This window comes from Rattus norvegicus, chromosome X, assembly GCF_021556685.1.
Source record: "Rattus norvegicus strain SHRSP/BbbUtx chromosome X, alternate assembly SHRSP_T2T, whole genome shotgun sequence".
Classification (NCBI taxonomy): Eukaryota; Metazoa; Chordata; class Mammalia; order Rodentia; family Muridae; genus Rattus; species Rattus norvegicus.
In genome coordinates this window covers 150,916,861-150,988,949 of record NC_141554.1, presented here as the reverse complement: position 1 = coordinate 150,988,949, position 72,089 = coordinate 150,916,861, and positions in this window count along the sequence as shown.

The following is a 72,089-nucleotide window of genomic DNA, read 5'->3' as shown; positions in this document are numbered from 1 at the left end:
AGGCAGGGACTAGATCCAGAAGAGGTTCAGTTCCACTAAGGACATTTGCTGACATAATTAAGAGAAACACATTTTTGTGAGTATAATGTATTTTTAATATAATGTGAATTTTAAAGTTAAGTTACTCGATTACAAGAATTTTAATTTAGAAAATCCTGAGTTTGGTACAAAGAGCATCATTGAAATGTGGATAATGCAACTGGTGGAAATGTTGAACTAGGATGGTAATTGGGACAGTAACTTGGGTCAAGGACAAGGGTAACAAAGATAAAAATGTCTGGCATTTGAGAAATCATGTAGAAACATACTACTATAGAGTGTTCGAAAATACAACAGGAATCAAAATGCAATCAGTAAATAATAAGGGAGACCATTTCCCAGCTAGAAACTTTCTACATGAATTATTTTCTCATACACTGTGTCTTGATTATAGTTTTTCTCCCTCTACTCTTCCCACATCCTCACAACCTCTCTTACTATGAACATACATTTCTTTTTCTTTTTTTTGTCTCTTATTAGAAAAGCACTAACTTCTAAGAGTTAGTAACAAAACCTACAAAATAAAATATATGATAAAATTAAACAGAAGCCATCATATCAAAGTTGAGTAAGACAAACCAGCAATAGAGACCAGTAAGGCACAAAATCTCCCTTTTGTTCACGCATGCACAAGTCCCCTAAAAACCCAAAACTGAGGAATAATACATACACTGAGGGCCTCATGATGACTTCAGCAGTTTCTAATTTTACTTCTTCAGTATCTGTGTGTTTATATGAGCTTTGTTGAGTTGATGTAGAGGTCCTGGTTTTCCTAGAATTTTCTATTCCCTCTGACTCTTTTAGTCTTTCTCCCTCCTCTTCTGAGGAATCCCTGAGCTGTAAGGGGAAGCAAATAATTCAAATTAAAGTGGGGTATAGATCCAAATGAAGAATTATAAATAAAGAAAATGGAAACATCTGAGGGACACGTAAAATGTTGAAATCTTTAGCCATCTGGGAAATGTAAATCAAAATTACTTTACAATTTTGTCTCCCCCTCACCAGAATGAGTAACATCAATAACACAAGTGACAGTTCAAGTGGAATTAAGTTACAGTCCACTGCTGGTAGGAGTGTAAACTTGTACAGTCACTATGGAAATCAGCATGACAGTTCCTCAGAAAGCTGAGAATAGATCTACCTCAAGATACATCTATACCACTCTTAGGCACATACTCAAAGGATGCTTCATCATACCACAAGAACGCTTGTTCATTGCTGCACTATATTCACAAGAGCTAGAAGTTGGAGACAAACTAGGTGTGCTACAACTAGGCATGTTATGCCATCAACTAAAACCTCCTGTGCCAGTAATTGGTTACATCTTTTTGGGACATTTTTCCAATGTGGTCTCAATAAAACCAGCCAAACATTACAGGCTGTTATTAAGACTACTAGTTACTCTCCCTAATGTGATGGTAAGTCCCTACCACTTAACACTTATGTCATTCTACACAGAGAAGTCAAGTTACTGTCCTAGTAGAAGTAGAAGCTTCACCACCTACTGACTACCATTTATAGTACTTAAAAGTAATCTGTATATACCAGAGGAGAAAGATAAACATCAATACCACCAGCTACATATTCTGTAACCTATAGCAGCTTCCTGCCCTCAAGACATGATGATGCAATAGAGGCATAAATGTTATAAGAAATCACCCATATCTGACACTGCTAAAATAGCCAAGAACCTAAAACTAGATAGATCATGAATCTATGAGAAAACCTGCTAGTATCATTCTGATAAATAAATATTGCAATAAAATAACTTCTAATGACATACTACTATACCAAAAGATCAGAGGACTACTCATCTCTCATCACAGAAACTTCTTTTGGCATTATATGGAAATTAACAAAGAGATCCACAACTGCACAATTTGTAGCGAATGTGAGGTTTTGTAGTCATCAGTGCCAGAAAGTGTGTCTTCATCAACCATTTACCCTCAAGCCTCAAGGTTCTATACAGAAAAGATGAAAAAGTTAAAAGAACCAGAGGTGACTGATGACTGTAAAGGAAGAGGATCTTTCAATTACATCAGAATAAATGCACACATGAACTTACAGAAACTGTGGCAGTACGCATAAGACCTACACAGGTTCAGGACATATGAGTTTCCATATGAGGGACATATAAACATAAGATCTCATCTTTGCCTAACAAAGAAGCAATTAAAAAACCCTGGGAAAGAAAAGAAAAAATATTTTCTTCAGTAGAATAACACTGGGTATGCCAAACATACTTTAGTGCAGGCCCCATGTTCAGGCATAGCTGGCCAAGACAAGAATCAACTCAGTGGTATTTTGTAGACTGTCTTTCCCCATTTGATTTTGTTTTAGCATTATCGTGCATTTCTTTAGATTGTTTAAATTTTCATTTTGATGTTGAGTTTTTGTGTTGTTTGGTTTTGCTTTTGTATGTTTCAGATTTTCTGTTTGTTTTGTTTCGTTTGTATAATCTTGGAGGAATTGTTGGAGGGGAAAATATGACCAAAATACATTGTATGGAAAACATTTTTTATAAAAGAAAAATGACTGCAATAGTATATTTTAAAAAACAAAAAGGGAAAAGTTTGCTCATGAGTAAAGTGTAGAAAAGAGGAAATATAATAATCTAAGATTATTTCTGTTTTCAGATGGGGCAACTACATTGATGAAAGTATCAATCAATAAGATGGTTTAGTATATGTTTCTGTCACTACAGATCATACTATAAGAAATGCTGTAGAATATACAGCAAAAAATTAATTTCCACACTACAAAATATTGCTTTGAATACCTACTCTTCCACTTAGGCAGATGTTAAACTTAACTGTATCCCAATTTATCTACTTTCATAGGTTGAAGATTTACTTGTAACAATATTCAGCAACATTAATCACAATCTAATACTTCAGAACTCCACTTGTTATATAGACATAGTTGGCTTTTATCTTACTGCTTTGAAATTTAAGGGACTATCTACCACTATTCACCAAATGAAAGACCCATATTAAGTGTTTAAATTAAGTAACATTTCACTTTGGAAATAATTGTATTGTTTTAGTCATTTTACTTTTAAAGTGTGCATTTTTAGGAAAAAGGAAAATTTTACTAAATTAGTATTTTTAATATACATTTATTTTATTTATATAAATATAAATTACAGATGGTTATGATCCACCATGTGGTTGCTGGGAATTGAACTCAGGACCTCTGGAAGAACACTCACTTGTGCTCTTAACCCCTGAGCCACCTCTCCAGCCCCTAAACTAATATTCTTAACAACTTCTATGTAATATAGTTAATACTGATATATATATATATATATCAATTAAATGAATCAAATCCAAATCCAAATATAAATTCAGATTTCTAAAGACAATGAGAGGACAAAGCATCTGACAAGCTACACACACACACACACACACACACACACACACACACACACACACACACACACAATCTAATGGTCTAAGGCCTCAAGGACATCTCTTTCTTTAGGCCATCATTAACAATAAACAACACAAAATAGACATTTGTACATGTTATATGCAGATAACTGGCATGGTGTTGACCTAAGGCATATACTAAAAATAAACATTTTCTTTTGTCATTGACATGCTGATTGATCATATTTACAGAATGCAAGATTATGTTTCCTCACTCCCATGTTTGTCTTATAACATTAACAACTTAGGTAACATTGCATCTAAAAGTAAGGCTATTTATTCAATATTTTATACTTATCTCTTATATTTTGTTTCTACTATTAATGTCTTCTATTTTGTGATATTTTAACAAATAATTAATATTAAGTAACAAGGACATGGTCCTCTTGTCATAATCAGTCTTCTTGTCATAATGTGATGTAGATGTCACTTTTACTTTCTTGTAGTAATTGTTGTCTTGAAGACTTACAGCCTCAGTTGGCTAACCTAAGTCTTGGAAGCTTCTAGCTTCCATGAAATATAATCTAGGCCTGGATTGTTTCATCCTTTAAGCCTTACTGTTGAATAAACACATTCTGTCTGATTTATTCTGAGCTCTGGATTCAGTCTAGCTTCTCTCACTTTCTTACTGAATTAATCTGCTTGGCCTCATAATAACTCTGACAATCTATTTTATTCTAGTTCCTAATCATTTTCTGCCTTGTGACAAGGACCTTCCCCTAATGAATAAAGATTTCAGAGGGCCAATCACTGGGCGAGGAGTAGGCAGGACTTCCAGGTTGGAGGAGGAAAGAGAGGAGGAGAAAAGGAACTTGTGGCTTTTTGGACAGGGTTAGCTTGGGGTACAAGATGTAACGAACTAGAAGTCCTATTAGATGGCAGACCCATTCGAATCTGTTACCAAATATTTAATTTAGAATGGCTTACTAATTAGGATGTTAGTTGTTGTGCCCAGTGACTGTGTTATCTGTTGATTCTGAACTAAGATGTATGGTGTTTTCCTTCATGCGTAGCGACTTAACTGAATTCCAGAGAAAGGTAAGGTGCACCCTAACCAGCTACAGAATTTGGATGCGTGGGGCTGGCATGGTAGCAGCCTGCCATGGGAACTTAGCAAATCTGGTTGGAGAGATATCAGAGCAAAGGGTCAGAGACTCTGCCAAGATAAGAACACCATGCTTTTGCCATGTGGCCCACCTGTGTCCGCAATAGTGAGTGATAGTGCCAAGTTTTAGTATTTCCAGCAATACTGCCTCACTCTGTCTTTCCTGTGTCTAGCATGTTCTCTGTAATCTGTCTCTCTATAATTGTCCTGGTTAAAAAAAAAAAAACTCCTCTCTCTCTCTCTCTCTCTCTCTCTCTAAAACTCTTCTCTCTCTCTAAAACTCTTCTCTCTCTCTCTCTCTCTCTCTCTCTCTCTCTCTCTCTCTCTCTCTCTGTGCTATTCTCTTCAGTAGTTCCCCTTTCCTCTCATTTCTCATGAAAGCTGAACATATCCTACTCCATCAAATCTTTTTTAAATTGATCACTTTGTTAATTAGATACCACCCTTGAATACAGGTGCTTCCTTCTATAAACTTGATTTACATTGATTGTTTGGGAGTAAAGATGTATAATACCAATGGCTTCCACCAGGCCTGCTCTACCACAAAAATCCAGAGTAAATATCCCCCGTTTCCTTGACCAACCAGTCCCCCAGGACATTGCTAGAAGCCCTAAACTGCTTGCTTTCCTAACCCCACAGCACTATAGTCCAACCAACATTCTACCTGCCATCACCAGGAGTGCACCACGATAAATATCCAGGTTAGATCCTTCTCCCTGCCCACCATGTTTCTTGGGGCACACACAGCTGCTCTGAGAAATACAGTGTCCCTTGAATTTCACTGTCTATCATAAGGCTCCCTAAAGAGGCTTTCTTCACCAGGAACATTCAGGTTAGGACTGCATTCCTGACACCTGCTAGACTAGGAACATCCATGGACAACCAGATGACTGAAGGCCACAAAAGAATACAATTAACAAGAACCTGGGGAATATAATCCCTTTAGAGCACAGTAAATACTATATATCCTAACCCAAGCAAAACACAAGAAAATAACCTTAAATCCAATCTTATAAATATGAGAGGCCTATAAAGAAGAAATTAATATATCCCTTAAATACAGGAAAATACAATCAAAACAGATGAAGAAAATAAATAAAACTGTTGAAGACATGAAAATACAAATAGATGCAAAAAAGAAAACACAAAGTGAGGAAAGCTTGGAGATAGAAAACCCATGGAAGAGAACAGGAACAGCAGATCAGAATACAGAAGATGGAAAAGGGAATCTCAGGTATAGAAGTTACAATAAAAGAAAATGTTTAATATAAAAAAATCCTGATATAAAACACGCAGGAAATCTCAGAACCATGAAAAGACATAATCTAAAAGTAATAGGAATAGAAGGTGATGAAGAGTCCTTTCTCTAAGGCCCACAAAACATTTTCAACAAAATCATAGTAGAAAATTTCCCCAACCTAAAGAAGGAGATGCATATAAGTATGTAAGAAGTATATAGAACACCAATGAGATTAGACCAGAAAAGAAAATCTTCCTATGACATTATAATCAAAGCAGTAAATATGCAGAACAAAGAAAACTATTAAAAGCTGAAAGGGAATAAAGCCAAGTAATATACAAAGGCAAAACTACCAGAATTATATCCTGCTTCTCAACAGAATTGCTAAAAACTAGGAGAGCCTGAACAGATGTCTTACAGCCTTTAAAAAACACAGATGCAAACCTAGACTATTATATCCAACAAAACTCTCAATCACCACAGATGTAGAAAACAAGATATTCCATGACAAAAATAAATTTAAACAATATCTATCCAGCCCTACAGAATGTAGTAGAAGGAAAACTTCAACCCAGTGAGGATTACTATACCCAAGAAATCATAGGAAATAAATAACTCTATACCAGCTGAAACAAAATAAAGGAAACACACACACACACACACACACACACACACACACACACACATTAAAATCACCAATATCAAAGTAACAGGAATCAGCATTCATTGATTATTAATATATCTCAAAATCAGTGGACTCAACTTCCCAATAAAAAGATACAGGCTAACAAAATAGATGAAGAAACAGGATCCATTATTCCTTTGCATACATGAAACTATACATCACCAACAGATAAACACTATCTCAGAGTAAAGTACTGAAAAAAATTTCTAGTCAGACAGATGCAAGAAGTAAGCTGGATCAGACACTGTATATCTAAAATCTAAAAAAAAAATAGAATTTCTATATCTAATATGTAATAAAATAGACTTTCAACCAAAATTAGTAAAAGGAAATGCGGAAGGATACTACATATGTATCAAAGGAACAATCCACCAGGATGACATCTCAATTCTGAACATCTATACCAAATGCTAGGGCACTCACTTTAATAAAAGATACATTACTGAAGCTCAAATCACATATTGAACCACACAGATTAATATTGGGAGATGTCAGTGTGCCACTCTCACCAATGGAAAGGTCATCAAGACAAAAACGAAACAGAGAAAGAATGAAACTAAATGACCTTTTGGATCAAATGGAACTAACAGATATATCTACAGATCATTTCACACAAACTCTAAAGAACATGCCTTCTCAGAACTTCATGAAGCCATCTCTAAAACTAGCCATATAGATGGTCACAAAACAAGCCTCAACAGATACAAGACAATTGTAATATTTCCTTGAATCTCCTCAGTCCACTGTGGATTAAATCTGGATATCAACAACAAAAACAACTGAAAGTCCACAAACTCATGGAAACTCAACAACCCTCTACTCCGTGATCATTGGGTCAGGGAAAAACAATGAAAGAATTTGAAAACTTGTAAGAATTCAATAAAAATGAAGCTATAAGACTCCAAAATTTATGGGACACACTGAAAGATGTGTTAAGAGGAAAGTTCATAGCACTAAGTGCCTTCATAAAGAAATTGAAGAGATCTTGTAGTACCAACTTAACAGCATACCTGAAAGCTCTAGAATAAAAAAGAAGCAAACATACCCAAGAGGAATGACAGGCAGATAATAGTCAAATCAGTGCTGAAATCAGTCAGAAACTAAGACCAATTCAAAGAAGCAAGGAAACCAAGAGCTGGTACTTTAAGAAGACAAACAGATAGACAAACCCTGAGCCAAACTAACTAAAAAGAAGACAGACAGAATCCAAATTAATAAGACAGACAGAATTCAAATTCACAAAGTCAGAAATGAAAAAGGAGATATAACAGACATTGAGAAAATTAGTTCTTAATTCAAAAGCCTCTAGTCCACAAAATTGGAAAATCTACTCAAAATGAATATTACTGACCAAAGGTAAATTATGACCAGGTAAACTGTAAACAGCCCTATAACCCCTAAGGAAATAGAAGCAGTCATTAAAAGTCCCCCCTCCCCCCAAAACAGCCCAGCAGCAGATGGTTTTAGAGCAGAAAGTCCCCAGATTTTCACAGAATAGCTAATATCACTACTCCTTAAACTAGTCCACAAAATAGAAACAAAAGGAACACTGCAAAACTGATTTTATGAGGCCACATTCACATTAATTCCTAAACCACACAAAGAGATTCAACAAATAATTTCACACAAATTTTCCTTATGAACATTGATGCAAAAACATTCAATAAAATACCAGCAAATCAAATCCAAAAACACATTGAAAATATTATACATCATGATCAAGTAGGCTTCATCCCAAGTATGCAGGGTTGAGACACTATATTAAAAATCCATCAATGTAAACCACCATGTAAACAAATTGAAAGAAACAATAACATGACCATATCATAAGATGCTCACAAAGCCTTTGCCAAAATCCAACACCCCTTAATGTTAAAAGAGTTGCAGAAATCAGGGATGTATGGTGCCTACCTAAACATAACAAAAGCACTATATTGCAAGAAGATAGTCAACATCAAATTCAATGGAAAGAAACTGTAAAATTTCCACTAAAGTCAGGGACAAAACAAAGCCGGTCACTCTTTCGCTATTTGACATGGTACTTGAAATTCTAACTGGACCAATAAGATAAAGGAGACCTTTAGACCTTTAGATCTAACTGGACCTTTAGATAAAGGAGATCAGGGGAACTTAAATTAGAAAGGAATACATCAAATATCACTATTTGCAGATAATAAGATAATATATATCAGTGACCCCTAAAGTTCTATTAGAAAACTACTGCAGGTGATAAACACCTTCAGAAAAATGTGTGGAATGCCAAGCAACCAGAGCTTCCAGGGACTAAGCCACTACCTAAAGACTATACATGGACTGACCCTGGACTCTGACCCCATAGGTAGCAATGAATATCCTAGTAAGAGCACCAGTGGAAGGGGAAGCCCTGGGTCCTGCTAAGACTGAACCCCCAGTGAACTAGATTGTTGGGGGGAGGGCGGCAAGAGGGGGAGGATGGGGAGGGGAATACCCATAAAGAAGGGGAGGGGGGAGGGGGATGTTTGCCTGGAAACCGGGAAAGGGAATAACACTCGAAATGTATATAAGAAATACTCAAGTTAATAAAAAAAAAAAAAAGAAGAAAGAAAAAGAAAAAAAAAGAAAAGGGTGTGGATAAAAAATTAACTAAAACAACAAAAACTATCCACCCAAACCGAAAAACAACAAAAGTGTAGTAATAGCCCTCCTTTATACAAACAATAAATGGGCTGAGAAAGAAGTTTGACAAACAACACCCATTACAATAGCCATAAACATAAAAAGCAAGAAGTTAGATACCAACAACCCAAATCCAATGTCAAATGTGGTATATGGAATTAAATAGAGAATTCTCAACAGAGGAACCTCTAATGGCAGAGAAGCACTTAAAGAAATGTTGAATGTCATTAGTCATAAGGGAAATGCAAATCGAAACAATCCTGAGATTGTATCTTAACACCTGTCAGAATGGCTAAGATCAAAAACTCAAGTGACAACATTTGGTGTTGAGGATGTGCAGCAAGGGGACCATTTCTCCATTCTTAATGGGAATACAAAATTGTCCAAAGAGTCTGGAAATCAATAGGACAGTTCTTCAGAAAATTGGAAATAGTTCTACTTGAAGATCCAGATATATTACTCCTGACCATGTACCCAAAAGTTTCTTCACTATACCACAAGGATATGTGCTCCACTATGTTCACAGCAACTTTAATCATAATAGTCAAAGATTGGAAACAACTTAAATGTCTCTCAACTAAAGAATGAATAAAGAAAATGTGGTATGGGGTTGGGGATTTAGCTCAGTGGTAGAGCGTTTGCCTAGCAAGAGCAAGGCCCTGGGTTTGGTCCCCAGCTCCGAAAAAAAAGAAAAAAAAGAAAAAAGAAAACGTGATATGTCTAAACAATGAATGCTATTCAGCTATTACAAATAATGACATCATGAAATTCTAGGCAAATGGATGGAACTAGAAAAATCATCCTGGGTGAGGTAACATAGACTCAGAAAGACATCTATTATAAATACTCACAAGTGAATATTACCTTCAAAATACTGGATAGACATGCTGTAATCCACAGACCCAAACAAAGTAAGAAGAAGGGTCCAGGGAGAAAGTGTGATTCTTACTTAGAAGGGAAAAGAAAATAGTCATTGAATGTAGATGGAGGGAGTGACTTGGGAAGGGAGTAATGAGAGAAATGGCCTGGGAGTGATAATGGAAGTCAGTGGGGTTCCAGGAGCCTGTCTGAACCCTGATTCTCTCTGGATGGGTACCCTGGGCAAGCATCAGCCAAGACAAAACTTGGGTCTGCAAGGGTAAATTTACTTATTATTAAGGGTTACTTATTTTTACTTTCTTGACCCGTAGTTATTTTGTATCTAGAATAAGGTGGCTTCAAAAGATTAACACCCAATTGTTAAAGAGCAGAGGGTTTAGTAAAGGAGTTCTTTGTTATTTTCTCCACTGGTTCTTGGTGCTCTAGTGCCTTAAGCTGGGAGTTTATTAACTCCTTGTCAGCTAAAGAAAGTCAAAGAAAGAAATACTCACTTTGCAAAGAGAAAGTAATCTTTATTTCTAAGATAAGGGGAGAGGGCTACTTTCTACTGCCATTAAGAAAAATACTGTGTCTATTCATTAAGACAAAACACATTCATCAGTTGTCATTGTTCTTAGTTCTTATTCTTTCTCAGGATACATGATTACATGGTATTGCAAGCATCTTTGTTCAAAAGTACACAATTTCAAACATAAATTCAAATCACAAGTAGCTAGGTCCTCAGGCAGTAGTACTCTGTCCAATTTTCTAAGGAACCCCTAGACAGATTTCCAGTGTGGTTCTACCAGCTTACAATTCTACCAAAATGGAGGAGTGTTCCTCTTTCTCCACATCCTCGCCAGCACCTGTTATCATTTGAGTTTTTGATCTTAGCCATTCTGACTGGTATGAGGAAGAATCTCAGGGTTGTTTTGATTTGCATTTCCCTGATGACTAAGGATGTTGAACATTTCTTTAGGTGTTTCTCAGACATTCGCTATTCCTCAGTTGAGAATTCTTTGTTTAGCTCTGTACCCCATTTTAATAGGGTTATTTGGCTCTCTGGAGTTTATCTTTTTGAGTTCTTTGTATATATTGGATATTAGCCTTCCATCTGATACAAGATTGGTAAAGGTCTTTTCCCAATCTGTTGGTTGCCATTTTTTCCTATTCACAGTGTCCTTTGCCTTACAGAAGCTTTGCAATTTTATGAAATCCCATTTGTCTATTGTTGATCTTAGAGCATAACCCATTGGTTTTCTTTTCAAGAAATTTTCCCCTGTGCCCGTGTATTCAAGACTCTACTTAACTTTCTCTCCTACCTATTACTTTCAGTGTATCTGGTTTTATGTGGAGGTCATTGATCCACTTGGATTTGAGCTTTGTACAAGGAGATAAGAATGGATCGATTTTCATTCTACGTGCTGACCTCCAATTGATCTAGTACCATTTGTTGAAAATGCAATCTTTTTTCCACTGGATGGTTTTAGATCCTTTGTCAAAGATCAAGTACTCATAAGTATGTCAGTTCATTTCCGAGTCTTCAATTGCTTCAACATATAACAAGGACACATGTTCCACTATGTTCATAACAGCCTTATTTATAATAGCTAGAAGTTGCAAAGAACCCAAATGTCCTTTAAGAGAGGAATGGATACAGAAAATGTGGTACAGTTATACTATGGAATATTACTTAGCTATTAAAAACAGTGATTTCTTAAAATTCTCAGGCAAATTAATAGAAATAGAAAATATCATGTGTGAGGTAATCCAATCACAAAAAAACACATGATATTCATTCACTAATAAGTGGATATTAGCCCAAAACCTCAAAGTACCTATGATACAATTTATAGACTACATGAAGCTCAGGAAGAAGGAAGATTAATGTGTGGATGCTTCAGTCCTTCTTAGAAGGTGGAACAAAAATTCTCACAGAAGGAAATACGGAAATAAAGTGTGGAGCAGAGACTGAAGGAAAGGTGATCTAGAGACTGCCATACCTGGGGATCCAACCCACACAAGCTCACCATTCGCAGACACTATTGGGGATGCCAAGAAGTTCATGCTGACAGGAACTTGGTATAGCTGTGTCCTGAGAGGCTCTGCCAGAGCCTGACAAATACAGAGGCAGATGCTTGCAGCCAACCATTGGACTGAAAGCAGGGTCCCCAGTGGAGGAGAAAGGACTGAAGTAGCTGAAGGGGCTGGCATACCCTGAGGAAGAAAAGCAATAACAACCAACCAGACACCCCAGAGTTCCCAGAACCTAAACCATCAACCAAAGAATACACATGGAAGCACCCATGTCTTCAGTCATATATGTAACAGAGGATGGCTTTGCCAGACATCAATGGGAAGAGAGTCCCTTAGCCTTATAAAGGCTCATTTCCCCTGTGTAGATGAATGTCAGGGTCTTGAGGTGGGAGTGGGTGGGTGAGTGGGAATGGGAGCATCCTCAGAAGCAGGGGGAGGTGGGTTGGAATAGGAGGTTTCCAGAGGGGAAACTGGCAATGTGAATAACATTTGATATGTAAATAAAGAAAATATACAATGAAATCTATTTAAAAAGACAAAAGAAAATACAAAAAATCAAATCATAAGTTGAATGAGATGTGACAACAGAGATGTTTACATGTGCTTCCATTAAGATTAGTTATCTAACTAAACATTTATTATCTGTCATTAGTTACACAGGATCAATAGTGTAAAACAATAATTTTATATCTAAGTTAGCACTGTTTGTCAAGAAGCAAATCATCTGCCTTATGTTTCATTATTATCGAAGTTTTGTATAGATAAACCAGATTATATTTTATTTTTTGTCCTTGCATCTACAATAAAGTACTCTTTTCCTTTTATGACCTTTAGTTATTGCATAATGGTTTTACAACTTGCTTAAAAGGAATGTTTTCCCTGATCATAAATTAATTTCAAAACCTGCTTTCTATCCTACAGTAATTAGCTTGTGACACATGAAGTTTTACAAAGCCCTAATTACAGCATTTCCTATAGAGGGCTCAAAAAATCCCTTGTGTAAGTTTAGAAATTCTATAGAATCCTTATTAGGAATTATGAAATCATCTTTTTTTAACATAGCATCACTACAAGATAGTACATTTTTTGATCTGCAGAATAACTTCAGGGTGGGAAAATGCCCAGGCATTTATATTTTACTATATAATAGTGACAGGAAAGGCATATCAGCAATGTATCAATCCTGAGATGAGCTTTCTGAAATACTTGCAATTCAGAATATCCAGTGCATCCTTGCAAAATGATGCGTCATCTCTAGGAAAGCTCACTTGTATTTTCTTCTTCTAGATTAGCACCTGACATGTAGGGGACATCTCTTGAACTAGATGGAAACCGGAGACCAGGGAAGGTATGGGGAATTTATAGGGGTAACCCTAGCTAAGACTCCTACCAGGGCACATATCGAGATTGAAGTGACCACCACCTATAGCCTGGCAGGACTTCCAGTGGAGGAGGGCATCATCAATCCACTCATAAAGCCTTCTACTCAAAATTTGTCCTGTCTACAAAATGTGCAGGGATAAAGATGAAGCAGGCATTGAAGGATTGGGCAATCAATGACTGGCTCAATTTGATACCCATCCCATGTATAAGAGTCAATCCCTGAAGTAATTAATGATACTCTCCTCTGTTTGTAGATATGCGCCTAGTATAACTGCCTCTTGAGAGGCTTCATACAGTAGCAGTTGGAAACAATTATGAAGACAGCTAAATATCAATTAGAGCTTTTGGAGTCTTGTGGGAGAGTGTGGGATGTAATTGTGCATGCTGGAGGGGTCAAGGACACTATAAGAAGACTTGCTCACAGAGGCTCACCGAGACTGAACCACCTATTAAATAAAGTGTATGCAGGGAGTGGATCTAGGCCCCCTACATGTTTGTAGCAGATGTACCACTTGTTCTTTATATGGGCTACCTATCAATTGGAGTGGGGGCTTTGTCTAATTCTGTGGCCTTGACCTGCCATTGAATCCTCTTCACCTAACTGGTCTGCCTATTTGGGGCTCAGTGGAAGAGGATGCACTTAGTTCTGCTGCTGCCACTAGATGTCCTATGGCAGAGTGATGCCCAAGGGGGTCTTCCTCTTCTCTGAGGATAATGAAAGGGTATAATTGGGGGAGGGATTTGTAAGGACAGTTGGGTAGGAGAAGGGAGAGGGTGGGCTGGGATTGGGATCAGAATGTAAAGTGATTAAACAGAGAATTAATGGAAAAAATGAAAATGAAGAAAAACAGTTATGCACAAAAGTGTGTCTGTATTCCAGCAAGAGGTATTACAGGTGTATGCTAAAGGCTGAGTTACACACAACTAGAAACAGTTTTTCCCAGTAAATATCTCCATCTCTGTACTCATAGTGTAATCAAATATCCTGCAATAAGATGGAACATAAATGACAGAAAGGGATACAGATTAGATGACTTAGTGGGGTAGCCATGATTGTCCTTCATTTTAAGGCAAATTGAAATATATGTTTTCTCACTGTGTCATTTTCAAATCATCAATATCAAAAAGTTTTAAAATTCCTTAGGATGTTGGCTAGGATTGGTTCGTTTTGAGATACCCATCTAATTAGTAAAATACTTTCCTTATTCATTACTATCAAGTAGGCAAATATATGTAATTATTTGAATGCAAAGATTCTATTAGCTTTTATTTTAGGCCACAATAATGACATCACCTATATATTGATCATCCATACATTTTTTTGATAAATTAGTGCCACCTGTATTTCCCTGGAATACTGAATCCTGAATGTCAAAGGTAGTAAATATTTTATTGGAATAGAATTGTGAATACTAATGGAAAAGTGAAGTTTGAACTAGCTTTTACCAAAGAGCAATAATTTATACTTTTATATTTTTAAGAACTTTTCTCCGTATGATGCTTTACTTTGAAACCGAACTATATAATTTTCATGCATTTAAAGACTGAATTTTTTTTCATTTAAAGAAAGTAAAAGCTGAACTGGAGAGATACCCTAACAGTTAACAGTGCTGTTACTCTTACAGAACAAGTGGATTAAATTCCTAACCTAATGTGGTGGCTTAAAACCATCTGTAACTCCAGTTTCCGAGAATCTGATGCCCATTGTTGGGACTCATAGACACCTGGAACATCATACTTGTTTTACAGATATGCATGCAGGTAAAACATTCAGCATAAAATAAAAAATATTGTAACATAAGAGAAAAATAAAAAACTCTCTTGCTCTTGTTCTCTTTCTCTTACCCTCTTCCCCCTTTCTCTTCCTATCCCCCTTCTCTCTATGAGCTCATGTCCTGCCACTATTCTTCTCTTTCTCTACATCTCCTTTTCTCTCTCTCTCTTTTCCCTGTCTTACCCCCATTGTCTCCACCATTCCAATAAACCTCCTCCATGTGAAAAAAAAAGAGAAAAATAAGAATAATTTATAAACCCAGAGTTCTTGAATAAATCAATTTTTTGTTAAATAATTAATACCATTTAATTTATACTACTGGCAAATATTTTCAGATTCAAGTACTAGTGTCCTTACACTAAAATTTATAAGAGGGTCAATATAAGAATTATACAATTCACAAGATATTAGATATATTTAAAGACGTGCATGTACATTGAGGGGAGGGAATATAACTTGGAAGTACTGTACAAGACTGGGTTCTGAAAATCATAAGGTCGTTGTAAGTGGGACTTTAAATAAAATTATTTAATGTAGGCACAAATGTTCTGATATTTTCAATATCATAAATGTGTCCCGAAAGAAAGAAAGCTAATAAAGAAGTTGACTGGATGTGTCAGAACATATGATAATTCATACTTTTCAGATAGTTTTAAAAATTCTCTGAATAATGAGTCACATATTTTGAAAGAATGGCTACTGCTGCAATGCATATACACATTATAGAAATCCTGAGAAGAGGAGAAGCTGATAGAAATACAAAGAGAATCTTTGTTGACATGATTACTAAAAAATTGAACTTCACAAAAGAAGTTAGAGAAGCTGCAGTAGCTACCAGTCAGACTGCTGTTCTTTAGGTTTGGAAGTGAATCTGCTGAGGCACAAGGTCAGGACTACATGAAGATAAACAAATAAACACAAAAGACTACATGAACACTACCTGAGGATCCAGCTATCCCACTCCTGGGCATATGCCCAAAAGATGCTCCAACATATAACAAAGACACATGCTACACTATGTTCATAGTAACCTTATTTTTAATAGCCAGAAGCTGGAAAGAACCCAGATGCCCTTCAACAGAGGAATGGATACAGAAAATGTGGTACATCTACACAATGGAATATTACTCAGCTATGAAAAACAATGACTTTATGAAATTCATAGGCAAATGGTTGGAACCAGAAAATATCATCCTGAGTGAGGTAACACAATCACAGAAAAACACACATGGTATGTACTCAGTGATAAGTGGATATTAGCCCAAAAGCTGGGATTACTCAAGGTACAACCCACAGACAACATGAAGCTCAGGAAAAAAGACCACTAAAGTGTGGCTGCTTCAGTCTGAGAAGAGGGAACAAAAATATTCATAGGAGGAGATAACAGAGACAAAGTTTGGAGCAGAGACTGAAGGCATGGCCATTCAGAGACTACCTCACCCAGGGATCCAGCCCATATACATACAGTCACCAAACACAGACAATATTGCAGACGCCAAAAAGTGCTTGCTGATGGGAGCCTGATATAGCTGTCCCCTGAGAGGCTCTACTAGAGCCTCAAAAATACAGAAGCAAATGCTTACAGCCAACCATTGTACTGAGAATGGAGTCCCTGTTGGAGGAATTAGAGAAAGCATTGAAGGAACTGAAGGGGCTTGCAACCCCATAAGAGCAACAATATCAATGAATCACAGCTTCCGTACTAAACCACTACCCAAAGACCATACGTGGACAGACCCATGGCTTCAGTTGCATATGTAGCAAAGGATGCCCTTGTTGGGCACCAATGGGAGGAGAATCCCTTGGTCCTGTCAAAGGTCGACACTCCCTCTCCCCCCAACCAGTGTAGGGGAATGTCAGGGCAGGGAGGCAGGAAGGGGTGGGTAGATGGGTGGGAGAACACCCTCATAGAAGAAGAGTGAGAAGGGATGGAAGATGGGATATAGGGTTTATGGATGGGAAACCAGGAAAGGGGATAACATTTGAAATGCAAATAAAAAAATCCAATAAAAATAGCAAAAACACAAAAAAGAGAATAGATGAATAGATAGATGGCAGGTTCAGAGAATGAGTATTAAGAAGGGCAGAAAACTGTTGTATAAGTAACATCAACGATGTGAACTATCAGAATTAAGACTCCTTGCAATGGTTTGAGTGCTAATGGCTCTCACAGCTGCATATATCTGAATGCTTGTTCCTTCTGTTAGTAGAATTATTTGAGAAGTATTAGGAGATAAAATGTTTTTGGATTAGTTGTGTAACAGTGGATAGGCTTTGTTTCAAATGCAAGTGATATTTCCAGTTAGCCCTTTTTCACCCTGCTTCCTATGTAAGATGTTAGCTCTAATATAATTCCTGATTGCCTGCTGTTGTGCTATCCTCCATGATGATCATGGATTCTAACCCTCTGGAACTGTGAAAATCAAATTAAGAATTTCATCTTATAAGTTACTTTGATCATGCTGTCTTGTCACAGCAATTAAAAAGTATAGCTAATACAAAACTTGGTACCAGGAAATGGGCTTTTCTGTGGCAGTCTGACTCTGCTACTTTTTGGAGTAATGAAAAGGCATTGGAATTTGGACTAGGAAACTGATTTAATGCTATATGCAGGTCTTAAGGGTTATCCTATTAGGAGTTTGAAAGGAAATAATTCTGAGAGCAGTATTGAGGCCCAGATGAAGAGATGCAGAAAGAAAAGTATTAGCAATGAGACTAAAAACAATTCTGATATTTAGGCAAAGAAGGTTGCTTGGGACTATGAGATCCCAGGAAAAGGCATTGGTGAAGGTACAACCTTAGTTGGGGAAGTAGCCCAAACCCTTTGGAGGAGCCCAGAAGATCATATATGGATACCAGATATTTGCAGAAGAAGCTGTGAAGTAGACGTTTCCTTGGATACGCCAAGATTTTAGATATGCCAAAGTTGTGAGGTGTCTGCTGAGGAAAGCTGCTAAGGAAGTAAAACCAGCACAAGAGGAAGAATTGTTCTGCAGTAAACAAGGCTAAAATGAGTTGGACATTAGACATGGAGATCCAAAATTTGGAGTATTCTCAGGTGGTTTTTGGTCTTGCTTTAGTCCACTATTTCCTCACTATGATGTTTTATAATGGTAGTGTACATCCTGTGTTGTGGAAAGTGTGGGATCTCCTTTTGATTTTGATTGTATAGGTGACTACATTTAAGAGAGTGAATGTATCTCAAAAGAGACTTTCAACTTTGGACTTTTAAACATTGTTCAGTTTGTGATAGTCTATGGGGTCGTTTGATGTTGAACCAAATATATTTTGCATTATGTTGTGGCTAGGTATGACCTTCCATAGACTCATGTGTTTGAACAAGCCTATGTGTTCCAAAAAAATGAGTGGAGTGTGCTGTTTGAATTAGCTTGGCCCATGGGAAGTGGCACTATTAGCGGGTGTGTCCCTGTTGGAATAGGTGTGGCCTTTTGGAGATTAGGTGTCCTTGTGGAGGCAAGTTTTGAGTTTTCCTAGTGCTCAAGCTCTGCTATTTGACAAAGAGATCCTTCTCCATGTTGCCTGTACAAGAGTTTCCTTCTGATTGTCTTAGGCTCAAGATGCAGAATTTTTAAATCCTTCTGCAGTACCATATCTGCATGGATCTTGTTATGCTTCTATAAATATGAAAATGAACTGAACCTCTGAGACTGTAAGCCAGCCTCAAGTAAATGCTGTCCTTTATAAGAATTGACTTGGTCATGGTGTCTCTTTATTGGAACAAAACCCTAACAAAGATGAGGAGGAAGAGCATTAACTCTTCTGATATATGCCACCTTCCACACCAAATCATGACTATTGAATTATTTAGCTTTGTCAACTGAGAATACACCTATATCTCAACATCTCCAGCCTACACTGCAGATATTTTTAGACTACCCTACCTGTATTATAGAAGCTGATCTGGCAAATACCCTTTGTAATATACATTCAATCCATCATAACTGTTCTTCTAGAGAGCCCTGCTGCAATATATTTACCATGTGGAGATTGTTTTAAAAATAGCTATTTCTAAGAGAATGTTGCAGAAAGGAGAAAGTCCTTCCTACTTTTTCAGATATTGCAATTTGCCTAGATGGGACCAGAAATTTCATCTTAAAAGACATTAGCAATTTTCCTAAAGAAAAGTAATAGAAAATAACATGATAGAATAGTAGCAAGTGAGGTAGGAAATATGCTACCTTTGCCAATGCAAGTGAAAATTAGCCTTTCCAATTCTATGTTTCACAGAATGTGCCTGAAATAGGAAAGGGAGAGATGTTCCTAAGAGAACAGTTTCTATTCTTCAATTAAGAAAAAAAATTGAAGATACATTGAAAAAATTTCCACATAAATCCACATATTTGTCAGTGCCTGGTGGAGAATGGGTGCACAAAAAAGAAAACACACAAATAGGTGGTAGAGTCAAAGGTGAGGATTCATTTCAGTGCTTTACCTTTCTGATAACAGAAAATATAGAGGCACTAACAACTATGAAAGAGCATAATTAAAAATAAAAAATGCATTCTTATGTCCACTTAAGGTTTCTCTTGCTATTTGGCTTACAGTTCTAATGCATCATCATTTGGAATTTGTAGTTCTTATTCTTTTCCCTTTCTTTCATTCTTCCCTTCTTCTTTTATTTCCCCCATCCTTTTTCTTTCTTACTTCTGTCCTTTCTAATTAAGAGTTATTTCAGGGAATGGAAATTTGAAGAGTCTATAAGACAGCATCCAAAGTAAAGCAGGCACTTGAAATTATTAGTTTTCTACCTGAATACTGCATTCCCACCACTCAGTGTTTCCTCTTATGTTGTCTTCCTTCTTGTTTTGGCTGATGTATCAGATCAAATCAGGATATGATATATGTGAACTGAAATACAATTTTGTGTGAAGAGTACTCTGCAGGCTTGGATTTTTTCTCTGAAAGTTCATTCTTCCACATTAGCTTGTTCTGAATACTATTTTCTGAAAGGAATTTACAACTTCTTCGGTAGAAATTAACATTTCATTTGTTAATTTGTTCAATGCACTTGCTAAGTGGGTAGTCTGTGACATACATTGTTCTAAATGCTGAGAACTTAATGATGAATAAATTGTATCCTTGCCAACAAGGATCTATGTCCTGTGAAAGTTTAAATAAACTCACTTTCAGAATTACCTCTGGACACCATGATTTATTTTTGTACAGTGGACATAACCACCATTTTAATTATCTTATTCTGACTTGAGTGTTTCTTATTTAATGAAACCAAAATATAGCCATTGGAATCCTGTCCATGTGTTTGAACAATTCACAAAAAATTATCTTTGCCAAAATATTGTAAAAACTTGTTTACTCAATTAGAATTCAGAGTATAATTCAAAAGTTTAATTTTAGAATGTATGAATTTTAATTAATTATATGCTAAGATTTCCCCTGAATTTAATTGTAAGCTAACATATATCTTTCCCAATGTTTTCTCATAAGTAGATGCATTTTTGTTTGTTTTTTGTTTGTTTGTTTTCTTCTAAAAATTTAGAAGAATTGACTCTTGAACTCAATTAAAATTTTGGACTTTTACAAATTATAAATTCATTTCAATCTCTGTTTTAAATAAATGCCATTGTATAAATCTAAGGAGGTTAAATATTACTCTTATTTTGTAATATTTGTGTAATATTATAATAGTCTTTTTAACAATAACTGCCATATTTGGTTTATGTTGTTTGTTAAATACTATCCTGGTTCCATATTATGTTATTTAGCTTTCAGAGAAAGTCTGAAAACAATTTCATTTTACATATTAAATGTCTGAAATAATTGAGTTTAAAGGATGATATTTTCACTGTAGAAGTCACTCAATTCTATGTTGTAACTTATAGAATGATGACCATATTATTGATACAGTTCTACTATATTTAAGTTAATATGACACTTGATGAAACAGAGGAGGAAATATCCATTAAAAGATCTGTTTTTCCTTCTTAACAACAAAGAACAATTTGAAGGCTTCTGACATAAAATTCCTCAGAAAAGAAAACAGCTATTCAATAGATGAAAAGCATGGGATTTATTTGTTCAGTAAATTTTGATGAAATCTTGAGGTTGGTCAAATTATGAATAGCATTTAAAAGACACACTCACCAACTCTGATATACTATGAAATACCTGTGACTTCTTAGTGTTGACCTCCCTTCCTGATGAATGGAAATGCTGACTTTCAGTTAGAAGTCATTTACTATGAAAACAAGACATCATTTTTCCCTGTAGAACTTAACATATAAAAGCTTTCAAGTCCTTGGTCTGCCTGGAACCTGTGGTTATGACAGTCAGGCTTTGGGGATGGGGACAACTTCAGAACCCCTATTCTACAGGATCTAAGGCTTAGATCAACTTCCCTAAAAGACACAGAGGCATGGAACTTGATGACATTGAGCCCATCAATTTACTAATATAATCAATTTGAAAGTTAATAGAAAATTTACATATTTTTAATATTTGAAATCTATTCCATAAGTATTCTTCAACTGCCTTCTTTAACCACATATTTAACTAGTTTTGTATTATCAGCATAACTAGAAAATATTGATTTTAAAAATAGATCATTTCATAGAACATGGTTATATTTTTAATTTAGTATTCATACTCACTTTTATTTCTAAAAATGTGAAGCATCATGAATAAGTCTGCATTTCACATATATGTTTCTAAAAGTACTTGAAGGCATAGTGCAAATTGTTATTCCACTAAGATTCTCTTGTAAATATGCCATTTGTATGCATTGATGCCTGTGGGTTTTTTTTTTTCATTTAATTGTAGTTGATAACAGCATTACATATAGGTGCACTAGAGATGTAAAGTTCTACGGTGACTTGATATGTCAGGGCTGGTTGGTAAAGTGGGGAAGTACTCTGGAAGTGGGGGAACAAGGTAGGGAGGTAGGACTGGGAAGAGAGAAGGAAGGGGGCCTGTGATTGGGATGCAACGTAAATGAATGAATGAATGAATGAATGAATGAATAAATAAATAAATAAATAAATAAATAAATAAATAAATAAATAAGAAAAGGAAGAAAATGAAACTATCCTGGAGAGTTCAGATTGATTTGGAGTTTCAGATTGGTTCTAAGAGAATGTTCCTTATCTAAGCCTATCTCAAATAAATGCTTGGTCATTGTGTTCTACCAAAGGACACTGCCCAGTTTTGGTCTAATTCTTAACTAAATGATAGCTATAAGCTATTACAATTCTTTAAAACTCCTATTCGAATAAATGCTATAAAATCAAGTTTTCACTCTTATAACTTCCCATAAAAAAATTCATTCACTTTTTGACATGTGTAAATTTTAATGCTTTCTGTTTTTGCTGCATTGTAAATATTCAGGTCTTCTGAATAAACCACCCAAAGACAAAAAAATCCCATCAATTTTCTGCAAAATTGTTACACGTAATTTTACATTTCTGAAGGTATCAAGCTACATGTTTCTCAATATAGATTGGTGATTGATTGATTGATTTTTGAATATATGTCTTACATGCTTATGAACAGTATATACCTGGGTAAATGCAAAGATGGAGTTCATCCTCAACATTGGTGTTTCTTTCAATTATTACCCTTCTTAATTTTGAGAGAGGATTTCTTCTGAAATGTAGAGCTCATAATATATACTAGATTGCTTGACATGCCCATCCCAGGAATATTTGGTTTTTACATCTTCTGTAGTTCTCCTACAGCTTTTTTTACTGGGAACTTGGAATTTGAAGTTAGAGCCTCAAGCTTCTCATTGTCTCCCATTGGTTATTACTTAAACTTTCTTCATATTCATATCTAGATGCAACATAAAGGTCTTAACTCAGCTGAAAATTCTATTAACTACACTAGAATAGCGTACATTAGAACATACATGTTCTATTTACCAGTATTAAGGACATATTTTCAACTAACTTACATAAATTTAATATTTTGTTGATATTAATCCTTTATAAGATGAAGGCTGAAGGAAGCCCTTATGATTTTTTTCTCCATCTTTATTAACTTGGGTATTTCTTATTTACATTTCAATTGTTATGCCCTTTCCCGCTTCCCAGGCCAATATCCCCCTAACCCCTCACAATCCCTTTCTATATGGGTGTTCCACTCCAAATCCTACCCCCATTACCGCTCTCCCTCCAAGAATCCCGTTCACAGGGGGTTCGTCTTGGCAGGAACAAGGGCTTCCCCTCCAACTGGTGCTCTTCCTAGGGTATTATTGCTACCTATGAGGATGTAGCCCAGTCCATATATATAGACTTTGGGGAGTGGCTTAGTCCCTGGAAGCTCTGGTTGGTTGGCATTGTTGTTCATATGGGGTCTCAAACACCTTCAAGCTCTTTTAGACCTTTCTACGATGCCTTCAACGGCGGTCTCGGTCTGAGTTCAGTGGTTTGCTGCTGGCATTCACCTATGTATTTGCTGTATTCTGGCTGTGTCTCTCAGGAGAGATCTACATCCGGTTCCTATCAGCCTGCACTTCTTTACTTCATCCATCTTATCTAATTGGGTGGCTGTATATGTATGGGCCACCTGTGGGGCAGGCTCTGAATGGGTGTTCCTTCAGCCTCTGTTCTAAACTTTGACTCCCAATCCCCTCCCAAGGGTATTCTTGTTCCCCTTTTAAAGAAGGAGTGAAGCATTTACATTTTGGTCATCCTTCTTGAGTTTCATGTGCTCTGTTCAAGCATTTGGGCTTTTATCCACTTATCAATGAGTGCATACCATGGGTGTTTTTCTGTGATTGGATTACTTCACTCAGGATGATATTCTCCAGTTCCATCCATTTGCCTACGAATTTCATAAAGTCATTGTTTTTGATAGCTGAGTAATATTCCATTGTGTAGATGTACCACATCTTCTGTATCCATTCCTCTGTAGAAGGGCATCTGGGTTCTTTCAAGCTTCTGGCTATTATAAATAAGGCTGCTATGAACATAATGGAGCATGTGTCTTTGTTATATGTTTGGGCATCTTTTGGGTATATGCCCAAGAGAAGTATAGCTGGGTCCTCAGGTAGTTCAATGTCCAATTTTCTGAGGAATCTCCACACTGATTTCCAGGATGGTTGTACCAGTCTGCAATCCCACCAACAATGGAGGAGTGTTCCTCTTTCTCCACATCCTTGCCAGCAGCTGCTGTCACAAGAGTTTTTGATCTTAGCCATTTGGACTGGTGTGAGGTGGAATCTCAGGGTTGATTTGATTTGCATTTCCCTTATGACTAAAGATGTTGAACATTTCTTTAGGTGTTTCTCAGCCATTCAGCATTCCTCAACTGTGAATTCATTAGCTCTGAACCTCATTTTTTAATAGGGTTATTTGTCTCCCTGCAGTCTAACTTTGTGAGTTATTTGTATATTTTGGATATAAGCCCTCTATAACTTGTAGGATTGGAAAAGATCTTTTTCCAATCTGTTGGTTGCCATTTTGTCCTAACAACAGTGTCCTTTGCCTTACAGAAGCTTTGCAGTTTTATGAGATCCCATTTGTAATTCTTGGTATTAAAGCATAAGCCATTAGTGTTTTGTTCAGGAAATTTTCTCCAGTGCCCATGTGTTTGAGATGCTTCCCCACTTTTTCTTCCATTAATTTGAGTGTATCTGGTTTGATGTGGAGGTCCTTGATCCACTTTGACTTATGCTTTGTACAGGGTGATAAGCATGGATTGATCTGCATTCTTCTACATGCTGACCTCCAGTTGAACCAGCACCATTTGCTGAAAATGCTATCTTTGTTCCATTTGATGGTTTTGGCTCCTTTGTCAAAAATCAAGTGCTCATAGGTGTGTGGGTTCATTTCTGGGTCTTCAATTCTGTTCCATTGGTCTATCTGTCTGTCTCTGTACCAATACCATGCAGTTTTTATCACTATTGCTCTGTAATACTGCTTGAGTTCAGGGATAGTGATTCCCCCTGAAGTCCTTTTATTGTTGAGGATAGTTTTAGCTATCCTGGGTTTTTTGTTATTCCAGATGAATTTGTAAATTGTTCTGTCTAACTCTATGAAGAATTGGGTTGGAATTTTGATGGGGATTGCATTAAATCTGTAGATCGCTTTTGGTAAAATGGCTATTTTTACTATATTTATCTTGCCAATTCATGAGCATGGGAGATCTTTCCATCTTCTGAGATCTTCAATTTCTTTCTTCAGAGGCTTAAAGTTCTTATCATACAGATGTTTAATTTGCTTGGTTAAAGTCACAGCAAGGCATTTTATATTATTTGGGACTCTTATGAATGGTATCATTTCCCTAATTTCTTTCTCGGCTTGTTTCTCTTTTGTTAGAGGAAAGCTACCAATTTATTTGAGTTAATTTTATACCCAGCCAATTTGCTGAAGGTGTTTATCAGGTTTAGTAGTTCTCTGGTGGAAATTTTGGCATCACTTAAGTATACAATCATATCGTCTGCAAATAGTGATATTTGGACTTCTTCCTTTCCAATCTGTATCCCTTTGATCTCCTTTTGTTGTTTGATTGCTCTGGCTAGGACTTCGAGAACTATATTGAATAAGTAGGGAGAGAGTGGGCAGCCTTGTCTAGTCCCTGATTTTAGTGGGATTGCTTCAAGTTTCTCTCTGTTCAGTTTAATATTAGCTACTGCTTTGCTGTATATGGATTTTACTATGGTTAGGTATGGGCCTTGAATTCCTGTTCTTTCCAGGACTTTTATCATGAAGGGGTGTTGAATTTTGTCAAATGCTTTCTCAGTATCTAATGAAATGATCATGTGGTTTTGTTTTTTCAAATTGTTTATATAGTGGATTACGTTGAGGGTTTTCCATATATTAAACCATCCCTGCATCTCTGGAATGAAGCCTACTTGTTCATGATGGATGATTGTTTTGATGTGCTCTTGGCATCAGTTTGCAAGAATTTTATTGAGTATCTCTGCATCGATATTCATAAGGGAAATTGGTTTGAAGTTCTCTTTCTTTGTTGGGTCTATGTGTGGTTTAGGTATAAGAGTAATTGTGGCTTCATAGAAGGAATTCGGTAGTGCTCCATCTGTTTCAATTTTGTGGAATAGTTTGGATAGTATTGGTATGAGGTCTTCTATGAAGGTCTGATAGAATTCTGCACTGAACCCATCTGGACCTGGGCTCTTTTTGGTTGGGAGACTTTTAATGACTGCTTCTATTTCTTTAGGAGTTATAGGGTTGTTTAACTGGTTCATTTGTTCCTGATTAATTTCGGTACCTGGCATATGTCTAGGAAATTGTCCATTTCCTGAAGATTTTCAAGTTTTGTTGAATATAGGCTTTTGTAGTAGGATCTGATGGTTTTTTGAATTTCCTCTGGCTCTGTTGTTATGTCTCCCTTTTCATTTCTGATTTTATTAATTTGGACACACTCTCTGTATCCTCTCGTTAGTCTGTCTACTACTGTTTATCTAACCTGTTGATTTTCTCAAAGAACCAGCTTTTGGTTCTATTGAGTCTTTGTACAGTCCTTTTTGTTTCTACTTGGTTGATTTCAGCTCTGAGTTTGATTATTTCCTGCCTTCTACTCTTCCTGGGTGTGTTTGCTTCTTTTTGTTCTAGAGCTTTTAAGTGTGTTGTCAAGCTGCTGATATATGGTCTCCTGTTTCTTTCTGCACGCACTCAGAGTTAAGTGTTTTCCTCTTAGCACAGCTTTTATTGTGTCCCATAAGTTTGGGTATGTTTTACCTTTATTTTCATCAAATTCTAAGAAATCTTTAATTTCTTTCTTTATTTCTTCCTTGACCAGGTTATGATTGAGTAGAGCATTATTCAACTTCCATGCATATGTAGGTATTCTCTCCTTATTGTTATTAAATATGAGCTTTACCCCATGGTGGTCTGATAAGACTCATGGGATTATTTCTATCTTTCTGCATCTGTTGAGGCCTGTTTTATGACTGATTATATATTCAGTTTTGGAGAAAGTACCATGAGGTGGTGAAAAGAAGGTATATCCTTTTGTTTTAGGATAAAATGCTCTATAGATATCTGTTAAGTCCATTTGTTTCATGACTTGTCTTAGTCTGTCTATGTCTTTGTTTAATTTCTGTTTCCATCATCTGTCCATTGATGAGAGTGGGGTGTTGAAATCTCCTACTATTATTGTGTGAGGTGCAATGTGTGCTTTGAGCTTTAGTAAGGTTTCTTTTACGTATGTAGGTGCCCTTGTATTTGGAGCATAGATATTTAGGGTTGAGAGTTCATCTTGGTGGATTTTTCCTTTGATGAATATGAAGTGTACTTCTTTATCTTTTTTGATGACTTTTTGTTGAAAATCTATTTTATTCGATATTAGAATGGCTACTCCAGCTTGCTTCTTCAGGCCATTTGCTTGGAAAGTTGTTTTCCAGCCTTTCACTCTGAGGTAGTGTCTGTCTTTGTCTCTGAGGTGTGTTTTCTGTATGTAGCAAAATGTTCGTTCCTCATAACGTATCCGGTTTGTTAATATGTGTCTTTCTATTGGGAAATTGAGTCCATTGATTTTGAGAGATATTAAGTAATAGCAATTTTTGCTTCCTGTTATATTTGTGTTTGGATGTGAGATTATGTTTGTGCTTGTCTTCTCTTTTTTTTGTTGCAAAACGATTAGGTTCTAGCTTGTTCTAAGGTGTAGCTTGCCTCCTTTTGGGTTGGGCTTTACCATTTATTATCATTTGTAGGGCTGGATTTGTAGAAAGATATTGTGTAAATTTGGTTTTGTCATGGAATATCTTGGTTTCTCCATCTATGTTAATTGAGAGTTTTGCTGGATACAGTAACCTGGGCTGGCATTTGTGTTCTCTTAGAGTCTGTAATGACATGTGTCTAGGATCTTCCGACTTTCATAGTCTCTGGTGAGAATCCTGGTGTAATTCTGATAGGTCTGCCTTAATAGGTTATTTGACCTTTTTCCCTTACTGCTTTTAATATTCTTTCTTTGTTTTGTGCATTTGATGTTTTGACTATCATTTGATGGGAGGAGTTTCTTTTCTCACCCAATCTATTTGTAGTTGTGTAGGCTTCTTGTATGCCTATGGGTATCTCTTTCTTTAGGTTAGGGAAGTTTTATTCTCTGATTTTGTTGAAGATATTTACTGGTCCTTTGAGTTTGGAGTCTTCACTCTCTTCTCTACCTATTATCCTTAGGTTTGAACTTCTCATTGAATCCTGGATTTGTTGTATGTTTTGGGCCAGTAGCTTTTTCTGTTTTACATTATCTTTGACAGTTGTGTCGATGATTTCTATGGAATCTTCTCCTCCTGAGATTCTCTCTTCTATCTCTTGCATTCTGTTGGTGATACTTGTATCTACGGCTCCTTGTCTCTTCCTTTGGTTTTCTATATCCAGGGTTGTTTCCCTTTTTGGTTTCTTTTCTTTTTTTTTTTTCTTTTTTTGTTGTTTTTGGAGCTGGGGACCGAATCCAGGGCCTTGCGCTTGCTAGGCAAGCGCTCTTCCACTGAGCTAAATCCACAACCCCTCCTTTGTGCTTTCTTTATTGCTTCTACTTCCATTTTTAATTCTTTCACCTGTAATTCTTTCAGGGGTTTTTGCATTTCTTCTCTATAGTCTTCTTCCTGTTTATTTGTGTTTTCCTGCATTTCTCTAAGGGAGTTCTTTATGTCTTTCCTGAAGTCCTCCATCATCATGATCAAATGTGATTTTAAATCTAGGTCTTGCTTTTCTGGTGTGTTTGGATATTCAGTGTTTGCTTTTGTGGGAGATTTGGGTTCCAATGTTGCCATGTAGTCTTGGTTTCTGTTGCTTGGGTACTTTGTGCTTGCCTCTTCCCATCACATTGTCTCTGATGTTACCTTGTTCTGCTATTTCTGACAGAGGTTAGAATGTCCTATAGGCCTGTGCATCAGGAATGCTGTAGAACTGTTCTCCTGTTTTCTTTCAGCCAGTTATGGGAACAGATATTTCTGCTTTTTGGCATGTAGCCGTTCCTGTCTACTGGTCTTCAGGTTTTCCTGTGGACATGTGTCCTGAGTACACCAGGCAGGTCACTTGTAGCAGAAAAGTTGGTCTTATCTCTCGTCCAGAGCCTGGAGTCTCTTCTCAGTTCCGAGTTTCAACTCTCTGTGAGGGCAGCAACCGGAAGGGCCTACCCCACCTTTGCTTGGGACCCTGTGCACAAGGGGTTCAGATGGCACTAGGCGTTTTCTTGTAGTGTCAGAAATGTGGGCAGAGAGTAATCTCTGGCTTCCTAAGTGTGTCTGCCCCTCTGAAGTTCTAGCTCTCCCTCCCACGGGATTTGGGAGCAGAGAGCTGTTTGACCAGGTCCCTTCAGATCCGGGTGGTGTCTGTACAGCAGCGTTGAGTGCCCTAATCTTCCTGTTCCCAGATGTCCTATATAGTTTCCTTTTGGGCAAGAGATGTGGACAGGGGTGGGCAGTGCTGGCGGTCTCTCCTGCCCTGCAGTCTCAGGAGTGCCCACCTGTCTGAGTGGTGGTGAGCTCTCTCTCCCACAGGTTTTGGGAGCAGGGAGCTATGGGCCGGGATGAACAAGGTTCCGCCCTTATGATTCTTTCTTTCTTTCTTTCTTTCTTTCTTTCTTTCTTTCTTTCTTTCTTTCTTTCTTTCTTTCTTTTTTTATTATCTTGAGTATTTCTTATATACATTTCGAGTGTTATTCCTTTTCCTGGTTTCTGTGCAAACATCCCCCTCCCCCCTCCCCTTCTTTGTGGGTGTTCCCCTTCCCTCTCCCCCCCTTGTCGCCCTCCCCCCAACAATCTAGTTCACTGGGGGTTCAGTCATAGCAGGACCCAGGGCTTCCCCTTCCACTGGTGCTCTTACTAGGATATTCATTGCTACCTATGAGGCCAGAATCCAGGGTCAATCCATGTATAGTCTTTAGGTAGTGGCTTAGTCCCTGGAAGCTCTGGTTGCTTGGCATTGTTGTACATATGGGGTCTTGAGCCCCTTCAAGCTCTTCCAATTCTTTCTCTGATTCCTTCAACGGGGGTCCTATTCTCAATTCAGTGGTTTGCTGCTGGCATAAGCCTCTGTGTTTGCTGTATTCTGGCTGTGTCTCTCGGGAGAGATCTACATCCGGCTCCTGTCGGCCTGCACTTCTTTGCTTCATCCATCTTGTCTAATTGGATGGCTCTATATGCATGGGCCACGTGTGGGGCAGGCTCTGAATGGGTGTTCCTTCTGTGTCTGTTTTAATCGTTGCCTCTCTATTCCCTGCCAAGGGTATTCTTGTTCCTCTTTTAAAGAAGGAGTGAAGCATTCACATTTTGATCATCTGTCTTGAGTTTCATTTGTTCTAGGCATCTAGGGTGATTCAAGCATTCGGGCTAATAGCCACTTATCAATGAGTGTTTTTCTGTGATTGGGTTACCTCACTCAGGATGATATTTTCCAGTTCCAACCATTTACCTACGAATTTCATAAAGTCATTGTTTTTGATAGCTGAGTAATATTCCATTGTGTAGATGTACCACATTTTCTGTATTCATTCCTCTGTTGAAGGGCATCTGGGTTCTTTCCAGCTTCTGGCTATTATAAATAAGGCTGCAATGAACATAGTGGAGCACGTGACTTTTTTATATGTTGGGGCATCTTTTGTGTATATGCCCAAGAGCGCCCTTATGATTCTTACTCCTTATTTTATTATACCTGGAAAACAGAACTAAATAAAAATGTATCTAATGTTTTTGAAATTAAACAACACAACTGGAATTTCACAATATTGTTCATTTTATTATTGTTTTCTCAGTGTATTGTGTGTGAGAGAGTGTTCTAAACATGCTGCACTATCTCTCTCTATATATATCTATCTATCTATGATCTATCTATCTTTGAAAACATTTCTACTCATTGGTCATTCTACTTTAGAAATAATAGTGATAATTGATTTTTTCTGCAATTGCTGATTTAGAATTCAGACATGATTAAATATCATTATTATTGAAATAAGTGAAATTGTTCCAACTACTTGTTAATAATTTTAATCAATTAATTGAGGTTGGTTGAATATCTAGTTAATTTATTGGCTCCAAAATAGTCTGCTAAGTTTGAATTTTTATTTTTATGTCTCCGTATTTCACTTTGAAGTTTTGTTTATTTAAATGATGTTTATTTAATCAACACAATATTATTTGCATTTCCCTTTGAAAAAAATGTTTTTCTACTCTATTTTCAAAGAATTTTACATTTATGCCTTGCCATGTTAAAAACAATAGTTACTTGTAGCAAATATGGTCATTTCAAGCCAGTTGATTATTTCTGTTGCCATCCTTTGGATATACTCTCAACCTTGTCATTGCTGTGCCCATGTCCACAATACACATTCACCCAGGATTTCACTCACTCAGAGGGCTTCTTCTGATCTACATCTCTAACTAAAACAACTATGTATAAAGTGATCAGTTTAAGGTTATATAAGAGATTCTTGAAGTTTTTTGTTTCTTGTACATACTTCTATGTGGTCATATTTAGACAATCTCAAACAACGGAGGGCAAAAGTGGTGAACATTGCCTTAGAAAAAGATTCATTGAGTTGGAAGGAGATATTTAATATTCTCAGACATCTTCTTGTCATCTGCTACTGCTTCAGATCTTATTTTCTCCTTGGCCTTTAGTTGGAAATCACTTCTACATATTGATGGTGATGATAGCTATTTCTGAGATTTTACAAGCCTTCTAATTTTTCTGTTCAATGATCCTCCCAATAAGAAATTAGTGCTCATAGAAAACTAAATGGTTTTCTGAGGAGTTCTGAACTGGGATTTTTTTAAGTACTGAAACTTTACTCTTGTTCTTTTTTTCACCAGCCCTACTCTAAACTGGAGGCGGGTCACAGGATTTTTCCAACTGATGTTTGTTCATCTTTCCTGAGTTATTTCTAGAGTGGATGCAGATAAGGTTTATACAGCTACACCAAACAGAGGAGAGCAGATTCTTGAAAACATTTACATTTTCTACTTTCTGGTGCTTATATCCTTTGTGGTAGCTTTATGTTTTCTGTTTTTTTAATAAAACAGATGTTTAGTATATTCTGATGACAATAGTCACTATTGTGAATGTATATGCTTCCTGTTATATGCCCATTTAAACTTTGTATCTATTTAAGTTTTCTTTTCCCTGTGGTTTTTGGAAGCAATGAAATAACCACACAAAGTTTACAAAATTTTCAAAACTACTATAAACTGCTACATTTTGTCTGTTATTAAATACTACTATCAAATGAAGGACCTCAAAATGTTTAAAATTCTTATACTGAAACTTTTTGATCCTAATATTCCTATGCACATAAATACATTTATTTGAAGTAATAAACTCAATAATAATTAGATGACTTTCTTGCAAGAACTTTGTGGTAGATGTTACCAAAGTGGAGTATAGGGCTACAGAGATGGCTTAGTAATTAAGAACATGGACCGGTCTTGCAAAGGACCAGAGTTTGTTTCCCAACACCTGTATCAAGGGGCTCACAACACTCTAGAACCCATCACCCCCCAACTGATTTTCACAGACAACTATATTCATGTTCAGATATCTACACACAGATATACACATAAATAAATTTTAAGAGAAAGAAAGTTGGAATAAGTTTAAAAAATAAAAAGGTATGAAATATGAAATATAGCAAAGGCTTTCCAAGTGTGGGGAAATGTGGAATGGACCATACTTGACATAGACAACTATGGAAAGCATTGACCACCCAAATTTTTTATATAGCAACCTTGTTTTTATTGTTAGTTGTATATATCAGAAATTCTAAATAATGTTGGTTATTAAATTCTCCTTGAATTTTTTGAAAATAAACTTTTATGGTGTAGTTATGGAATAATTTAACAATAAATGTAGAAATTTCACATAATCATATTCTAGAATTAATGCTTCAGGACATTTCTGTGTACCTATTTATTCATCTTTTATCAGTAGTCTATAATGTTGCCATAACCATGGTAATAAATTTTCTTATATTTAAGTGTTATTAAATATATTTATAGTAGATTTCTGGAATACATTTTTAACTTGTGTATTGGCTTATTATATAAATTTGTTTCATAATATTGTATTTCAGGTCTAGTTATGATGCTATATTTATAAGTATATTTTATTTTTTGTGACTATATTTTACACATAATTACGGCTATGTGAACTTCAAATTGCAAATTTTAACATCATACAAAATATTTTAGTTGGTTAATTAAGTACATCTTAATGACGGACTAAATGATATTTAACTTTTGTAATTGTAATTCAACTAATATTTTGATAATACCAATGAAGTGATTAAACATTTCTAAAAATCGTAATGAATAAAAGCAGTGTGGTTATTCATATATGCCTTTTTGGATTTGACTTAATTAGTATGGAACAAGATTTATCTCTTGAATAATTATGTTTCAAGTAATATTTTTTAAATGCATCAATTGAGCTCCAGGCAGTCACTGGACCTGATTAGTCAGAAAACTTATCTGGTGATTCTTGCAATTTTGCTTTTGGGTAATTTGTAAATTGATTAAATTCTCTTCTTATCTATGTGGCCTCGGGCACATTTTCCCCCTAGCTGAAGGACAAATCTAACACATGCACCTGACTGGATTAGACTGAGAGAAGTAGAGGCTTTTCCCAATTGACCTTAATGCTCTTTGTAAGTGACTGGAATGTCCTCCCTGCCATAAAACTGTGACTGATTACTGACAGTGTGCTTTCCGGGTGAAGTGAGCAGAGGAATGCAGCTCGGTTAAGTTGCATGAGTCTTTTTCTTAACATATTAGTAATTTATTTATAACAGACAACTTCACAATTTTAAACAGTATATTGTGAACACATTCATCTCTATCATCTTTTCCTCTACCCCCCAACTCCAAATGACCCCTTCTTTTACAAGGTTGCCCTGCCCCTACATTCATCTCTTTTATATGCATACATGGCTTATGCAGATAATCACAGTTGCTGTGTTTTCATGATTGCCATAACCATTCTCTGTCCAAAACATAGCATTTCATGGTACACTGCAGCTCCCACATTACTTCCATTCCTTCTTCTATGAGTAACATAGATATAATATGTAAGGCTGAACATTTTTCAGTTACTTATTCCCTGCACTTTGACTAGTTCTATATCTGGGCACTAACTGTATAAAGACATTTTTTTTCTGATGGAGACTGAATTGCACAAGACTGTGTGTGTAAATATAAACATTAGAAGGCTGTTTAACTGTATGTCAGTTTAACAAATATTAGAAGTAGGCATGCTGCTATTACTTATGACCTTCTAACAAAGGCTTTGGATCAGTCTTCCTGTGGAGTAAATTTCAGATCCAATCAAGAAGTGGTTGTTTATTCTTGTAACAGCCATGCTACTGTAATTCAACAGTAGAAATTTCTTGCATATGAGGTTGATATTCTAGCACACAGGTCCAAAACTGGAAGAAGTCAATGGTGATTTTCTCCTCCAATAGCCTGCACTTTCCTACTTTGTGTTAGCAAACAAAGAATCAGGGTCTTGGTTGATTTATCTGCAGTGGCTTTAAGAAGAATTACCAGCCCACATATAGACATATTGCTTACTCGTTAGGAAGTGAAACTAATTGATACGATTAAAAGGATTAGGGGCTGTGGTCTTACTGAAGGAAGAGTGTCATATAGATGCCTATGCCAGACCGAGTCCCTCTCTGCTTGCAGATCAGGATGTAGCCCTCAGTTCCAGCACCATTCTCCCTACCGTGCTTCCTGCCATAGTTGGTAATGGACTAACACTTTGAAACTGTCTATAAGCCCCCAATTAGTTGACTTATTTTGTAAGTGTACCCTTGGTCATGCTGTCTCTTAATAGCAAATGAAGAGTGATTAAGACATACATATATAAAGTCTATGAGTTGCATATCAGTCTTGATTCTTATTTTCTGATTTACGTGGCACCCTCAACAGGGCAAGAGGCATAGACATCTTATGATAGGCAGAAGAGAAGAATATTCAGCTTTACTGGAGAAATCAGTGTGTTCTCTCTCTCTTTCTCCCTCTCATATACAAACATACAAATACAAAACCACATATACACAGTATGCTCTAACTTTTGACAAAGCACATATATCTTAAAATGCTAAACATTTTAATGTCTAATTTCTGTTGAACAAATAATTATACTCAAATTGAAACTGTGATTAAAACAAATAAACCAATAGAACTCGTAGTTACTGACTGTCACTGGTCCTTGTTTACTATCCCAGAAAGCCCTGACTTCCCTAAACCTCCCATTTAGGATATACTGAGAACTTGGCTAGTGTACGATTTTAAAAATATCTGTTTTTCCAGAGATAACACTTTGGTTTATTATTGATTTGTATCTTTGTCTGTTCCTCAAAGATTCATTGTGCCTTGAATGGGAAGATTCTCAATGATGGTGAACTGCAGAATTATAGTACTACCCCAATCCTGTGTTTGTGTTTCCAATTTTCCTTGTTAACTATGCCACTAATTTCATCCACACATACATTTGAAATTGTTTTATAGCTGATCTTTTCTATTCACTGGCTGTGTTGTTATACTTTAAAAAGCCTCTCTTTCTTGTGAAGCAGGAATGGGTACCATCTGTTTAAAACAGAAGCAAAGGAAATAACATGATAGATTAGGGAAAGTATGTATCTGTAATTGCTTCTATCAGTGTTGTAGCAGTATGTTGTTCTTCACATCTACCAATGTTACTCAGACCTGGAGCAAATAGTTCTGGTCAACTTAATTGGCATGAAAGTACTACCCATGTTAACTGCTGGTTACCACTTAATCATACTAGTTTCTCTTCATAGAAGAGTCTCCCTGTTAGCATCAGCCATTATGTTGTTCCTCACTTTATGTTGAAGTTCCTTGGCATTTCAGTTCTTTTTGGAACATCTGTATTTTCTAATATTAACTCAACTTTGATACACTAATCATTTATTTGAAAATTTGTGTGCATCCTCTTCATTTAAAAAGGAAGTCAAACTCTATTCATCAGCATGTATCTTATACAGTTGATCGATGTTTTGAAATTCTCTTTGTCTCTGAATTGGATGATTGGATTAGACTGGACTTGTCCCTGGTTTTCCTCTTATGTTGGTGATTATGTCTCAATTGCCTCTTTGTTCCTTTCCTTTTGTGCATAATTCATAAATATTCATGTTTCTATTGATTCTGTCACATATTCTCTATATATCCCAATACTATTCCTTGAGTCATGTTACCTTCTGTCAATGTATAATTTTTCAATGTTGTAATAAATTAGAAAGCTGTATTTATATTCCAGGTCTTTTTCTGAACCTCAGTGAAACCTCTTTACAGATACCAGTTGCTCCTATCAGATATTATCATGAGATTTATATTTCAAAATGGTTAATGGAGTCAGTTAATATACTTCAACTATTGTAATAGAAAAAAAAATCTGTCTTCCTGGGGAAAAAAGTGGATTCATGGCTAATGGGGAAAAATGCTGGGAAGTAAATTGCATTTTCCACTGAAAATACATGCACAAAGCCAGAATCTTTAATGTGAATGTTTAGGAGTAGGACTTTGTGTTTAGATTTAAGTGATGACATAAGAGTAGAGTTCTAATCCAGTTTTGTTGAGTGCCGTGTGTCTTTCTCTTTCTCTCCAACCTTTCCTTCCCATTTCCCATTAACACAGCCATAAGGCAGCATCTTAAAAACAAACCACTGACCATATTGGCATTAGCACATGAGCTTAGACTTCTATACTCTACATTTACACTGAGTGATCCATGTACTTGATGTCATTTGAACACATTTAACTCCCCAGTATAAAAGTAGACCTTATGTTTTCCCTTTAAGTTCTCAGTGGGCGTACGTAGGCATTACTACCTATGCTATAAACTGATTCCATTAGGGGGCTCTGGTTCTTTGAGTGGTACCATAATCCTACTATATAATTGAACTTGGCATTTTATTCATCTTTGACTTTTTTTTTTACAATTTTAAATTATTTTTCAATTTATATTTTATTGGATATTTTTATTTACATTGCAGATGTTATTCTCTTTCTCAGTTTCCTGACTGTAAGCCCCATATCCACTCTCCCTTCCTCTTTTTCTATATGGGTTTCTGCCCTACCACCCTCTCTTTTCACCTCCATGCCCTGACATTCCCCTACACTGGGGGGATGCAGCCTTGGGAGGACCAAGGGCTTCTCCCCTCATTGGTGCCCAACAATACCATCCTGTGCTGCATATGCAGCTGCAGCCATAGGTCTGTCCATGCATACTCTTTGGATGGTGGTTTAGTCACTAGGAGCTCTGGTTGATTGATACTGTTTTTTTATGGGGTTGCAAACCCCTTCAGCTCATTCAATCCTTTCTCTTACTCCTCCAATGGGGACCCCATTCTCAGTTCAGTGGTTTGCTGCTAGCATTCACCTCTATATTTGTCAAGCCCTGGCTGAGCCTCTCAAGGGACTGCTATATCAGACTCCTGTCAGCATGCACTTCTTGGCTTCATCAGTATTGACTAGGTTTGGTGGCTGTATATGTATAGGCTGGATCCCTAGGTGGGGCAAGATCTGAATGACCGTTCCTTCAGTCTCTGCTTCAAACTTTGTCTCCATATTTCCTCCTATGAAAATTTTTGTTCCTCCCTTTAAGAAGGACTGAAGCATCTGCACTTTGGTCATCTTTGTACGGTTTAGGTAAAAGCGTAAAAGAGCTGAAGGGGCTTGCAATCCCATAAGAACAACAAAGCCAACTAAACAGAGCTCCCAGGCACTAAACCACTTACCCAAAGACTACACATGGACTGACCCAGGGCTCGAAATGCATAGGTAGCAGAGGATAGACTTGTTGGGCACCAGTGGAAAGGGGAAGCCCTTGGTCCTGCCAAGGTTGAACCCCCAGTGCAGAGTAATGTCAGGGGTTGGCAAGAGGAGGTGTATGGGGGACATCATTTGGGGGTTAGGGAAAGGATAGGGGGTTTATGGACAGGAAACCAGGAAATAGAATAACATTTGAAATGTAAATAAAGAAATATATCCAATAAAAAAAGGAGAAAGGAATTGGGTAGTGCTCTGTTTGTTTCTATATTGTGGAATAATTTGGACAGTATTTGTATTAGGTCTTCTATGAAGGTCTGATAGAATTCTGCACTAAACCCATCTGATTCTGTGTTTTTTAAATAACTGCTTCTATTTGTTTAGGAATTATGGGACTGTTTAGATGGTTTATGCGATCTGGATTTAGCTTTGGTACCTGGTATTGTTAAATAAATTTTCCATTTCATCCAGATTTTTAATTATGCTTGAATATAGGCTATAGCAGTAGGATCTGATGATTTTTTGAATCTCCTCAGATTCTGTTTTTATGTCTCCCTGTTAATTTCTGATTTTATTAATTTGGATAAACTCTCTGTGTCCTCTGGTTAGTCTGGATAATGGTTTATCTGTCTTGTTGATTTTCTCAAAGAAACAGCTCATGGTTTTGTTGATTCTTTGTATAGTCATTTTTGCTTCTACTTGGTTGACTTCAGTCCTGAGTTTGATTATTTCCTGCCTTCTACTCCTCTTGGGTGTATTTGCTTCTTTTTGTTCTAGAGCATTTAGGTGCTCTGTCAAGCTGCTAATGTATGCTCTCTCTAGTAGCTTTTTGGAGGCAATCAGGGCTATGAGTTTTCCTCCTAGCACCACTTTCATCATGTCCTATCAGTTTGGGTATGTTGTGCCTTTATTTTTAATAAATTATAAAAAGTCTTTAATTTCTTTATTTCTTCCTTGGCCAAGTTATCATTGAGTAGAGCATTGCTCAACTTCCATGTATATGTGTGCTGTCTATATTGTTGTTATTGAAGACCAGTCTTAGTCTGTGGTGATCTGATAGGATATATCGGATTATATCAATCGTTTTATATATGTTGAGGCCTGTTTTCTGACAGATTATATGGTCGGTTTTGGAGACGATATCATGAAATGTCAAGAAGAAGGTATATTTTTTTGTTTTAGGATGAAATGTTCTATAAATATCTGTTAAATCCATTTGGTTCATAACTTCTGTTAGTTTCTCTGTGTCTCTGTCTTGTTTCTGTTTCCATGATCTGTCCACTGATGAGAGTGGGGTGTTGAAATCTCCTACTATTATCGTGTGAGGTGCAACGTGTGCTCTGAGCTTTAGTAAGGTTTCTGTTATGAATGTAGGTGCCTTTGCTTTGTTCATCTTGGTGGATTTTTCCCTTTGATGAATATGAAGTGTACTTCTGTATCTTTTTTGAAAACTTTGGGTTGAACTTTGATTTTATTCAATATTAGAATGGCTACTCCAGCATGTTTCTTGGGACAATTTGATTGGAAAATTGTTTTCCAGCCTTCTACTCTGAGGTAGTGTCTGTCTTTGTCACTGAGGTATGTTTCCTTTATAAAGCAAACTGCTGGGCCCTCTTTATATATCCAGTCTGTCAGTCTATGTTTTTTATTGGGGAATTGAATCCATTGGGGTTGAGAGATGTTAGGAACAAATATTGTTTGTTTCCTGTTATTTTTGTTGCTAGAGGTGGAATTATGTTTGAATGGTTTTCTTCTTTTGGTTTTGTTGCAAGGGGATTACTTTCTTGCTTTGTCTAGAGTGTAGTTTCCCTCCTTGTGTTGGAGTTTTTCACCTATTATCTTTTGTAGGGCTGGATTTGTAGAAAGATACTGTGTAAGTTTGGTTTTGTCATGGAATATCTTTGTTTCTCCATCTAAGTTAATTGAGATTTCTGCTGGATATAGTAACCTTGGCTGGCATTTTTGTTCTCTAATGACATCTGTCCAGGATCTTCTGGCTTTCATAGTCTCTGGTAAGAATTCTGGTGTAATTCTGATAGGTCTGCCTTTATATGTTACATGACCTTCTTCTCTTACTGCTTTTAATATTCTTTCTTTGCTTTGTGCTTTTGGTGTTTTGAGTAATGGGAGGAATTTCTTTTCTGGTTCAATCTATTTGGAGGTCTGTAGGCTTCTTGTATGTCTATAGGCATCTCTTTTATTAGGTTAGGGAAGTTTTCTTCTATAATTTTTTGAAGATATTTACTGCCCCATTTAGTTGGGAGTCTTCACTCTCTTCTATATCTATTATCCTTAGGTTTGATGTTCTCATTGTATCCTGTATTTTCTGGATGTTTTGGGCCAGGAGCTTTTTTTGATTTACATTATCTTTGATGGTTGTGTTGATGTTTTCTATGGTATCTTCTGTACCTGAGATTCTGTCTTCTATCTCTTGTATTCTGTTGGTGATGCTAGCATCTATGACTCCTTCCCTAGGTTTTCTATCTCCAGGGTTGTCTCCCTTTGTGCTTTCTTTATTGTATCTATTTCCATTTTTAAGTACTTGATGGTTTGGTTCAATTCCTTCACCTGTTTGATTGTGTTTTCCTGTAATTCTTTAAGGGATTTTTGTATTTCCTCCTTAAGGACTTCTACTTGTTTATGTGTGTTGTCCTGTATTTCTTTAAAGGAGTTATGTATGTCCTTCTTAAAGTCTTCTATCATCATCATGAGATGTGATTTTCAGTCCAAATCTTTTTTCCAGTGTGTTTGGATATCCAGTATTTGCTTTGGTGGGAGAACTAGGCTCTCGTGATGCCAAGTAGTCTTGGTTTCTGTTGCTTATGTTCCTGTGCTTGCCTCTTGCTATCAGGTGTTTCTGGTGTTAGCTTGTCTTGCTCTGTCTGAGAGTTGCTTGACAGTCCTGTAAATCTGTGTGTCAGTACTCCTGAAGATCTATTTTCTTTGTGCCAGATCTGAGTACAGTGAGCTGTGGGAGTGGGCCCACTCAGGGTGCAGGCAAAAACTGGAAAAGTCCTATCCCAGAGTGTTTTTTTGTGTTCTGAGCCCACCAGCCGGGTCACTTGGAGCAGAAGAGTTGGTATTACATCTGCTCTCAGGTGTGTTAGTACTCCGATTGCCTGGTATTCAGCTCTGGATGCAAACAGAAACCAGAAGAGTCCTGCCTCTGACTGTTTCTAGGTTCCTGTGCCCAGAGGGCACAGAGGGTACTAGGTTGGTTCCTTTTGGGCCAGGAATGTGAGAGAAGTAGTTGTCTCTTCTGAGTCTCAGGATTTTCTGCACTTCTGAGAGTACAGCACTCTTTCTCCCATCTTTGTCTTGTATTTGAGAATTCTTTCATCAAAATCTCCTTTCCAGAAAACTATTTGTATTCTTTTCTTTTTACCGAATGATCATTGAGATCCCACACAGGTTATGACTTTCTCCCAAATTTAGGGTGCAGAAAAGTTTTTCTTTTTATAAAGAAGTGGTTTACCAAATTATTACAGGACCATAAGAGGTTTTTCATTCTATTTGTACAATGAAAACAAAAAACATTATAGATTAGATAATTTATACAGAGCAGAACTTCACTACTTAAAACTATGGAGACTAGAAAGGTCAATATCAAAGTGTTGATATCTTCAGGGTCTCATCAGGATTAGTTTAGAAGGCTATTGTTTTGCTGTCATCTGCACATTGTTGAAAGAACAAGGCATCTCTCTTCAACCTTCTTTTGTAATCTCTTTTATAAAGGTAGAACACTCTTAATTGCTACGCAACTCCTCCTTTAATCCTACAAGATTGATAATTAATTTTCAGTGCAGGTTTGAGGACATTTTCGAAATATAGCATTGGCTAATCACAAGGAATAATGTAGGAACCTAAATCTAGCTGTCAAAACAGTAAGAAAAAAAGGATTTGAAAGAGAATGAATTATGTACATCAGGTTCCTCTAGAGAACATTTATTAAGTGAAGGAATAAAACAAGTGCATTGAATTGTCAAAATGAACAAGCAGGGAGATACTTCTGCCAGGGTTCCTCATTGACCAAACACAAATGGAACACAAAGGACTGAACTTCTTATGTGTATGATCCGTACAGATCTGTCTGACCAAGAACAAGCTGGATAAAAATGGATAAAAATAGACAGAGAGGTATATATTAAAGTACATTTTACAACATGTGTTTTCACACTTGTTCTTTCTACTGCTAAGATAAACACCAAGACTATAAACAACTTGGGGAGAAAGGTGATCATTTCATCTAATCATTGTAGTCTGTCACTGACAGAAATCAAGTAATAATTCAATGTAGAAACCTAGATGTTAGAGCTGAAACCATGGATGAGTGCTGTTTATTTCCTTCATCTCCATAGCTTTATTTGCTTGCATCCTTATACCGCCCAGTACAACCTGCCTTGAGGTAAGACTAAACTAGTAGGGCTGCTCCCTCCCACATCAATCATTAACAAAGGAAATGTCCCACAGCCTTATCCACAGGTCAATCTGATAAAGGGATTTTCGCAACTGAGATTCTATCTTCCTAGTTATGTCAAGTTTCATGTAAAATTGACAAAAACTAACCAGCACAGTCTGTATATACTGGGGAGTTTGCTTTCCTTAAAAATGCAAAAATACTATGAGAAAATGTTTTCATTTTAATCCCAAGTGTGGGATATAGGGCTGCTTGAGATTGTCCACAGTAACTGATTATGGTTTACCTCACTCTCTGGGAGGACATGGTTCTGCCAACTGCAGAAAGTTTTTGCAAGTTTGTGATGTTTGGAAATATGGGATTTTTTTTAGAGGATATATAATTGCTAGGGCCCTAAGTGTTGGGGAGCTGTTGGTTGTTGGTCATTAGTTGATTGCTGTTTTCCGATGTTTGTTTCATGCAGAAAGAAGAAATAACAAAAAGAAATTGGATATCCTGATGGCAAAGAGCAAACTTTCCCACAAAACTTGGTACGCCTAAACAGAAATAAGTAGTCTATTGATAATATCACCCAACTTAAAGTGGAAACTTATGGGTTCTTTGTAAAGTCAGTTGTGTTGGATAGTGTTTTCCCGGGGCAAACATGTGAAGGAATATTTCACTGAGGTGAACACAGGTGAAAAGATATTTTCCTGAACCAACCATGTGAAAGGACACATGAAGGATTTGCTTAAAATTTTCCCCTCTGTCTCTGTTTCTCTGTATCTGTCTGTCTCTGTTTCTCTGTCTCTCTGTCTCTGTCTCTCTCTCTGTCTGTCTCTGTCTCTGTCTCTGTCTCTCTCTGTCTCTGTCTCTCTCTGTCTCTCTCTGTCTGCCTCTCTCTCTCTCTCTCTCTCTCTCTCTCTCTCTCTCTCTCTCTCTCTCTCTCTCTCTTTCCCTGGTATTTGTTCTATCTTTATCTCCTTAATTTCTTTCTCTTGCTATAAACTACCTTGAAACTCATTCTGTTTTGCAGGTTTGGGGGATTTCTTTTTCTTTTTTTTCCTTTTTCTTTTTCTTTTTCTTTTCTTTTCTTTTCTTTTTTAACTTGAGTATTTCTTATTTACATTTCGAATGTTATTCCCTTTCCCCGTTTCCGGACAAACATCCCCCTAAACCCTCCCCCTCCCCTTTTTTATGGATGTTCCCCTCCCCATCCTCCCCCCATTGCCGCCCTCCCCCCAACAATCACGTTCAGTCTTAGCAGGACCCAGGGCTTCCCCTTACACTGATGATCTTACTAGGATATTCAATGCTACCTATGAGGTCAGAGTCCACGGTCAGTCCATGTATAGTCTTTAGGTAGTGGCTTAGTCCCTGGAAGCTCTGGTTGCTTGGCATTGTTGTTCATAAGGGGTCTTGAGCCCCTTTGAGCTCTTCCAGTTCTTTCTCTGATTCCTTCAACGGGGGTCCTATTCTCAGTTCAGTGGTTTGCTGCTGGCATTCGCCTCTGTATTTGCTGTATTCTGGCTGTGTCTCTCAGGAGCGATCTACATCCGGCTCCTGTCGGTCTGCACTTCTTTGCTTCATCCATCTTGTCTAATTGGGTGGCTGTATATGTATGGGCCACATGTGGGGCAGGCTCTGAATGGGTATTCCTTCAGTCTCTGTTTTAATCTTTGCCTCTCTCTTCCCTGCCAAGGGTATTCTTGTTCCCGTTTTAAAGAAGGAGTGAAGCATTCACATTTTGATCATCCATCTTGAGTTTCATGTGTTCTAGGCATCTAGGGTAATTCAAGCATTTGGGCTGATAGCCACTGGTTTGGGGGATTTTAATATTGAATTTTGCCATAGACTCAGATATTTGAGCACTTGGTTCACAGTTAGTGGTGCTGTTTGGAGAGTTTTGGGATCATTAGGAGGCATGGCCTCTCTAGAGGAAGTAGATTGGGGGGGAGGGTCTTTAAGCGTTCATACTCTTGCCCCACTTCCAGGTCCTCTTCCTTCCAGGCCCTTCCAAGTTTCTGCTTCTTGATGTGAGGAGCCAGATTCCTACTGCAGTCACCTGCTGCCTGCCACTCATTCCCTTTATATCCTCCCCATCTGCAACTCTACATCAAAATAAACTCCTTCTGTAAGTTGTCTTTGCTCATGACATTTTATGATAGTAACAGATAAGTAACTAATACCATCATTTTCACTAATACTGATTATCTTTTCTTTGTACTTTATTTATATGCCAATTCAAGTTTCATTTAAAATCTATGCTACCTAAATGTCATAAATTACATATACTGATATGGTTAAGTTTGATTTCATAAATGATATAACTGTACGAAAGAAATTTAGAATAAAAAAGAAAATAAAGAAAATAAAGTATTTCTATCCCTTTATTACAAGTAAATACTATTCTATGAAGAGATAATATCCCAGAATTTGATGTATAGTATCATTATCTATTGAATTGCACCTATTTGGCATGGGCTTCATGACTACATTCTTTTCTAGTTGTCACTATCTACAAACATCATTAACATTTCTTACATATTTAGATTTTAAGAATGCATATGTTGCTGATTTTTGTCTGCATGAACACTCTCTTAAACTCATTGACCTGTCTATGACTTCTTGATAGTGAAACAGCTCCTTGTTTTTATATGTTATTAGTATTTGAAATTGGAACAGATAATTGCTAATTTGATTAACATAATGTCTATTCTCAAAATGAAATGCATGTCCTAAGGAGTCAGGAAATAGCTTCATGATATAGAAGACCTGATTATTGACTACTAAGTAATTAATAGCAATAAAAATGAGCCAAATTACTACATAATTTCAAGTAAAAATCAGTAAACTTTGCTTGTATGAATACAAAGCATATATTCTTCTATGTTTCTGAGTTAATTTTGTTAATTTTCTATGTCAAATGTAGTATACTTGATCTTAAAAATCTGGACATGAACATCTTTTATCACTTTTATTTAAAACTATCAAAATATACTCTAACTGTAATTTTTAAGTGTACTTTTTATGGTGTTTTTTATAATGCTTTAACTCCCTTTTAGCTCACCACCCACAAGAGTGGGGAAGAAAGGATATGGGAGAAGTAAAGTGGCTTTGAAATGGTTTTTTGGAGCAACTCCCATCTGTCTTGCCTGAAAAATGGCAGTTCAGTTCACAGATCAGCAGCAACTCCTTGATCTATTCAAACACTTCATTAATACACAAGCAGTCCAGTTTGTAGAGTCAGGATAGCAAACAAGAATCAGGAGAGACAGACAGGCCTCAGCCTCAGGACAAATCAACAGGAGGGACAGCAGGAGAAGTTCTCAGTTGTGCTTCTCTCAGTTACCAATAAACATTGAATAGCTAGCTGCATAAACAAGCAAAGCTCAGCCTCTTCCACCATCCATCAACTACTTCCAAACATCAAGTGCTCTTTATGGGTCTTGCATCACCACTTATCTTGCCTCAGAATGTGCTCCTCTCTCAGCTGACATCACTACCAGTCAGCCTGAGTCTGGTGAAGCAGCAAGAAAAGGCAGTGCACCAAGAGAAATTTCTTGTTGTGTTTCTCCCTATGGAATTCTGACAAATGCAGCTCAACTATGCGATGTAAGGCAGACCAATACATGAATGTTATAAGAGAGGAATCCTCCATCAACTCTCCTTTCACATGCTTGGTTTAGTAGAACATCCTTCCACCTCTGTCTGCTTTAGTGTAATGTCCCTTCAAGAGTCTGTCTTCGTCTATCACCTGTGTCCACTTAAGGAAAGCATTCCTTTATGTTTTTGCCCCAGCAAAAGACCATCCAACACATCTGAATTTACAAAGTACCCTTACATTTGCACTTTAATATAGATATTTGGATATATATTAATTTCTTTAAATAATTTCTGCATAGGCAATTTCAATACTAAAAAAAATCATGTTGGTTATTTACCTCTGATTTTATCTGTTTTACATTTTTATGAAAAAGTTTAAGTTATTGTCACTCTTCATAGTGTTAACTAATCAATACTTCTAAATGCATTAGATTACGATTTTTTTTGGGGAGGTTGTTTTGTTCTGTTTTCTTTTCTTTTTTTTTTCTTCCTTTTTTTCTTTATTAACTTGAGTATTTCTTATTTACATTTCAAATGTTATTCCCTTTCCCGGTTTCTGGGCCAACATCCCCCTAACCTCTCTCCCTCCCCTCCTATATGGGTGTTCCCCTCACCATCCTCCCCACATTTCCGCCCTCCCCCCAACAATCATGTTCACTGGGGGTTCAGTCTTAGCAGGACCCAGGGCTTCCCCTTCCACTGGTGGTCTTACTAGGCTATTCATTGCTACCTAGGAGGTTAGAGTACAAGGTCAGTCCATATATAGTCTTTGTGTAGTGGCTTAATCCCTGGAAGCTCTGGTTGGTTGGCATTGTTGTTCATATGGGGTCTCGAGCCCCTTCAAGCTCTTCCAGTCCTTTCTCTGATTCCTTCAACGGGGGTCCCGTTCTCAGTTCAGTAGTTTGTTGCTGGCATTTGCCTATGTATTTGCTGTATTCTGGCTGTGTCTCTCAGGAGAGATCTACATCCAGTTCCTGTCGGCCTGAACTTCTTTGCTTCATCCATCTTGTCTAACTGGGTGGCTATATATGTATGGGCCACATGTGGGACAGGCTCTGAATGGGTGTTCCTTCAGTCTCTGTTTTAATCTTTGCCTCCCTATTCCCTGCCAAGGGTATTGTTCTCCTTTTAAAGAAGGAGTGAAGCATTTGCATTTTGGTCATCCGTCTTGAGTTTCATGTGTTCTGTGCATCTAAGGCAGTTCAAGCATTTGGGCTAATAGCCGCTTTTCAATGAGTGCATACCATGTGTGTTTTTCTGTGATTGGGCTACCTCACTCAGGATGATATTTTCCAGTTCCCTACATTTGCCTATGAATTTCATAAAGTCATTGTTTTTGATAGCTGAGTAATATTCCATTGTGTAGATGTACATTTTCTGTATCCAATCCTCTGTTGATGGGCATCTGGGTTCTTTCCGGTTTCTGGCTATTATAAATAAGGCTGCTATGAACATAGTGGAGCACGTGTCATTTTTATATGTTGGGGCATCTTTTGGGTATATACCCAAGAGAGGTATAGCTGGGTCTTAGGATGTTTTAAAACACATTTTTCAGTCTCTAAATTGGGAAACAAAATCTCTACTTTGTTTTACGGAAATATTCCCATCCTGAATTTTACTGATATGCATTGTTCCGTGTTTATCATGGATTTTCTGAAAGTTAGGGGTTAAACCTGGAAGCATGATTTGCATTTTGGGTAAGAATGCTTCAGGTATGATTTGGTATATTGTAACAAATGATACTTAGTATCCCATTGTTCCATTTTTAGTGATGGTTACATTGGTGAACACCTTTAGGTTTATCAGCCAGAATGCTCTGCTTTTAACTTTCAATCAATATTTAATTTATTGGTTTTTAGCAAGTTTTATTATTGTTATTCTGTTCAATTCATGGTTCTTCTATTATTTTACAGTTCAGTCATTACGCCCCTCCTGGACTGCCCTCCCACAGTTCCTTATCTCATTCTTCCTTCCCCTTGTCACCACGAAGATGTCCCCACCTGCACCCCCACCTCCATTCCCCATTCCCCAACCCCAAACCTGCCAGGTCTCCCCAATCCTTGGAGCCTGAACATTAGACTCATGCATCTTCTTTCACTGAGGCCAGGCCAAGTAGTCTTCTACTATATATGTGTCAGGTGTCTCGGATCAGCTAGTGAATGGTGCCTGGTTGGTGGCTCATTGTCTGAGAGATCTCAGGGATCTGGGTTAGTTGAGAATACTGGACTTCTTATGGGGTCACCCTCCTCCTCAACTTCTTCCAGTCTTTCCCTAATTCAATCATAGGGGTTCCCAACTTCAGTCTATTGTTTGGGTGTAAGTGTCTGTATCTGCTTCCGTCTTCCTCTTTGTCAGCTGTTTGTTGGGGCTCTTGGAGGGCAGCCATGCTAGGCTTCTGTCTATTAGCACACCATAGCATCAGTAATAGTGTCAGAGCTTGGAGCCTTCCCTAAGAGATGGATTCCAATTTGGGCCTGTCTGTAGACTTCCTTTCCCTCGGTCTCTTCTCCAATTTTGTCCCTGCAGTTCTTTTAGACAGAAACAATTCTGGATCAGAGATGTTGACTGTGGAATGGCATCCCTATTCCTCCTCTTGAAAGTTTTAAATAAGAAAGTTTATCTATTAAATTATATTTTTACTCAGAGTTTTATGGGGCTAACAAAAATATGATATTAGCCATTCTAAAGGAACATTTTTGTTAGCCTGATAAACTCTAAGTAGGGTAATTCTTATTCTAATCCTTTGGAGTTTCCTCAGTAGGGGATTATTTATAGTTCCTAACTATTGAATATATCAGAAAAGTTCTAGTTTCATACGGGTCCCAGCCTGTGGGTCCAAATGCTTCTATAGAAATTTGTTTTCAGGCACTCCTGGGGCTGCAGAGCAGAAGAGACCACCAACACTGCCCACCCCTGCCCACATCCCTGGCCCAAGAGGAAACTGTATAAGGCCTCTGGGCTCCCGTGGGGGAGGGCCCAGGAGCGGCAGGACCCCTGCCTGAGACACCGCCGGAACCTGAAGGAAACAGACCGGATAAACAGTTCTCTGCACCCAAATCCCGTGGGAGGGAGAGCTAAACCTTCAGAGAGGCAGACAAGCCTGGGAAACCAGAAGAGACTGCTCTCTGCACACACATCTCAGACGCCAGAGGAAAACACCAAAGGCCATCTGGAACCCTGGTGCACTGAAGCTCCCAGAAGGGGCGGCACAGGTCTTCCTGGTTGCTGCCGCCTCAAAGAGCCTGTGGGCAGCACCCCGCGAGCGAACTTCAGCCTAGGAACCACAGGTAAGACCAACTTGTATGCTGCAAGTGACCTGCCTGGTGAACTCAAGACACAGGCCCACAGGAACAGCTGAAGACCTGTACAGAGGAAAAACTACACGCACGAAAGCAGAATACTCTGTCCCCATAACTGGCTGAAAGAAAACAGTAAAACAGGTCTACAGCACTCCTGACACACAGGCTTATAGGGACAGTCTAGCCACTGTCAGAAATAGCAGAACAAAGTAACACTAGAGAAAATCTGATGGCGAGAGGCAAGCGCAGGAACCCAAGCAACAGAAACCAAGACTACATGGCATCATCAGAGCCCAATTCTCCCACCAAAACAAACATGAAATGTCCAAACACACCAGAAAAGCAAGATCTAGTTTCAAAATCATATTTGATCATGATGCTGGAGGACTTCAAGAAAGACGTGAAGAACTCCCTTAGAGAAACACAGGAAAACATTAATAAACAAGTAGAAGCCTACAGAGAGGAATCGCAAAAATGCCTGAAAGAATTCCAGGAAAACATAAATAAACAAGTAGAAGCCCATAGAGAGGAGACACAAAAATCCCTGAAAGAATATCAGGAAATCGGTTGCTGCCGCTGCAGAGAGCCCCTGGGCAGCACCCCACGAGCGAACCTGAGCCTCGGGACCACAGGTAAGACCAAACTTTCTGCTGCAAGAAAGCTGCCTGGTGAGCTTGGGACACGGAAGCAGAATTTCTCTAGGAGGCACGGTCTGTGTTTACCGGAAGTCCCACACCCGCGGATCCCGGCCCGCAGCAGCTCTCTGCTCCCAGACCCGGTGAGAGAGAGACCCAAACGCCTGGTCAGGTGGGCACTCCTGAGGCTGCAGAGCGGAAGAGACCACCAACACTGCTCACCCCTGCCCACATCCCTGGCCCAAGAGGAAACTGTATAAGGCCTCTGGGCTCCCGTGGGGGAGGGCCCAGGAGCGGCAGGACTTCTGCGCCTGAGACACCGCCGCCGGAACCTGAAAGAAACAGACCTGATAAACAGTTCTCTGCACCCAAATCCCGTGGGAGGGAGAGCTAAACCTTCAGAGAGGCAGACAAGCCTGGGAAACCAGAAGAGACTGCTCCCTGCACACACATCTCGGACGCCAGAGGAAAAAGCCAAAGACCATCTGGAACCCTGGTGCACTGAAACTCCCGGAAGGGGCGGCACAGGTCTTCCTGGTTGCTGCCGCTGCAGAGAGCCCCTGGGCAGCACCCCACGAGCGAACCTGAGCCTCGGGACCACAGGTAAGACCAAATTTTCTGCTGCAAGAAAGCTGCCTGGTGAACTCAAGACACAGGCCCACAAGAACAGCTGAAGACCTGTAGAGAGGAAAAACTACACGCCGGAAAGCAGAACACACTGTCCCCATAACTGACTGAAAGAGAGGAAAACAGGTCTACAGCACTCCTGACACACAGGCTTATAGGTCAGTCTAGCCACTGTCAGAAATAGCAGAACAAAGTAACACTAGAGATAATCTGATGGCGAGAGGCAAGCGCAGGAACCCAAGCAACAGAAACCAAGACTGCATGCCATCATCGGAGCCCAATTCTCCCGCCAAAACAAACATGGAATATCCAAACACACCAGAAAAGCAAGATCTAGTTTCAAAATCATATTTGATCATGATGCTGGAGGACTTCAAGAAAGACATGAACACACTTAGGGAAACACAGGAAATCATTAATAAACAAGTAGAGGCCTACAGAGAGGAATGGCAAAAATCCCTGAAAGAATTCCAGGAAAACACAATCAAACAGATGAAGGAATTAAAAATGGAAATAGAAGCAATCAAGAAAGAACACATGGAAACAACCCTGGATATAGAAAACCAAAAGAAGAGACAAGGAGCTGTAGATACAAGCTTCACCAACAGAATACAAGAGATGGAAGAGAGAATCTCAGGAGCGGAAGATTCCATAGAAATCATTGACTCAACTGTCAAAGATAATGTAAAGCGGAAAAAGCTACTGGTCCAAAACATACAGGAAATCCAGGACTCAATGAGAAGATCAAACCTAAGGATAATAGGTATAGAAGAGAGTGAAGACTCCCAGCTCAAAGGACCAGTAAATATCTTCAACAAAATCATAGAAGAAAACTTCCCTAACCTAAAAAAAGAGATACCCATAGGCATACAAGAAGCCTACAGAACTCCAAATAGATTGGACCAGAAAAGAAACACCTCCCGTCACATAATTGTCAAAACACCAAACGCACAAAATAAAGAAAGAATATTAAAAGCAGTAAGGGAAAAAGGTCAAGTAACATATAAAGGGAGACCTATCAGAATCACACCAGACTTCTCGCCAGAAACTATGAAGGCCAGAAGATCCTGGACTGATGTCATACAGACCCTAAGAGAACACAAATGCCAGCCCAGGTTACTGTATCCAGCAAAACTCTCAATTAACATTGATGGAGAAACCAAGATATTCCATGACAAAACCAAATTTACACAATATCTTTCTACAAATCCAGCACTACAAAGGATAATAAATGGTAAAGCCCACCATAAGGAGGCAAGCTATACCCTAGAAGAAGCAAGAAACTAATCGTCTTGGCAACAAAACAAAGAGAATGAAAGCACACAAACATAACCTCACATCCAAATATGAATATAAAGGGAAACAATAATCACTATTCCTTAATATCTCTCAATATCAATGGCCTCAACTCCCCAATAAAAAGACATAGATTAACAAACTGGATACGCAACGAGGACCCTGCATTCTGCTGCCTACAGGAAACACACCTCAGGGACAAAGACAGACACTACCTCAGAGTGAAAGGCTGGAAAACAACTTTCCAAGCAAATGGTCAGAAGAAGCAAGCTGGAGTAGCCATTCTAATATCAAATAAAATCAATTTCCAATTAAAAGTCATCAAAAAAGATAAGGAAGGACACTTCATATTCATCAAAGGAAAAAACCACCAAGATGAACTCTCAATCCTAAATATCTATGCCCCAAATACAAGGGCACCTACATACGTAAAAGAAACCTTACTAAAGCTCAAAACACACATTGCACCTCACACAATAATAGTGGGAGATTTCAACACCCCACTCTCATCAATGGACAGATCATGGAAACAGAAATTAAACAGTGATGTCGACAGACTAAGAGAAGTCATGAGCCAAATGGACTTAACGGATATTTATAGAACATTCTATCCTAAAGCAAAAGGATATACCTTCTTCTCAGCTCCTCATGGTACTTTCTCCAAAATTGACCATATAATTGGTCAAAAAACGGGCCTCAACAGGTACAGAAAGATAGAAATAATCCCATGCGTGCTATCGGACCACCACGGCCTAAAACTAGTCTTCAATAACAATAAGGGAAGAATGCCCACATATACGTGGAAATTGAACAATGCTCTACTCAATGATAACCTGGTCAAGGAAGAAATAAAGAAAGAAATTAAAAACTTCTTAGAATTTAATGAAAATGAAGATACAACATACTCAAACTTATGGGACACAATGAAAGCTGTGCTAAGAGGAAAACTCATAGCGCTGAGTGCCTGCAGAAAGAAACAGGAAAGAGCATATGTCAGCAGCTTGACAGCACACCTAAAAGCTCTAGAACAAAAAGAAGCAAATACACCCAGGAGGAGTAGAAGGCAGGAAATAATCAAACTCAGAGCTGAAATCAACCAAGTAGAAACAAAAAGGACCATAGAAAGAATCAACAGGACCAAAAGTTGGTTCTTTGAGAAAATCAACAAGATAGATAAACCCTTAGCCAGACTAACGAGAGGACACAGAGAGTGCGTCCAAATTAACAAAATCAGAAATGAAAAGGGAGACATAACTACAGATTCAGAGGAAATTCAAAAAATCATCAGATCTTACTATAAAAACCTATATTCAACAAAATTTGAAAATCTTCAGGAAATGGACTATTTCCTAGACAGATACCAGGTATCAAAGTTAAATCAGGAACAGATAAACCAGTTAAACAACCCCATAACTCCTAAGGAAATAGAAGCAGTCATTAAAGGTCTCCCAACCAAAAAGAGCCCAGGTCCAGATGGGTTTAGTGCAGAATTCTATCAAACCTTCATAGAAGACCTCATACCAATATTATCCAAACTATTCCACAAAATTGAAACAGATGGAGCCCTACCGAATTCCTTCTACGAATCTACAATTACTCTTATACCTAAACCACACAAAGACACAACAAAGAAAGAGAACTTCAGACCAATTTCCCTTATGAATATCGACGCAAAAATACTCAATAAAATTCTGGCAAACCGAATTCAAGAGCACATCAAAACAATCATCCACCATGATCAAGTAGGCTTCATCCCAGGCATGCAGGGATGGTTTAATATACGGAAAACCATCAACGTGATCCATTATATAAACAAACTGAAAGAACAGAACCACATGATCATTTCATTAGATGCTGAGAAAGCATTTGACAAAATTCAACACCCCTTCATGATAAAAGTCCTGGAAAGAATAGGAATTCAAGGCCCATACCTAAACATAGTAAAAGCCATATACAGCAAACCAGTTGCTAACATTAAACTAAATGGAGAGAAACTTGAAGCAATCCCACTAAAATCAGGGACTAGACAAGGCTGCCCACTCTCTCCCTACTTATTCAATATAGTTCTTGAAGTTCTAGCCAGAGCAATCAGACAACAAAAGGAGATCAAAGGGATACAGATCGGAAAAGAAGAGGTCAAAATATCACTATTTGCAGATGATATGATAGTATATTTAAGTGATCCCAAAAGTTCCACCAGAGAACTACTAAAGCTGATAAACAACTTCAGCAAAGTGGCTGGGTATAAAATTAACTCAAATAAATCAGTTGCCTTCCTCTATACAAAAGAGAAACAAGCCGAGAAGGAAATTAGGGAAACGACACCCTTCATAATAGACCCAAATAATATAAAGTACCTCAGTGTGACTTTAACCAAGCAAGTAAAAGATCTGTACAATAAGAACTTCAAGTCACTGAAGAAAGAAATTGAAGAAGACCTCAGAAGATGGAAAGATCTCCCATGCTCATGGATTGGCAGGATTAATATAGTAAAAATGGCCATTTTACCAAAAGCAATCTACAGATTCAATGCAATCCCCATCAAAATACCAATCCAATTCTTCAAAGAGTTAGACAGAACAATTTGCAAATTCATCTGGAATAACAAAAAACCCAGGATAGCTAAAGCTATCCTCAACAATAAAAGGACTTCCGGGGGAATCACTATCCCTGAACTCAAGCAGTATTACAGAGCAATAGTGATAAAAACTGCATGGTATTGGTACAGAGACAGACAGATAGACCAATGGAATAGAATTGAAGACCCAGAAATGAACCCACACACCTATGGTCACTTGATTTTTGACAAAGGAGCCAAAACCATCCAATGGAAAAAAGATAGCATTTTCAGCAAATGGTGCTGGTTCAACTGGAGGGCAACATGTAGAAGAATGCAGATCGATCCATGCTTATCACCCTGTACAAAGCTTAAGTCGAAGTGGATCAAGGACCTCCACATCAAACCAGACACACTCAAACTAATAGAAGAAAAACTAGGGAAGCATCTGGAACACATGGGCACTGGAAAAAATTTCCTGAACAAAACACCAATGGCTTATGCTCTAAGATCAAGAATTGACAAATGGGATCTCATAAAACTGCAAAGCTTCTGTAAGGCAAAGGACACTGTGGTTAGGACAAAACGGCAACCAACAGATTGGGAAAAGATCTTTACCAACCCTACAACAGATAGAGGCCTTATATCCAAAATATACAAAGAACTCAAGAAGTTAGACCGCAGGGAAACAAATAACCCTATTAAAAAATGGGGTTCAGAGCTAAACAAAGAATTCACAGCTGAGGAATGCCGAATGGCTGAGAAACACCTAAAGAAATGTTCAACATCTTTAGTCATAAGGGAAATGCAAATCAAAACAACCCTGAGATTTCACCTCACACCAGTGCTATTGGCTAAGATCAAAAACTCAGGTGACAGCAGATGCTGGCGAGGTTGTGGAGAAAGAGGAACACTCCTCCATTGTTGGTGGGATTGCAGACTGGTAAAACCATTCTGGAAATCAGTCTGGAGGTTCCTCAGAAAATTGGACATTGAACTGCCTGAGGATCCAGCTATACCTCTCTTGGGCATATACCCAAAAGATGCCTCAACATATAAAAGAGACACGTGCTCCACTATGTTCATCGCAGCCTTATTTATAATAGCCAGAAAATGGAAAGAACCCAGATGCCCTTCAACAGAGGAATGGATACAGAAAATGTGGTACATCTACACTATGGAATACTACTCAGCTATCAAAAACAACGAGTTTATGAAATTCGTAGGCAAATGGTTGGAACTGGAAAATATCATCCTGAGTGAACTAACCCAATCACAGAAAGACATACATGGTATGCACTCATTGATAAGTGGCTATTAGCCCAAATGCTTGAATTACCCTAGATCCCTAGAACAAACGAAATTCAAGACGGATGATCAAAATGTGAATGCTTCACTCCTTCTTTAAATGAGGAAAAAGAATACCCTTGGCAGGGAAGGGAGAGGCAAAGATTAAAACAGAGACTGAAGGAACACCCATTCAGAGCCTGCCCCACATGTGGCCCATACATATACAGCCACCCAATTAGACAAGATGGATGAAGCAAAGAAGTGCAGACCTACAGGAGCCGGATGTAGATCGCTCCTGAGAGACACAGCCAGAATACAGCAAATACAGAGGCGAATGCCAGCAGCAAACCACTGAACTGAGAATAGGTCCCCTATTGAAGGAATCAGAGAAAGAACTGGAAGAGCTTGAAGGGGCTCGAGACCCCAAAAGTACAACAATGCCAAGCAACCAGAGCTTCCAGGGACTAAGCCACTACCTAAAGACTATACATGGACTGACCCTGGACTCTGACCCCATAGGTAGCAATGAATATCCTAGTAAGAGCACCAGTGGAAGGGGAAGCCCTGGGTCCTGCTAAGACTGAACCCCCAGTGAACTAGTCTATGGGGGGAGGGCGGCAATGGTGGGAGGGTTGGGAGGGGAACACCCATAAGGAAGGGGAGGGGGGAGGGGGATGTTTGCCCGGAAACCGGGAAAGGGAATAACACTCGAAATGTATATAAGAAATACTCAAGTTAATAAAAAAAAAAATAAAAAATAAAAAAAAAATAAAAAAAAAAAAAAGAATATCAGGAAATCATAAATAAACAAGTAGAAGCCCATAGAGAGGAGTCACAAAAATCCCTGAAAGAACTCCAGGAAAACACAATCAAACAGTTGAAGGAATTAAAAATGGAAATAGAAGCAATCAAGAAAGAACACATGGAAACAACCCTGGATATAGAAAAACAAAAGAAGAGACAAGGTGCTGTAGATACAAGCTTCACCAACAGAATTCAAGAGATGGAAGAGAGAATCTCAGGAGCAGAAGATTCCATAGAAATCATTGACTCAACTGTCAAAGATAATGTAAAACAGAAAAAGCTACTGGTCCAAAACATACAGGAAATCCAGGACTCAATGAGAAGATCAAACCTAAGGATAATAGGTATAGAAGAGAGTGAAGACTCCCAGCTCAAAGGACCAGTAAATATCTTCAACAAAATCATAGAAGAAAACTTCCCTAACCTAAAAAAAGAGATACCCATAGGCATACCAGAAGGCTACAGAACTCCAAATAGATTGGACCAGAAAAGAAACACCTCCTGTCACATAATAGTCAAACCACCAAACGCACAAAATAAAGAAAGAATATTAAAAGCAGTAAGGGAAAAAGGTCAAGTAACATATAAAGGCAGACCTATCAGAATCACACCAGACTTCTCACCAGAAACTATGAAGGCCAGAAGATCCTGGACTGATGTCATACAGACCCTAAGAGAACACAAATGCCAGCCCAGGTTACTGTATCCTGCAAAACTCTCAATTAACATAGATGGAGAAACCAAGATATTCCATGACAAAACCAAATTTACCCCATATCTTTCTACAAATCCAGCACTACAAAGGATAATAAATGGTAAAGCCCAACATAAGGAGGCAAGCTATACCCTAGAAGAAGCAAAAAACTAATCGTCTTGGCAACAAAACAAAGAGAATGAAAGCACACAAACATAACCTTACATCCAAATATGAATATAGCGGGAAGCAATAATCACTATTCCTTAATATCTCTCAACGTCAATGGCCACAACTCCCCAATAAAAAGACATAGATTAACAAACTGGATACGCAACGAGGACCCTGCATTCTGCTGCCTACAGGAAACACACCTCAGAGACAAAGACAGACATTACCTCAGAGTGAAAGGCTGGAAATCAACTTTCCAAGCAAATGTTCAGAAGAAGCAGGCTGGAGTAGCCATTCTAATATCAAATAAAATCAATTTTCAACTAAAGTCATCAAAAAAGATAAGGAAGGACACTTCATATTCATCAAAGGAAAAATCCACCAAGATGAACTCTCAATCCTAAATATCTGTGCCCCAAATAGAAGGGCACCTACATACGTAAAAGAAACCTTACTAAAGCTCAAAACACACATTGCACCTCACACAATAATAGTGGGAGATTTCAACACACCACTCTCATCAATGGACAGATCATGGAAACAGAAATTAAACAGAGACGTAGACAGACTAAGAGAAGTCATGAGCTAAATGGAATTAACAGATATTTATAGAACATTCTATCCTAAAGCAAAAGGATATAACTTCTTCTCAGCTCCTCATGGTACTTTCTCCAAAATTGACCATATAATTGGTCAAAAAACGGGCCTCAACAGGTACAGAAAGATAGAAATAATCCCATGCGTGCTATCGGACCACCACAGCCTAAAACTGGTCTTCAATAACAATCAAGGAAGAATGCCCACATATACGTGGAAATTGAACAATGCTCTACTCAATGATAACCTGGTCAAGGAAGAAATAAAAAAAGAAATTAAAAACTTTTTAGAATTTAATGAAAATAAAGATACAACATACCCAAACTTATGGGACACAATGAAAGCTGTGCTAAGAGGAAAACTCATAGCGCTGAGTGCCTGCAGAAAGAAACAGGAAAGAGCATATGTCAGCAGCTTGACAGCACACCTAAAAGCTCTAGAACAAAAAGAAGCAAATACACCCAGGAGGAGTAGAAGGCAGTAAACAATCAAACTCAGAGTGGAAATCAACCAAGTAGAAACAAAAAGGACCATAGAAAGAATCAACAGAACCAAAAGTTGGTTCTTTGAGAAAATTAACAAGATAGATAAACCCTTAGCCAGACTAACGAGAGGACACAGAGAGTGCGTCCAAATTAACAAAATCAGAAATGAAAAGGGAGACATAACAGATTCAGAGGAAATTCAAAAAATCATCAGATCTTACTCTAAAAACCTATATTCAACAAAACTTGAAAATCTTCAGGAAATGGACAATTTCCTAGACAGATACCAGGTATGGAAGTTAAATCAGGAACACATAAACCAGTTAAACAACCCCATAATTCCTAAGGAAGTAGAAGCAGTCATTCAAGGTCTCCCAACCAAGCAGCAAACCACTGAACTGAGAATAGGTCCCCTATTGAAGGAATCAGAGAAAGAACTGGAAGAGCTTGAAGGGGCTCAAGACCCCAAAAGTACAACAATGCCAAGCAACCAGAGCTTCCAGGGACTAAGCCACTACCTAAAGACTATACATGGTCTGACCCTGGACTCTGACCCCATAGGTAGCAATGAATATCCTAGTAAGAGCACCAGTGGAAGGGGAAGCCCTAGGTCCTGCTAAGACTGAACCCCCAGTGAACTAGTCTATGGGGGGAGGGCGGCAATGGGGGGAGGGTTGGGAGGGGAACACCCATAAGGAAGGGGAGGGGGGAGGGGGATGTTTGCCCGGAAAGTGGGAAAGGGAATAACACTCGAAATGTATATAAGAAATACTCAAGTTAATAAAAAAAAAAAAAAAGAGAGAGAAAAAAAAAAAAAAAAAAGGTCTCCCAACCAAAAAGGGCCCAGGTCCAGACGGGTTTAGTGCAGAATTCTATCAAACCTTCATAGAAGACCTCATACCAATATTTTCCAAACTATTCCACAAAATTGAAACAGATGGATCACTACCGAATACCTTCTACGAAGCCACAATTACTCTTATACCTAAACCACACAAAGACCCAACAGAGAAAGAGAACTTCAGACCAATTTCCCTTATGAATATCGACGCAAAAATACTCAATAAAATTCTGGCAAACCGAATCCAAGAGCACATCAAAACAATCATCCACCATGATCAAGTAGGCTTAATCCCAAGCATGCAGGGATGGTTTAATATATGGAAAACCATCAACGTGATCCATTACATAAATAAACTGAAAGAACAAAACCACATGATCATTTCATTAGATGCTGAGAAAGCATTTGACAAAATTCAACACCCCTTCATGATAAAAGTCCTGGAAAGAATAGGAATTCAAGGCCCATACCTAAACATACTAAAAGCCATATACAGCAAACCAGTTGTTAACATTAAACTAAATGGAGAGAAACTTGAAGCAATCCCACTAAAATCAGGGACTAGACAAGGCTGCCCACTCTCTCCCTACTTATTCAATATCGTTCTTGAAGTTCTAGCCAGAACAATCAGACAACAAAAGGAGGTCAAGGGGATACAGATCAGAAAAGAAGAAGTCAAAATATCACTATTTGCAGATGATATGATACTATATTTAAGTGACCCCAAAAGTTCCACCAGAGAACTACTAAAGCTGATAAACAACTTCAGCTAAGTGGCTGGGTATAAAATTAACTCAAATAAATCAGTTGCCTTCCTCTATACAAAAGAGAAACAAGCCGAGAAAGAAATTAGGGAAACGACACCCTTCATAATAGACCCAAATGATATAAAGTAACTCAGTGTGACTTTAACAAAGCAAGTAAAAGATCTGTACAATAAGAACTTCAAGACACTGAAGAAGGAAATTGAAGAAGACCTCAGAAGATGGAAAGATCTCTCATGCTCATGGATTGGCAGGATTAATATAGTAAAAATGGACATTTTACCAAAAGCAATCTACAGATTCAATGCAATCCCCATCAACATACCAATCCAATTCGTCAAAGAGTTAGACAGAACAATTTGCAAATTCATCTGGAATAATAAAAAACCCAGGATAGCTAAAGCTATCCTCAACAATAAAAGGACTTCCGGGGGAATCACTATCCCTGAACTCAAGCAGTATTACAGAGCAATAGTGATAAAAACTGCATGGTATTGGTACAGAGACAGACAGATAGACCAATGGAATAGAATTGAAGACCCAGAAATGAACCCACACACCTATGGTCACTTGATTTTTGACAAAGGAGCCAAAACCATCCAATGGAAAAAAGATAGCATTTTCAGCAAATGGTGCTGGTTCAACTGGAGGTCAACATGTAGAAGAATGCAGATCGATCCATGCTTATCACCCTGTACAAAGCTTAAGTCCAAGTGGATCAAGGACCTCCAGATCAAACCAGACACACTGAAACTAATAGAAGAAAAACTAGGGAAGCATCTGGAACACATGGGCAGTGGAAAAAATTTCCTGAACAAAACACCAATGGCTTACGCTCTAAGATCAAGAATCGACAAATGGGATCTCATAAAACTGCAAAGCTTCTGTTAGGCAAAGGACTCTGTGGTTAGGACAAAATGGCAACCAACAGCTTGGGAAAAGATCTTTACCAATCCTACAAGAGATAGAGGCCTTATATCCAAAATATACAAAGAACTCAAGAAGTTAGACTGCAGGGAAACAAATAACCCTATTAAAAAATGGGGTCCAGAGCTAAACAAAGAATTCACAGCTGAGGAATGCCGAATGGCTGAGAAACACCTAAAGAAATGTTCAACATCTTTAGTCATAAGGGAAATGCAAATCAAAACAACCCTGAGATTTCACCTCACACCAGTGGGAATGGCTAAGATCAAAAATTCAGGGGACAACAGATGCTGGCGAGGATGTGGAGAAAGAGGAACACTCCTCCATTGTTGGTGGGATTGCATACTGGTACAACCATTCTGGAAATCAGTCTGGAGGATCCTCAGAAAATTGGACATTGAACTGCCTGAGGATCCAGCTATACCTCTCTTGGGCATATACCCAAAAGATGCCCCAACATATAAAAAAGACACGTGCTCCACTATGTTCATTGCAGCCTTATTTATAATAGCCAGAAGCTGGAAAGAACCCAGATGCCCTTCAACCGAGGAATGGATACAGAAAATGTGGTACATCTACACAATGGAATATTACTCAGCTATCAAAAACAACGAGTTTATGAAATTCGTAGGCAAATGGTTGGAACTGGAAAATATCATCCTGAGTGAGCTAACCCAATCACAGAAAGACATACATGGCATGCACTCATTGATAAGTGGCTATTAGCCCAAATGCTTGAATTACCCTAGATGCCTAGAACAAATGAATCTCAAGATGGATGATCAAAATGTGAATGCTTCACTCCTTCTTTAAAAGGGGAACAAGAATACCCTTGGCAGGGAAGAGAGAGCCAAAGATTAAAACAGAGACTGAAGTAACACCCATTCAGAGCCTGCCCCACATGTGCCCATACATATACAGCCACCCAATTAGACAAGATGGATGAAGCAAAGAAGTGCAGACCGACAGGAGCCGGATGTAGATCTCTCCTGAGAGACACATCCAGAATACAGCAAATCCAGAGGCGAATGCCAGCAGCAAACCACTGAACTGAGAGTAGGACCCCCGTTGAAGGAATCAGAGAAAGAACTGGAAGAGCTTGAAGGGGCTCGAGACCCCATATGTACAACAATGCCAAGCAACCAGAGCTTCCAGGGACTAAGCCACTACCTAAAGACTATACATGGACTGACCCTGGACTCTTACCTCATAGGTAGCAATGAATATCCTAGTATGAGCACCAGTGGAAGGGGAAGCCCTGGGTCCTGCTAAGACTGGACCCCCAGTGAACTAGACTGGTGGGGGGAGGGTGGCAATGGGGGGAGGGTTGGGGGGGGAACACCCATAAGGAAGGGGAGGGGGGAGGGGGATGTTTGCCCGGATACCGGGAAAGGGAATAACACTCGAAATGTATATAAGAAATACTCAAGTTAATAAAAAAAAAAAAAGAAATTTGTTTTCTAGATTCTATTGATGCCTTAATTTCCATTAGATAAATTCAGAATCACTTTTATACTTTGAGTTTTTATCTTTTATACCATAGACATAATTCTGTGTTTGGGCTCACAGTGTTGAAGCTATATATTTTAAAACAGATCATTGTGCTCAATAATTATACTTTTAGTGAAATCAGTATTTTGTCTGTGTGACTAACATTCTCTGAATCTTGTAAATAGAGGTAATATTTATACCCCTTTGAAGGGACAAATGACTTCCAAAATGACCTTCATGGGAATGGAGATTTTCTGGCAGTCCCATTCAACAACTTTCTGAGAGCAGCTATGTACATACTTCATTAATGATTGACATATGCATAGATTTCAAGCAATTGCAATGTTGTATCTTAATTTTTAACCGAAGAGTGAACAAACATTTCAACAATAAAATTAATTCACTTCCTTTGAAAATTCTCTTGGAACAAACTAAGAATTTTTCCCCTTTACACTGAAAATTGGCACAAAGTTGTGTTAAAATATTGGTGGATATATATCAAATCCAGTTTACCACCTAATTTTGTAAATAGTTCTATGAGCACATAATTATGATCATACTTATAAAGATCAACAAATGTAAATCATTTTATCAGAAAGTCTGGAATCGTCAATGCTAAAAATATTTACTATCTGCATTTTTACATAATAAATATGGGTTATGACATGCTATGTGGGTGTTTATAACAATAGAGTTCTGAGAAAGCTAGTGCAGAAATGCATCTTCCTAATAAAAATAAGAAATAGTTTTTCAAAGACAATTCTGTTGTGTTGTCTAGGAAGAGTTTATATATAATATATATTTATATATAATTTATTATAGATAATATATAATTTATTACATATATATATATATATATATATATAATTTCTCTAATGGTACATTCCCAACCAGAGTAGTATTTCCAAAGTGATTCATTAAGTGAATGAGAATATAAATGGACTTTGTTGGTTAATTAGTTTTAATGTTTGGCTGAACACTGGAGACCCATGTTAAATTCTTACTTCTACAGTTGTATATATTAGATGACTACTGTTTGAATACTATGAATTTTCTTTTAAAATAAGCAGTGATGTATATTAATATTTCATAGAAAAAATTTAAATTATTGTGATCATTATCACTTATTAAAGACATTAAATCTCAATGAAGAACAAGAAAAGGTGGGCATCTTTCCTTTATTTCTATAGAAATAAGCCATTTCAGAAACACTATTTGCATATGAATTCATGAGTTAAAATGAATTACTTGATTTCTGTTCAGTTTGTCTGACAAACACTGTCATTAAGGTTCTTGAGAACACTGAGATCTCCTTATTTATCTTTATAAAGAATTTTGTGCAAAGATCAATTGGCTATTTGGTTCTGACACTTGGGAAGATGTCAAACAATTCAAGAAGGTAAACCCTGAAATTTGTGTAGCTTATGTCATTCAAACTAAACATTTCTGAGTGTTCCTTTCAAACATTCTAACAAAGTGAGGTGGCAAAAGAGCATAATTTCATTTCTTATGAAAGTGTCCCTTTATCCTCACAGCTAAACCTTTGAAAACAGAGTGGTGCATCCCTTGCTTCTAATTGACCTCTGCTTCCCACTCGTCCCTTCTCCCCTCCTGCTGCACTTCTACTGGTTTACCAATTTAATTTTGGTTAAAGCATGAGCACAAATCAAGTGCTTGTCTGAGGAAAGCTGAGTACAAATTGCAGATCAGTTAATCATATGGAGCAAGAAGTGCCTTTGATAATCCTGACATGTGTGTGTTTTCGGTCATGTTTACCATTAAATTCAAAATAAATGTTACACCCATCTGTCCCTCCTGGTAGTCTCTGATCGACTTTTAAGGAAATTCTTCTTACTTCAACTTCCTCCCTATCAGGAATGAAGGGTCAGCCTGTATATAAATGCTGAAGGCCTTGCAGCTGCAAAAGCATCTCCTGCAGGAGGACCTAATGGAGGACTGCCTGAGAGAGCAAGTATTGCTAGTGCAAACAATGCCAGCCAATCGGGAAATGTTATTTAGAAGAGATGCTTTCTGGGGACGAATGAGAGTGGGGTGGAGGGTATTAAAGGAGCTTGCAACAGTGTTTAGATGAGCTTGCTGTAGCGTTTCTTACCTATTCCTGGAATCTGTATCATTGACTCTGCCAACTCACTCCCAACCCCCCAAGGGTAGGAAGGGTCCAGTGGAGAGTTGTCCAGGGCACAAGCAACATAGAAGATTCTTTTAAATCATTTTCACTGCTTACATATTTGCAGCCAATTATTACTATGAGCCTCATTATTTTTCTAGAGTTATTGGTTTGGGTTTAAAAAATACAGTTTTTAAAATGTAGAGATTAAGAGTGAACATATTATGGAGACTTGCATTTGGCTGACAATTGAACACTTAAATATCTTAAAACTTAAAGTTTCCTGAGCTGTAAAATCAGGAGTGATAATACTGTAAGTCTCACAGTGTGAATGAGATGATTAAGTAACATAAAGCTAATTAAGAAAAGGTATTTTATACAGCATTAGGCATACAAACTACTTTCTAAAACTTGTTTTTCCTCATTATCAGACAACACAAAATTTGTTGTGTCTAAAAGAAAAGTAGGTTGAATTAATTTTTTAATCACTTCAGAAAAAAGTAATAAACTAGACTTTTTTCAACTCTAGATTATCATTTGTTATTACTCAGAGTTTTGAAATAAAACTGCCATACATATAATTCATATGATGATGATTGCCACTGCATTGTATGGCCCTTAAGTTTGCCATCCTTTTCTTCCTACAGATTCCAACTGAGTGCTAAAATCTTATGTAGAGAGAATTCCTCATGATACAATTAAGTTCCATTAATCTATCACTGTCCAGATGAAAGGATGACATCTCTCCATACTTCCACAGCATGAAAACCTAAGAGGCATTGCAGTGTGGCTGTGTTTTATGTTGTGTTCACTGGGAAAGAGATAAATACAGATACGATCTTCCTCTTCTTTTCCTGACTCTTCAGACCAGACTGACCTCTATCTCACACAGATCTGCCTGCCTCTGCCTCTTTAGTACTGAAATTAATGTCATGTGCTACTATGCCTGGCATCACTACTGTTCTTACGTTAATAATTTTTTCAACATCTGGAATTTTAGGCACCAATGTAATAATTTGGAAAACTATGACCAGGTTTGCAAAGGTTCCTAATAACTGTTATTCTTACATAATATTTTAAGCCAAGTGCACAGCTTTAGAGTTAAAGATGATAGACATGTCATGTCTAGTGTCTATAAATTAAAAATGAATACATTCAGCTTCAGAGAAAACTTATTTCACTTATAAATTTATCCCATTTTGTTTTATCTATTAAGTTCATGTTCAGTAAAATATATGTAGTGTGAAGTTATCTGGTGACATACAACAGGAAAGGTTCTTCAGTTTACAACACTTAGATTTCTTGTTCTTATTCATGAACTTTACCTTCCTTCCTTCCTTTCTTTTTCCTTCCTTTCTTTCCTTCTTCCTTCTGTCCTCTCCTTGTTCTTTTTCTTATTCTTATCTTGCTATTGTTCCTTATTCTTATCATGCTATTAATTAATAATTACTTATCAACTAATAATATTAATAAGTAAGAAGTCATGAACATGGAAGGGAAAAGTAAGCACAAGGAGAAAATGGAGGGGTGAAGGAGGGTAGGAGCAGGATCAGGTGAGCAGAGAGATAGGAGAGAGACCAAGAGGTCCATAGGAATGAACAGAAATCTGTAGCTAATGAGAGTTGGGATGTGGGAGCAGTATTTAAGGAGTTCAAGACACTTGAGATGACAGAGGCTCCCAGGAGTCAATGCAGGTGACATTAACCAAGATGCCTAACAGTGTGTGGTATGTGGAACTTAAAGAGGCCACCTCCTGTAGCCAGGCAGGACCACTGTGAAAGGACATAACCCACTCATAAAATGTTCAAAACAAAATTTGTTGTGTCTAAAAGAAAAGTATAGGCAAAGATGGAGTATAGCCTAAAGGAATTGCCAACCAATAACCAGCCCAAAGTAAAACCCATCCCATGACTTTAGCGGTACTCTGTTAGGCTTACAGACAGGGGCATAACATTCATGTCCTCTTAAATGCTCTACCCAGCAGCTGACTGACACAAATGGTAGAAACCTCCAACCAAATATTAGATGGAGGTCAGGGATACTTATGAAAGAGTTAGGGGAAGGATTGAAGGCCCTAAATCAGATGGGAACCCCACAGAAGGACCAACAGAGTCAACTAACCTGGACCTCTGGGTACTCTCAGAGACTGAACCACCACCACTGAACCATCGAACACACAGTCTTGAATAAGGTTGCTGGCACATATGTAGCAGATTTCCAGCTCAGTCTCCATGTGGGCTTCCAAACAACTGGAATGGAGGCTCTCCCTAAAGCTGTAACCTGACTATGGTATCTGTACCATAACAAGGCTTCCTTGTCTGGTCTCAAGTGAGAGAGGATGAGCCTACACTGGCAGAGGCTTGTTACACTGGGGTGGGGACATACAAGAGGGCCCCACCTTATCAAAGAAGAAGGGTGTGGAGGGACGGTCTCTGTGAGAAGGTGATGGGGAGGGAGCAGGTTTTGATATAAATAATAAAATAAATTATAAACAAATTAGTGTATATATATATGAAGTATGAGACATTTTTAATTTACTTTAAAACTGATGAAAATGACATCTTATTTGCCCTCAAATGTATTAAACAAATATTTATATTTGCGTGCTATATGATTCAAATATATTTTAAAACTAAGTTATTTATTTAACATTACTGAGATTACTCTAGTAGTTCTTGGCTTGAATTAAGGCAATCCCTTATTTTGGTTGATGTATATGTTTTCACTATGTGAAATGTTTATATATACAGTAATAAGTAATAGAAAATGATAGAGTAATGTTTTATATGTATAAATTTTAAAAAGTGCTAAAAATAACTTTTGCATGAAGAAATTCTTATTTTAAATATTACATTTTTACAAAATATAATATATAAATATATATTATAAAAATATATTATTTTTGTAAAATGCATATATATAATATACAGGCTTTATTCAGTTTAAAGTATAACTAGTTAGATCAATAAGTAACTAGACATATGGTTTATCCTCTTTTAGCTTTAATAAACCAAATACATTATATGCCAGTGTGCCAGAACCTTCCACTAATGAATAAAGATTACAAGGGACCAATCACTTACTCAAGCAGAGAGCTTAGCGAACAATGCAGAGAACTGGAGGCTGTCAGTTCGGTTCAGTGTTGGGTCTGCCACTGGAGGATTTTTAACATTGATTAGTTTACAAAGTTAGGATGCTACGGTCTGTGCCCAGCGATTGTGTTACCTTCTGTTGATTCTAAAGTAAGATTGTGTGGTGCTTTTCTTCATGCAGTGAATCAACTGGGTTCCAGAGAAAGGTACTGCAGAGCATGGTGTGCAAGACTGCACCCCATCCAGCTATAGGAATTTGGAAGCACAGGGCATGCATGACAACAACCAACCATGAGAACTTAGTGAGCTGACTACTGGTGCTTAGCCTGTGCTAGCGTGGGATACTTTCTTTATATTTCATGGTACAATTCAGTATTTTCTTATACATTTAAAATCATTAGATGCTAATTTGTGAACTTAGTCTGCAAATTTAGTTCATTTGCAATGGAGATCCTCAATGATTTACTTTGGAAAACATAATAAATGTTCTTACATTTTTACACTCTAAAATAAGAAAATGGAAAGAATGAAATTACTATGTGAGCAGATATATGTACACAATATAGAATACTGGTGTTAGAAGAATTATAGTCTGGGTCAAGACCAGGCAGGTAATTACAACTTACTAAGAATATGAGCTTCATCAGTCCATCTGATATTTTAATCATGTGGTAAACAGTTCAGTTTTTTTTCAGAGATATTGTTTCCTAAACAGTTCAATTATAACTGGAAACTCTGGGAAAAATATTGGTTACAGAGCTGTACCATTTTTCAATGTACACTTTAATAAATTCCATTGTCTTAATGCTTACATAATGAATGCATATAATATTCCCATAATCTAAATGTAGAAATAAAGAATAGAAGCCCAAAGAGCATCATCAAATAAATATATTTGATTAGAATTAAATATTATGATTTCAAGTCCCTCACAATATTCACATGCCAATGAAAGAAGTGGACAAAAATACCCCTCCACAACAAACTAAACAAAAAAGAAGGCCCAAGTGAGGATGCTAGAATCTCACTTAGTAGGAGGAATAGAATAGTCATAGGAGACAGATGAAGGGGAAAAGGGATTGGGAGGAAGTAGGAGTGGATTCAGAATCAGGTATGGAGAGAGATAAGAGAGATGGTCAGATGGTCATGAGAATGAATGGAAATCTACAAATGACTTGAGTGGAGAGTTTGGGTGCCATCTCCAGGACAAGACAGAGACCTGGGATAAGAGAGGTACTAATGAGGCAATACAGTTGACCTTAGCTGTGACTCACAGCACTGGGGATATGGAATCTAAAGAGACCACATCCTGGTTTGGCAGGAACCCCAGTGGAGTAATAGGGACAAAGATGGAGCAGAGTCTGAGGGAATGACTAACCAATAACAGATCCATCTTGAGACCCATCCCATGAATAAGCACCAATCCTTGACAATATTGTTGATACTATTTATACTTCCAGATAGGAGCCTACCATGGCTGTCCTCTGAGAAGCTCCACCCAGCAGCTGACTCAGACAGATGCAGACACCTATAGCCAAACAGTGGATGGACCTTAGGAACTCTAATGGAAGAATAGGAAGAAGGATTGCAGGGCCTGGAGGGGATAGGAAGTCCACTGGAAGACCAAAAGAGTCAATTATCCTGGACCCTTGGGGATCTTAGAGATTGAACAACCAACCAAAGAGCATATATTGGCTGGATCTAAGCGTCCCCACATATTTGTAGCAGTTGTTCAGCCTGGTCTTCGTGTGGGTCCTAAGAACTGGAACAGGGCTTATCCACAAAGCTGTTGCCTGTCTGTGGAATATGTTCTTCTAACTGGACTGTCCTTGTCTGGCCTCAGTGAGATAGAATATGCCTAGCCTCACCTAGACTTGATGTACCAGGGTGGGGTGATACCCAGAAGGGCACCTACCCTCTCAGAGTAGAAGGGGAGGGTGATAGGAGAAGGATTGTGAGATGTGTTGACTATGAGGGCAGCAGTGAGCAGGATGTAAAGTAAATAAATAAAGTGGAATCAAATATTTGTAATTTTTATAATACAATGTATTCCTACAATATCCTCTGAAAAAAAAATAAGTTATTTGAGGGTAAAATGGCCTGAAAAACAATAACATCTTACATTCCAAATGGCCAAATGATTGAAAGAATGACCAAAATTTATACATAATTTGTTAGTGTAAATGTGTAAGTGTCATTTTATACCCATTAAATGGATGCATACAAAAATAATTATATAATAGTGTTATAATAGTGAAAAGTTTTCTTTAGCCATCTAATAACTATATTAATCCTTTATTTAGTTCATCAAAGCTTTATACAAGGTCATAACTAGCAAGACAGTTATGCACTATTGAAAAAAGTAATTTAAATGCCTTATTATCCAAACAATGAACACATAAATTATTATTATCCATGTGATGAGACCATTGTAATAAATTGTGAAGAGACTATAAGTGAGAGACTGAAATGGATTCAGAGTGATTGTGGTACCTGTCTCAAAAGTTTCTCCATTTAATACAGTTATAGTGGTTTTGTACTCAAATGGAGGTTTGTTTGTTTGCTACAAAATATCAGATATACTCTATAGCATTATCAATCAATAGATTTGGACCATCGCTATAGAATCTCTCTTCTTGAACTAGCTAAAATGTCATTTTTCCTTGATTCACTGAAGGTGGTTATACTCATGGAACTTCAGAATTTTCAATAAGGTACAGTCATGGCAATATCATCAGATACTGTTGACAGTTACATGGGGACCCGTAATTCAAGCCTCAGTGAACAAGTACATGTTCTCTATAACCCATAGAGAATCAGACTGAGTTTCAGCAGATAATGGCTAGATTATCTAGGTGAGACCAAGAGCAATTACCTTTCAGTTTATTTAAAATTGTCAGGAGTGTACTTTGGGAAAAATGAAAGGATATCTAGACTCTTCTTGAGATAAATTCTATGTGGCTGGATTTAGAATCTAGTTTTTTGCTTTGGTTTGTTCTGTTCTGTTCTGTCTTGTTTGTTATTTTCCTCAATAAGAGGCTGGTACTTTGGTGCTTTGGAAAAGCAAGCCACATGAGACATTTGAAGCCTGATTATTTTAACTGTTGATGTGCCTACTATACTCAGAAATTTCCAATAGAGGTCAGACTCAGAAATTGAAGATTGAAGCCCAGTCTTCTACAAGTCCTCACAGAAGACTCTCCTAATTTTGACCTTTAGGAATAAAAAATCGAGACATACAGCACCATTATCTTTACCATTGTTTACTTTGAATTTGAGATGCCATTAATGTTTCATAATTTTTCCTTTATTAAATATCTGAGCAAGTTCCATTCAAATTATTCAAACTGGGCCACCTTTTACACTGTAAAAGTTTGAGCTAACTGCAAATCTCTGATGAGTCATATTAAACAATGCAAATGAGGCATTAGAATAAAGGGAAAGTACTTTGCCTAGGATTTAGTAGAGCCTCGAAGTTAATTATATTAATGTCTTTTTCTAACTAACTTTATAGCCTTCTTAGGACAAAATCTCATGCATCTTCACAGATTCTTCTAGAATACCTGTAATGTCTGTCCTTGAGATAAGGGCTGCAAGGTTGGCTCGCCTTTACACTGGATGGCATTTTGATAAACAAATTAGTTATATTTTTAATTAACAAAAACTGTATATGAAAACAGATCCTAGAATCCACAATTATCTCAGAAGAGTGAAGTATAGTTAACTAACTGGCTCCTGTCTATGACTCAAAGCCATTTAGTTTTTCATTCCAACAGAAGGGAGTTATGTCTAACTGGTGAAAACAATCAGACTACACTAGTTTTGATATATGTACCAAGTGTCTTTTAACCCACATGTAATATTGAGATCCAGTACTATTGTTATTTATAATTTTGTTCACAGAAAAATAAGGTGCAAAGGGATTGGAGAACATGCTCAAACACTCCCAGATGTTAAGTGTTTGACCTATCAATAGGATTTGGTTTAATTACTGTAGAGTCAGTTCACTTCACTATTATTACTGCTACTATTGCCACCACCACTACCACTACATGTTCATACATGTGTATGCATGAAGATTATAAGAATGGGATATTATCAATTAATAGATAATAAAGAACTATTCAACAAGTAATAAAATATTTAAGTTTTAATGTAGGTGACTAAAACTTTTAGTAACATTAATCTCAGTTAAGTAAAAAGTTTAAATGTATTAGTGAATATCAATCAGTTCTTTGGGATTTTTATCTGTAATATGGAGTTAGAGTCTAAATATAACAATAGCTAACAAGAAAATATTAAGTATGAATAACCAAGAATGGTTAAGTATTTTATGTATTATGTATTTCATTCATCAACATCAATAATAAATCAACAAATGAGTGGAATACAAATATTCTATTTAATATTTAAACTCATTTATAAACTAAAACAGTGGTAGGCATCAAAACTAAAT